This window comes from Phoenix dactylifera, chromosome 8, assembly GCF_051530095.1.
Source record: "Phoenix dactylifera cultivar Ajwa chromosome 8, Ajwa_hap1_PhDact_Kaust_v1.1, whole genome shotgun sequence".
Taxonomy (NCBI): domain Eukaryota; kingdom Viridiplantae; phylum Streptophyta; class Magnoliopsida; order Arecales; family Arecaceae; genus Phoenix; species Phoenix dactylifera.
The window spans coordinates 21775391-21830848 of NC_143197.1; the positions used below are offsets into that span (position 1 = coordinate 21775391).

At 38.6% G+C, this 55458-nt stretch overlaps 3 protein-coding genes and 1 pseudogene across 10 annotated transcripts in view; 1 reads left to right on the top strand and 3 right to left on the bottom strand.

Moving 5' to 3' along the window:
* Positions 1–5458, bottom strand: part of LDL2 (LSD1-like2) — a 13805-nt gene extending 8347 nt beyond the window's left edge. Inside the window, exons 1-3 of one of the 4 annotated variants that reach the window (XM_039116472.3) lie at positions 3680–5435; positions 2818–3401; positions 1814–2232 (exon numbers count right to left, since the gene is read on the bottom strand). In XM_039116472.3, the coding sequence (XP_038972400.3) occupies positions 2179–2232; positions 2818–3401; positions 3680–5219 (2178 nt within the window). In that variant the 5' untranslated portion in view covers positions 5220–5435 and the 3' untranslated portion in view covers positions 1814–2178. Of the gene's footprint in view, positions 1–1813; positions 3402–3679 lie in introns of those variants that run through there. The other 3 variants (XM_039116473.3, XM_039116471.3, XM_026800343.4) reach the window with 3 other exon arrangements.
* A 3058-nt stretch (positions 5459–8516) lies between these two features.
* On the top strand, positions 8517–42101 carry LOC103724046 (beta-galactosidase 8-like). Of its 4 annotated transcripts, none has more exons than XM_088703075.2 (20): positions 8517–8641; positions 9017–9124; positions 9198–9320; positions 9419–9531; positions 9817–9883; positions 10026–10118; positions 18245–18388; positions 19573–19661; positions 19780–19885; positions 19984–20071; positions 20649–20767; positions 21700–21861; positions 24859–25055; positions 26808–26899; positions 28352–28461; positions 28553–28648; positions 35366–35476; positions 38745–38956; positions 40008–40338; positions 41781–42101. In XM_088703075.2, exons 3-20 carry the CDS (start codon positions 9309–9311, stop codon positions 41889–41891), a joined length of 2253 nt encoding a protein of 750 aa, XP_088559201.2. In that variant the 5' UTR covers positions 8517–8641; positions 9017–9124; positions 9198–9308; the 3' UTR covers positions 41892–42101. The 4 variants fall into 4 exon arrangements, with proteins under 4 accessions (XP_088559201.2, XP_088559200.2, XP_088559199.2 ...); XM_088703074.2 differs by having other exon boundaries at positions 9225–9320; XM_088703073.2 differs by lacking the exon at positions 8517–8641 and having other exon boundaries at positions 8809–9124; positions 9225–9320.
* LOC149753030 (zinc finger BED domain-containing protein RICESLEEPER 1-like) lies at positions 13200–15546 on the bottom strand (annotated as a pseudogene). The gene is made up of 2 exons (XR_016396223.1): positions 13478–15546; positions 13200–13387 (listed from the first exon to the last, which is right to left on the bottom strand). The product of XR_016396223.1 is annotated as a zinc finger BED domain-containing protein RICESLEEPER 1-like (transcript).
* A 443-nt stretch (positions 42102–42544) lies between the features above and the next one.
* On the bottom strand, positions 42545–47005 carry LOC103698041 (oxidoreductase, zinc-binding dehydrogenase family protein). Its single transcript, XM_008779995.5, has 6 exons — positions 46492–47005; positions 45952–46131; positions 44404–44485; positions 44200–44307; positions 43965–44123; positions 42545–43022 (listed from the first exon to the last, which is right to left on the bottom strand). The coding sequence occupies exons 1-6, from the start codon at positions 46741–46743 to the stop codon at positions 42826–42828; spliced, it is 978 nt and encodes a 325-aa protein (XP_008778217.1). The 5' UTR covers positions 46744–47005; the 3' UTR covers positions 42545–42825.
* Between the last annotated feature and the right edge of the window lie 8453 nt (positions 47006–55458).

Here is a 55458-nt window from a genome sequence, read left to right on the forward strand (position 1 = left end):
TGGAGGAGGGTAGGAGGTGCTTGTCACGAGACCAAACTGAACTAGTGTGAACCGTATAGTTCGACCCCTATTTTGAACCAACAGCGCGAATGTCCCAGTTCACCATCGGTTTGGTTCAATACATACTGAACTAGGCGGGTCGGGATGGTACAACGAACTATATTTCCAAGCTTCTCTATATCTGCCCCCAAACCCTCTATCAAGAAAACCATCAAAATTCATCAGCTAATAATAGTAGAGTAATGTTTCTCTGTAAGGTAGATAAAACCATCCATGCAAATGTTAAAAACAACAAATATAAATATTAGGGTGATTTATGATCTAGATATTTTTAAGGTAATTGAAATTATGTTTATTCAATTAACACGACTGTAGACTAATATAAAGAAGAAAAAATAGTTATTTATACAATTAGTCAAGAAATGATGTATCTTAACATGTCAACTAGTATTTTTGAACTTGCTTATCTTTTTGTGTCAACATGCCAAGCGTCGCCATGAAATAATATGTAAGCATATAAAAGCCAAAACATGGCCAACAAGAACACAATACACAATATTACTATCATTGCTCCTATAACAAGGAAATATAGGATCTTTTCGAAACATGGCCAACAAGAACACAATACACAATATTACTATCATTGCCCCTATAAGAAGGAAATATATGATCCTTTTCTTATGTCGTATTCAATTTTGACTAAGGCCTCATTTTCATTGTTACTCCAAAATAAAATCAAGGCATAAAGTTTGTTTTAGCTTTTCCAACTACTAGAGCATGATCCTCTAAACATTTCTCCATAGTTATGATTTAGATTCATCAACTTTACTCCTCTACCTATCCCAAAATAGTAAGGCAGTGTTTGGTAGGTGATATAACCAAGGAATAAAGAATTTTTTCTGTGGTTATAATGCCAGACACCATTTTTTGACTGGCGGAATAGCCTTATACCCTAAGAAGGGATAAGTAGGGAGGAGAGAGAGGGGGGGCTTTAATTCTATTCCACCAATTTGGTGGAATAAACATATCACAGAATAGGAGAAAGTTAAGTTCTCTAATTATATTTTTGCCCTTCTCCACTCTAAACATACAAAAATGTCGGAGGGCAAATTCAACCTTGTGACAAAATCCAAATCATCACGAAATCTGGTGCATGCTAAATGCAAGCACTTACTCTTTGCACTTATCCCTTCAACCAAAAGCTACCCATAGTCTATTCATTTATCATGAGTGTAAAAATATATGGGCCTAATATCAATGATCGATGTACTTAATTAAACTTTGAATTTACCCTCTTTTTGATCTTCACCTACTACCAAATTCGATCTCTAGAAGAGAACCAATTTTCCTAATATATATATATATATATATATATATATATATATATATATATATATATATATATATATATATATATATATATACACTATAATTTTTATACTGTGGCCAATAAATTACTTCATGATAGCTAGTTCAAGCTTGCATAGCATATACATTCTTACAGTTGGATACCACAATATTTCTTCTGTTATTGCGCAATTTACTTGTTTACAAAATTCCCATCCGGTAGCATGCCAACCATGTAAGGCATCTTCACCCATAAAATTCCTTACGCCAACCAAACATATCATCTTTTTCTCATGCCATATCCTTTGCATCATGTTCAAAGCTATTTCTAATCGAGCCCTTCAAATTGAAGAACAATAGACATACCAACACATTGATATTGTTCTTTTGAATGAAAGATTTTGGTACTTTTTTATCAAAGGCAACCTCATATATCTTCCAAATTATCTTTAATATAGAGCCAGCATTGCAAAAGTAAAATCCAATTATCCTCCAATATTGCATTCAGATTTTAGCCTTATTCACATCTCAAAAATAAACATTATATATTCTGCAAAAACATTTACACCACCAACACTGGCTAGTGGATGTTGACATCCAGTGTGTAATCTGTACATTGAAATTCTTGCACTTCATTTGGTCAACATATCCAATTGGGATGCTTCTTCCTCGATGCTCAGCATATCAGATCATCTCGTATTTTATCGTACACATTCTGTAAGTTGATAGAAACCACTTGTAAGTTTTTTACCTTCTCTACATCCTTCCATCAATTTCTTGAGCAAGTAATGATGGTTCGCTTTCCTCCCACATATTTAGTTTAGAACCTTGTTACTTGTCTATATATTTGTTGCATGAGCCACTCCAATATCTCCATATTGTCACCTACAAGTTTAAAATAACTGCAGTTTATATGACCTTTACAAGTCCTAATATAATGTAGATTGCTTCATCAAGGGAATTAGCAGAAAATAATTGACAAGTAACAGCCTATGATAAAAAGCCTAGGTGAGAAAGTTTAAGTTGGCAAGAACGAATCTATGATGGTGCAACAGTTCATCTAGCATGTACAAACACACACACACACACACACACACACACACACACACCAAAAAAAGAAACACAAATCTTTTTTATCTATTCAAAAGAATGGAGTTCAGGGTAAGCAAAACAAAGTTACAAAGGGCCTCTTTGCCCACTTTATAGTGTGTGTACAGTTGGGCATACTTCATCGTGGGGCATGTTTCTTGAGGCATTTCGGTGCAAAAAATGGTAAGAGTACAAGAATTGTAAATTCTAGAACCGTACTTTGTAATGCATGGGCCGGCGTTGCCTATTCCGGCCTCTTCGTGGACCACAAATGCTAGTAATCAAGGAACTACCAAGAGCAAATGTACTTTTACATCCCATAAGTTTTAGGCCAAATTTTTTGCATAGCAACATTAATCTACCCTTATCATCCCCACTTACCAGTTGTATGTGGTGTGCTTGCTCCCGGGATAAAATAGCATACAGATGCAAAGCTTGAAACTGTGAATCTGTCAACTGCCTTTGTTCCTCTGATTCTTCTTCCGAGATATAGCTCCTGCAAGCTTCATTTTTGGATGTTCCAAAGGTAACCCTCATAAGTCCCATTGCCTTAGGATCCTCCATTGTGATCGTATCGAACACAAAAGAAAAGTTCCCAAATGCTAAATCTGGCTCCTTAAATAGATCCAAGAGAATGTCATTGCAAAATCTCAAGTTCTTCTGCAAGCACTTCTTAGGATCAGCATTCCCATTAGTTATACTCCTTGAGGCATGAAGAATACATGATGCCTCTCTTAATCCACTCAAGAAAGCTCCATGCATTGTAGCTGGATATTCCCTAGTTGTTGCTTCCCCCGCAAAAAAGAGTCGTCCCCCAACATTCTCAGCGAGAATATCATAATCACTACCAGATGACCCTACTCTGATATGGGAGTATGAACCGCGACAAAGAGGATCGCTACCCCATCTTGTACAAACTGTTTGAATCGGATCGGGAACTTGAACACCTCTTGGACCATAGATACCTGCATTGTCATGGAGCCAAGACTGGAGATGAGTACAAAGACACAAACACTTAATGCTCAGAGAACAGTGTGCAAATGAAAAAAAAAATGCAAGGAATTTGGAGATGGTTAAGCTTGGATTAAGGTTCAGTTTGTTACGAATTTTGCTGTTAAATTGAAGTAATTTCAGCTTTTTTACTTTCGATGAGATCTTAGTGAATCGTTCAGAACAATTACGCTCAATTCTGAAACAAACAAGTAAAGCGAAGTCAGACGAAAGGATGCTTGAGGATCAATACCTCTAAGAATCTCAAGAACTCGATGAAGCAAAATGACCGGATCAGTGGATTCAAAACTCAATGCAGCTTCTCCTGCCACCAAAGCAATAAGCACAGGACCTCCAGAAACTGTATGATAACTATAGAACAGGAAGAATTCGCCACGCTTGCATCGATCCCTGTTAAGACAACCAAATGTATCGAGTTCCTCACTCCAAAAGACATAAGGAAAGACCATGGCCACTTTGTTCAGCAACCCAAAACCTAGTCTCTTGATAGCCTCCAGCTTCCGAGATGGCAATTCGGGATGAAACTTAATATTCCCACTTTTCAAGACACCAAGTGGCACAGTGCAGAGCACCATATCGGCCTGAAACACTTGTCCACCGGCGGCAACCACCACCACTCCCCCTTCTCCATACTCTATCCTTGTTACCGTCTTTCCATACAATATGGGCACGTCCTCACACAGTGCATTGATCAATCTCCAATTGCCTCCTGCAAGGAAGCAGTGATCTCCACCCATCTCATAGGGATCATCCTGGTCCCAGTAGGCCAGCGAGAGCTCCGTGAGGCACCCGGCATTAGCGTACTCCAAATTCGCAAGATGCCAATCAAGAAGCTCCCTCTCCTCGCCGCTCCTCGCCATGCCATACAACTTCCGAAGCCTTTCGATGGCAGAACCCAATGAAATGCCATCGGCAAACTCTCCCAGCACCTCCCTCAGCTGCGTAGCCTTGTCAAGGAGCTTGTTGAACACGAAATCCACTTCAAGATCCAATTTGTCATCGACATCCCTCCCGTCCGGCCGGAACAGAGGGCACCTGTCCCTGATCTTGTGGAGCGGAACGCCGAGCTGCCGAGCCAGGACACCAAGAGGGTTCGCATGAATGCCAGTGATGACGCTACCGCCGAGGTCGACGGCAGCGAAGTTCCCTCTTTTACCCATCTTCATGGTGTAGACTCTGCCGCCGGGCCGGTCCCTGCCTTCCAAAACCAAGACCTTGAAGCCAAAACCGAGGAGCTGCCGCGCCGCCGCCAGACCGGCGAGGCCAGCCCCCACGACGACGACCGACCCTTTGTCGTTCTCCTCCTGGAACTGCGCCTGGATAGCGGGGGACACGCCGAAGTTGATGTAGCCCCGCTCGGAGAGGAAGTCGTAGGCGCGGGAGATGAGGTGGTCGTAGTCGCTGCTTACGGTCTCGCGGATCTGAGACTTGGAGAGGAACGAGCGGACGTTGGCGCGCCAGCGGGCGAGGATGTGGTTGCGGACGACGATGTAGTCGTTCTGCTCGGCAGCGAAGGGAGCAGCGACGCCGGCGGCGAGCTCGGAGTCGAGAAGGGCGTCGATGGGGAAGCCGAGGGAGAGAGCGATCATGGCCTCAGTCTCGGTCTCGCGCTGGCGCTCCTCGAGGGTCTTGTTGCGCTTGCGGGAGGGGACGGGACCGCCGAGTTGGTCGTGGAGGAGGGCATCGAGGCGGGACTCGTCGTAGTTGGTGGGCTTCACCGAGCGCCGCCGCGGCGGGCGTCGGGGGGCGGAGGGGGGTGGCGCGGGATCCATCGGCGGCGGGGAAAGGTGGGATCTTGGTGGGATTTGGAGGGGGATTTGGGAGGAGAGGAGGAGAGCATTCGAGAGGGAGGGAGGAAGGGGGCGGTTGCCCTCACCTTCCGGTGAGCGTAAGGCAGCAGGGTGAATAAGTTCTCCTTCAGCTCACATTGGAAAGTTCGTACTTCCCTTCGAGAGAACACGCGGAGAGGGAGAAAGATAAGCTCAAGAGGAAGAAGAAAGGATTTTTACGTAATCATCATAGAATTATCTGAAATTGCATGGAAGTAGTCGTATTTCAGATCCGAGAATTCTGCAGAAAAGTTCCACTATTTTTACTTTTATCACAGTTTTTTTTTTTTTTAGCAAAAGAATCTAGTTTGGACTTTTTTCAACCGTTATGCCCCTGTCAACAACTGAATATAAATGTTAAGCTTACTACATATTAAAATGGATGGATATGCTATAGACATACAAGTTGGTGCTAATATACAAATATTCTTATAAATAGTTGACAGCATAGGAATATACTGATGTGGTATTTTTTAAAAATAAGATCATAAAATTCAACATGGATCTTTTCTACAAACTACAGATATGGCTCTTTTTTGTAAATTCAAAAATTAATTAATTTTTATCCGCAAAATTACATCAAGTTTAAGCAATTTTGCAATTTCAATTCACTTTATTTTTGAATATATCTTTGGGCATGTTAAAAGTTTATTGGTCTACCATGCTCTATCATGAATATGAAGGCAATTTGATGCCCACACAATACATCTTAATGCACACACAATGCATCTTTATGGACATAGGAAAAATGTTTTTGTTATAGTCATGTTAGCACCAATTTAATGGTCAAGTCCAAAGTGGACATTTTCTTTTAAAAAAATAACATTGCTTTTTTTGAAAAAGCAGATTAAGAAATAAATTTTCTTCACAAAAATATTCTATTGATGATATTGAAATATCTAAACCACCTTTGAACATTTTTTCAGTATTGAATTAGTTGATCAAAAAGCCTCTCTCATGTTTTTTTTTGTCTCCTACTGATGACTTCGAAGTGGATTTTGACTTTAAATTAGTCTTGCGCTTCTCTCATCATCATTGGCCAGTAAGTTCGAGGACACCCAAGTGAGAACCTCTTCTATATAATAATTCAGAAATTCAGCACTAGAGATTAGTAGTAAATAAAGGTCCCAATAAGCTTCCATCAATTTTCTTCATGCGATTTTTTGGTTTATCTGGTTGGTGATTCTTATCATGCCTTTATATATCTTTACAAAGAAAAAATTGTACATGGATATCACCAACTTTGGTTAATAAACCATCATTTATATATGCATGTGTATGTGCCTATATTACCTCTTTATCTCATTAGCTCTATTCTTTGTTTTACCTAGTAAACATAATTAACTTCTTTTGATGTCTATCATTTTGTTGTCAAGATCATTAGTTTCTAAGAGTGATGGTGCTAAGCTTGAAATGTTTTACGTGAGCAATGAAAATATAACTTTGTTAAATTTTTTTGAAGTTTTTCTTGGAGTTGAGATGTCATCATTAATATCTGCCAATTCAACTTTTGCTTGTTGGCCTCTCAAATGCTAGACTCATTCGATTTCAACTTCTTCATCACTATTTTTTCATTAAATCAGTTGTTTGTATTCATAGGTCCGTTACATTTTCATTTTATATTGTTCTTGTCCTATAGTATGATCGTGCTTCCAACAATGGGGACATGATCAAGGAGATAAGAACCTCATAATATTTGCAAGAACTCCAAGACACATATAAAAGAATGGAATCAGAGTCTCAATGATCCTAGTAAAGGATAAGTTTCATATCTAAGATCGATCCAAGTAACATTAAAGAGATAATGAAATAAATTAAATCATGACATTTTCAAATGTAGCAAATACTTTGGTGGGTTAATTGATTTCATATAAAGAACCAAGATTATTGAACATAACTACAAAAAGGTTCCTTCTATTACTTCTCTTGATATGTATAGCTGAATATTTTTAATCTAGTATATGATAATGTAGAGGTGTGGAGGGAGCATCTAGGATTGAGTACAGTAGAGGTGCAGAGAAAAAAGGAACAGGGAGTGCCAAGATGGATTTGAAGATGGAGGAAAGAGACTTTGGAGAAGAGATGGGACTTGGAAATGAGGATAAAGAAGAGGATTTCACAAAGATCGATCGACGTTAAAGAAGTAGGAATTGAAGAAGATAATTAATTGCAATGGAAAAAAGTGAGCAGTTTAAATTATTATGATGGAGGAGAAAGTAACATTGAAATTGCAGGGGCAGAGAGAGCGTCAAATTTAGATACATATGGCACATTATAGAATTACAAAAGAGCAGGTAGAGTTCCATGTAAAAAGAGCACCTTTAGGATTTTATGTAATTTAAATGTGTTTTTATGGTAGATACGGGTGAACCTGTTTTACTTTCTAGAAAATCTATAATACCATGTGACACGGCTACACTCTCTAGGGTACAACTCCGGAGAATATACAAGGCCTGAAAGATTTATCATAACTTCAATAACCATAAACAAAAATGACCTCAATTCATAACAAATAACAGCTTGAACAAAATTACAAGATTCATTCATCCTACCGAAAATAAGGATGCTATATCTATTTATCCATTCCACCTGTGATCTCAACTGTAGTCAAGTGCTATGCAACCTGCAATTTTGAAAAAAAATATACTAAAGAATATGAACTTTTCTAGCTCAGTAAGAATTTCAAATTGCTACACTATAAATAATAATCAAATGAACAATATCAGATACCATATCAATACTCAGAAACTCATACAAATAACATACACATAAGCATTTATTATCACCTCACTAAAGAATGCACATAAGCATTCTTCTCCACCTTTCACGATCGATCGATCGTGGTCGACCATGAACAAAGAGAATGGGTCTGGCCTTTTCATGCCAGCCTATTAGCCCAAAAAGGGTTGGGCTATTAGAATCATTTTAATTTTTATTCCAATCATTTTTTGATTTGGATTCCGATCGTGAAGCAAATGCACCCTTAAACCTTTTGACAACTTGGATTAGGTTGAGTGTTGATTACGGTACAAAAATATACAAAGTCCTATTTGAACATTTTATAAAGATTATGCGGATTATGTTGTGATAACTTCAATGATTGTGACTACTAGAATTTTGTAAGAACACAAGGATGCAGATGTAAAACGAAACTGGATAAAAAAGTCATTTAAACGTTCCGTAAAGAAGAATCCGCGGGAACCGCCTCAACTCCGCGGCACCGCCCTCTCGTTTTGTCTCCTCACTGTTTGTCCTCTACGGTCGATGACCCAATTTTAACTCTATGCCTAACACTTCAATCATGCAAAGAATCCGATTTTTTTTTTTTTTTGGAGGTTTGGAGCAATCAATCCTATTAAAAAAAGGTTCTGCTCCTTGTCTTTTCTATAATCTCAATAACTACATATCTGATCTTGTTCTCATGCTCTTCTGCTTGCAGCTGATGATTGGAATTAGGATTTTTGGGAAATACTCGGTCTTTTTGTTCTTACTGTCGGATTTCTATTGAAATTTGAACTTTTATTTGAAAGCATAGTAATGCGTTCAGTTTTATGAATGATTCAAAGTCAGTGTTGGACCCATTTAAGCTTAAAGGAATTTGAGTTTTAGTTATTGGGTGGCTGCTTGTGTGTGCTTTGATTTTTCTTTTTTCCCCGGGAACTTTGAGTGAAATGGGAAGGTTATGTTCTATCTTTTTCACTTTTTCCTCGATTTTAATCTTTGGTGGTCACTACTTGAAGGGAGGATCAGCAACAACGGTCACATATGATAGCAAAGCACTTGTAATCGACGGCAAGAGACGGTTGCTGTTTTCAGGCTCGATTCACTACCCTCGAAGTACACCTGAGGTAAAAAACTTGGTTCCCATTGTTTTCCAATAGTTTTGCTTTATTGCTGATATCCTACTGATATGTTCTTAAGGTTTCTGGTGGCTTTGTGATGTTTTAGGTGTGGCCAGAACTTATCAGGAAATCCAAGGAAGGGGGACTCGACGTGATCGAAACTTATGTCTTCTGGAACTACCACGAACCCATGCGAGGACAGGTTTAGAATGTTGAGGATGTAGCTTTAATACAATTTTCTCCTTTTGAAATGCTTATTCATCTTGAGTCTGACTGCTTATTTTGGGTAAACGCTTGCAGTATTATTTTGAAGGAAGGTTTGATTTGGTGAAGTTTGTGAAGACGGTCCAGGAGGCAGGACTTTTTGTGCATCTGAGGATTGGCCCATATGCTTGTGCTGAATGGAATTATGGGTTTGTATTGTACCTTGTGATTTCTTTTTCTATGTAGGACGGCTATGTAGCATTCTGTACTTGGTGTATCTTCAGAGGTGTAAAAATGTTCTGGCAGCAGAGGTATTCACATAACTACATTCATATGTAGTTATCACAGATTTCTGAGATGAATAATTGCAGTGGCAACAGTTTATTTATTCTTTTTCTTTTGAAAGAAAGGGAGGATAGCAATATATTTAGCCCAATGAATCAAGCACTGTATTGCTGCATTCAGTACGTTTGCTATTTCTAATGTCATTTCAGGGGCTTCCCTATGTGGCTGCACTTCCTTCCTGGGATTCAATTTCGGACCAATAACTCACTCTTTAAGGTATATTTTCATCTTTAATACTATTTGCCTCCCTTTTCAAAATATGTCAGTGTGCTAAAGTACGCTTTCAGCATGGAATTCTGCTTTGCAAAAGTTCTCTTTCCTTCCACAGACTGATAGAGTCTCATGGTGTTGGTAACAGAAAGAGATGGGGCGGTTTCTTGCAAAGATTGTGACTCTTATGAAGGAGGAAAATTTGTTTGCATCACAAGGTGGGCCTATCATTCTTGCACAGGTGAGTTAATCCTGTCTAACATCATAACCCCTTAAAACAATGTGTGTTTGGAGATATAGTTGGTTGAAGCTGAGATTTTCCTATCAGTTGGAAATTCGTTTTTGCTACTTCTGCCACTTTATCAAGTAATGCTGACTTATTTCCAGATTTAATTACTGCAAGCTTTAGCTGTCTCAGGCTGTTGACAACCAATACATTGGTAGGCAATAATGTGTAAAGAAAAGTTATGAGAAACTTTAAATAGTTGGAACACTTAAAGCAGCATTTTTTTTTTGAATGAAAAGGAGGCACTTACTGCAGCATATGAATTACCATTTTTTTCATTAGAGATATGTCACAAGACCAACATTAAAAGAATGCTGAATATGATGCATCAATTAGAGAACTGGGGAGCCCAGACACCATGTGCATAATTTTGGAATAGAAATATGAAGATATTGAGGTAGATATGTGGTAAAACAATGAGAACCTAATGCTTTACATTTATAAAAGAGTGATGAGAACTAATCAAGTCGATTTGATAATATGCAATGAATGAAAGAGATAAAACTTTTGAGATGTTTGGTTTTGAATCTTGTGGTCTGAAAATAATTGGGGTATTACCCAACAAAATTTTAATTAAAGTTGTCGTGTAGAATCAGCGGCAGCTTTTGAGGATGGAGGATATTATTGTATATAAAAGTGAACGACAAAGTATGCTGTACCCGTAACAACCTAGGACTTCTCCCAGAAATGCTAGCCGGAAGGTATTTTTAGGGATTCCTTAGTCCTGTATAAGTATCCAAAATTTCTTCGGTGAATAACCGATGTGGGACTAAACACACGCCCACAAGGGTCTTCACATACTCTCCTTATTAAAGCCCTGACATCCTTGTCAGGCTGAGGGTTCATATCCATTCATATCTAATCACAAACACTATGATCAGCACGTAGTCAGCTTAAATACGCCCGTGTTGCGGTGTCCTTTAGTCTACATGGGTCATGGGCCGAGTCTGCTTAGATACCATTTGTAACAACCCAGGATTTTATCCAAAAAAGTTAGCTGGAAGGTATTTTGGTCTCCTTAGTCCTGTCTAAGTACCCAAAATTTTTTTGGCGAATAACCGATGTGGAACTAAACACAAGCCTGCATAGGTCCTCACATACTCCCCCCGTTCAAGCATTGACGTCCTCGTCAGGCTAAGGGCTCAAATCCATTCAAATCTAATTATAAGCACCACGATCGGCCTATGGTCAGCCTCTATAAATCCGTGCTGCAGTGTCCTTTAGTTTACATAGGCTATGAGCCGAGTTCGCTTTGATACCATTTGTTACAACCCAGGACCTCACCTAAAAAGGCTAACCAAAAGGTATTATTTAGATTCCTTGATCCTGTATAAGTACCCAAGATCTACCCAACGAATAACCGATGTGGGACTAAACACACACCCGCATGGGTCCTCACATACTCCTTCAGTTTAAGCCCTAACATCCTCGTCAGGTTAAGGGTCCAAATCTATTCAAATCTAATCACAAGCACCACGATCGGCTCATGGTCAACCTCCATGAATCTGTGCTGCAGTGCCTCCTAGTACACATAGGTTATGGGCCAGGTCCGCTCTGTACTATTTGTAACAACCGAGGATCTTACCTAAAAAGACTAGCCGAAAGGTATTTTTTGGGTTTCTTAGTCCTGTATAAGTATCCAAGATCGGTGAATAACCGATATGGGACTAAACACACGCCCGTACAGATCCTCGCATACTCCTTCCTTTCAAGATCTGACGTTCTCGTTAGGCTAAGGCTTCAAATCCATTCAAATCTAATTATAAGCACCACGATCGATCCATGGTTAGTCTCCATGAATCCGTACTACAGTGTCCCCTAGTCCATATAGGCTATTGGCCGACTTCGCTCAAATATCATTTGTCACAACCCAGGACCTCACCTAGAGAGGCTTGTCGGAAGGTATTTTTTTGAAGTTTCTTAGTCCTATATAAGTACCTAAGATCTCCTTGGCGAATAATCGATGTGGGACTAAGTACACGTCTGCATGGATCCTCACATACTCCTATTCAAGTCCTGACGTCCTTGTCAGGCTAAGGGCCCAATCTATTCAAATCTAATCACAAACACTACGATTAGGGCTGGAAGTGGGCCGGGCCGGGCCGGGCCACACCCCTACCCAAGCCCGGCCCAAAATTATTTTTCGGGCTTCGGGCCAGGCCGAGGCCCGAACAATTTTACAGAAACGCGGCCCGAGCCCGGCCCGAGCCCGTTTGGGCCAGCCCATTTGGGCCAGCCCGATTACGAGCCCGGCTTGATTCCGAGCCCGGCCCAGTTTACAGGATTATATGTTATGCTTCTCTTTATGACAAGGAAGCATTTTGAAAGTATAAAACAGAACATAGCAGCATCCAATAAATTTTAGAGTTGGTTTTTACTTTCTAGTTGATGTTGGTGGAACACTTGAACATGGATGTAGGTTATCTAATGTATGTACATTTTCCAAGTTCAGTTAAGGTCTTCAAGAAAGTGTAGACATTGTACATCTCAGCACAAGCATAAATAATGTGTAGAGGCGTGCATACACATGTTTCGACAAATGTGTAGTAGTAAGGAGCCCGTACCTTTGGATTGCATTGCTGACCTGCACGGCTGCACAGACGACAATTTCATAGAGGTGTATGTGCAAATACAAGTACATGAAAACATACAAGCAAAAATGTCCACAAGTAAACAACCTACTCAGCTTAAATCAAATATGAGATGGACCAAGTAGGCAATCAGACAGATCATTAACAAAATACACAATTCAGAGGCTTTCTGCCAGATGAATGAATTTCCTGACTTTATCTTGGCACGGCCAATCTGCTCAAACCAGTCCAACAATTCTAAAGAGCATCTGATGGAGAAAACCAGCTGCAACGATACAACTGCAACCAAACAAAAGGATTCCATCAAAAACAGGAGGATAAAAAAAATCATCGGCCTGAAGTCGTTGTTCCTTGCACAATAATATATTCATCATATCCATGTAATAGAGAAAACCCCCTGAAGTCGGCTTCAAGCCTGCAGTTCAAAAACATACAACTCTCATAAAATTTTGCAACAAATAACCATGATCCATATGAAAATACTCCATCAACAAACATACTTGATACTTGATACTTTAGGTATGAACTAGATCTGATGAGGGTATCGTCATTCAGTTCTCCCAAATTGCCCACTCCAGGAGTCCAGGGTGTCGTCATCTACATTCAACGTTACAGAACTCGAGCAATTTGCAACTGTTAACACACAAATCAATCATAAATGTTTAAATTATAAGTACAATAAGCAAATAAAAAATATTAGATAAATTTAAAAGATTTATATACCTTCATCATATTGTTCACGAAGCCAATCTTGGGTACAAACTAAGGCTTCTACGGTAGAAGGGCTCAAAGAGCTTCGATACTGATCCACAACTCTACCACCAGTGCTGAATGCCGACTCAGATGAAACAGTGGAGACTGGAATAGCTAGAACATCTCGAGCCATTCTTGATAGTATAGGATAGACTGTTGCATTGCTCTTCCACCAAGCCAAGATGTCAAACTCCTTATTCTCCAAATCAGGAAACACATCATCATCCAAATAACTATCCAGCTCAGATCTCTTAGGACGTTTTGAAGAACTCTGACTTCTAAATTGAGCAAAATCCATACCAAATTTTTTTTTTGGAAGAAACTGAACTTATATCACCTTGTCCACCAAAATTAGATGTTCGCTCACTTGAACTCATAGAGGGCTGCATTCTTGTTGCATCTACATACTTATTATACAATTTAAAAAGACAAGCACGAATATCATCAATCTTTTTCTTGCACTCCTCCAACTCAAATGCCTTTTGATAACAAAACTCTACAAATATCAACTTTGATCTGGGATCCAAAATAGAAGCAATTACCAACAAATTATTGCATTGAGACCAATATTTGTTAAACTTCTTTAGCATCTCATTTGTTAATTGCTTCACTGTTTCATCAGTATCGATACTTTCATCCATCAACAAAGCCCTAATTCCCCAAACTTCTTTTAGGTATAAATTGGATGTGGGATACTTACAACCAGAAAATACTTTAGTGGCATCAAGAAAGGCTTCTAAAAATTTAAGAATTATAGAAGCCTTTTTCCATTCATCATTGGTGGGGCATACACATGAATGCTCAGTTGCATATCTAATAAGAGCATCTTTATAACTAAGTGCATCATGCAACATTTCATAAGTAGAATTCCATCTTGTAGGAACATCCAAAGTGAGTCCTTTTCTAGCAGGAAGTCTCATATGTTGTACAATTTCATTAAATGCTTGCATTCGAGATGGGGATGCAGAGACATATCTAACAATTTCTCTTATACATTCAATAGCTTCATGAATGATTTTCATTTCATCCTGAACCATAATATTTAATATATGTGCACAACATCTAATATGACTGTACTCCCCACTAAACAACATTGAATAACAAAAGTGATCTCGGAGCCTTCTCATTACAGCATCATTTGTGCTGCAATTATCCAAAGTAATAGCACATATTTTACAATCCAATTCTCATTCAACAAGACATTTTCTTACAGCATCTTCAATTGCAAAGCTGGTGTGAGGGTATGGGAGTTTCTTGAAACTAATAATCTTCTTATGTAGAATAAAATCAGAATCAATATAATGTGCTGTGAAAGAAATGTAACCAATTTTCTGATTAGATGTCCAAATATCAGTAGTGAAACTAACCCGAGAACTTAGGTTCTTGAATACATCATGCAATTTTTTCCTCTCTTCTTGATATAAAGCCATACAATCATGTTTTACAGTTTTACGACCCATAATTTTGAATAATGGCTGAAGAGATCTCATAAAATCCAGAAAAACAGTGTGCTCAACAATACGAAATGGAAGCTCAGCACATATGATAAATTTTGCAAAAATTTTTCTACTCTCTTCTTGATTGAATTTGAAAGCCTTTATCGGATCTTTTGAACTTGGTAGTAAGAGCAACTGATTCGTCGGATTCTTTTGATACTTCTTGCAAACATTTTCTAGATGGCGTTTTAGATGACTCGTTCCTCCTTTAGTGCTCCCACTTAAAACTTTTTTACAATATTTGCACTTAGCTATTGACCCTTCAGAATTTTTTTCCTCAATAAAGTGATTCCATACCCAAGATCTTTTTCTAGAATTCTTGTCCCAATCATTTTCAACAGTATCTTCATTTCTATCATCCTCATCCCTTAAATCTTCAACAATCTCATTTTCACCCATTTTAGAATGAGACATTAGTAAAAATAATCTGCCCAAATAGAAAAATAAAAATCTTCAATCAGCCAACTATGTTCCTATACTGCAAAATGTAGAGGAAGCCAAGCTTCCTTTTAAAAAGGTACTCAAGGGATGCACTCAACACAGGCAATAAGCATGATAATCTGATAAAGTAAAGAAAAGCATAATGCAGTCACAACTCAAATGTAAAACATCCATAAGTGCATTTGTGCAGCCAATATTGATTGTTTTGGTTTGCAAAAGGAGAAGTGTGAATAAGACCTTTTCCTGCATCTTAGGTGATGTTGCAGTTAACATCATGCTGCTGTGTAATCTTGTACATTACATTTAGTGACATAAAAATAAATGCAGGCAATATACGAGAATATTTCATTCGATTTTCCTTGATGAATGAATTGCACAGTACAATTTGACAAAAATGAGTCAAGTTCACTAGAGTTGTTTACAGCCAGTTTCAAGACATCAACTACTATTTTAGCTTGAAAAGGATCATCATGCATATAACTGAAGGCATGTCCTGCATGGGTACAAAGACAAGCCAACCAATCTCTTAATTTGCAGACAAGCCAAAAAAGAAAAAAGGCCCGAACCCGATTGGGACAGCCCGATTAATGTCACCAACAAATAGAGCCGGGTGAGAGGGAGAGAGACTGAGAGAGAGAAGAGAGAAAGATAGAGAGAGAGAGTGGGGGTGGGGGGATTCCACCAATCATCATCATCAGTCGGGGGAAAGGCGGTGTATGAGGCGTTGGCGGGAGAGAAGAGCGCACGTCGGAGCAAGAGGTGGGAGGTTGGGCATCGGTGAGGGGCGAGAAATCCGCTAATCATCCCAGGAAAACATCAAAATCAGAAGTAGGGACCCTAACCTGAGATCCGACGATGACGAGCCACCGCCGATGAGCCGACGACGACGAGCGGAGAAACCCAGCACTCGACGAGCCGCCGCCGACGAGCCTCCCCCGCTCTCGTCTCGCCTCTGCACTCGACGAGCCGACGACGGCGAGCGGAGAAACCCTAGCACTCGACGAGCCGCCGCCGACGAGCCTCCCCCGCTCTCGTCTCGCCTCTGCACTTGACGAGCCGACGACGACGAGCCTCCACGCCTCCACCAGACCCTAGACGACGACGAGCCTCCACGCCTCCACCGGACCCTAGACGACGACGACGATGACGAGCCTCTGCAAATCGCTCGGCAACCGCAAAAAATCCCCAAATCCCGTAGGCCGTAACCCGGTTTCCAGCCCTATACCCAAATGGCCATATACCCAATTCGGGCCGTGGACCGTGGTCGATTTCGGGCCGTGGTCGATTTCGGTTCGGGCTGGCATTGGGCTCGGGCTTGGTCCGGGCCTGGGCCGGGCCAATAGGAAACCCACACCCGGCCCGAAATAAAATTGGGCTTAAGTTTGCAGCCCGAGTCCGGCCCGAAAGTCATTGGGTCTAGCCCATAGCCCGGCCCGCAGGCGGCCCGACCCAATGGGCTTCGGGCCGGCCCGAGCCCACTTCCAGCCCTAACTACGATCAGCTCGTGGTCAGCTCAAATATACTTGTGCTACAGTATCCTCTAGTCTATATAGGTCATGGGCTGGGTCTGCTTGGATACTATTTGTAATAATCCAAGATCTCACCCAAAAAGGCTCCTGAAAGGTATTTTTGGGCTTCTTAGTCTTGTATAAGTACCTAAGATCTTCTTGGTGAATAACCGATGTGGGACTAAACACACGCCCGCATGAGTCCTCACAGTACCAGCCCAAACTGGGCAATATGGGGTGCACCATACTGTACCGGTTCGGTACCGGTACTCGGTACGGGTGGCATCCCGAAATCGGATGGTATGGAGCATATCATACTGTACTGGTTCGGTACCGATATCTGGTACGGATGGTGACCGTTAAAAAAATTTCGTACTGGACTGTATCGACACTGTGCTAGTGTGGTACCGGTATGAGGTCTGGTATCGAGACGGTGAACATTGGTGAACGACATAGTTGGATTCACAAGATCTATACTTGCTGGTTCCAACAATAATTATTGGTCTGCCAAACGTAATTCTAAATGTTTTTACCTTCAAATTTTAATTAGTATCGAGATTGTACACCAGATTTTAATAGTTCATATTTCATTTCCACCTTTTCTGTCAAAGTGGTTTATTAAAATTTTAAAGCAAAATGACATGCTGTCTTCTTTTTGTTGTGCATTAAGGTTAGATGTCTCAACTAAGTTGTTAAAAAGGATGAGTGAAATTTTGTAGTCCAGAGGGCCATGCTAGATGCAATTAGTTGCATCTAGTTTTTGAACTTTTATTTTCAAAGCTCATAGGATGTGTAGAAGATACTATTATATGTTCAAAATGATTCTGTTGAATATTCTCATGAGGATCTTCCATTTTGTCTGGATGAGAGTACCTTTTGAATAGATTTCCAGTCGGTAAATCCTGAGACTAGTTTACTTCAGACTTTCCCGGCTAGTCTAGGGCCCTAGACTCGGCTGGTGAACCGCTTCTTCTTCCACGAAGATTCAGACAAAACCGAGCTTGGATGGATTTTATTTATTCGATATATAAATTGGAGTCTTTCTTCATCTAGCTAATATTTTACAATGAGATCATATTTCAGCTGGCCAGTCATCCTCCATGGTAGTTGTTCATGGACATATAGCTACATATAGTTTTCTGACTGATTTTGTTATAATAATATATGTCCTATGCATTTTTCTTTTTTTTTAAAATTATTATTGGCCTCCAGCTTATTTATGTGGGGGGCAAAACTATTATTCATTTCTTAAATTATTTACTTATGGTATTCTTTTGGTGTTTGCTTAACAGGTTGAAAATGAATATGGTAATGTTGAATGGGCATATGGGATTGGTGGAGTTTTGTATGTGCAGTGGGCTGCATCTACTGCTGTTGCTCTTAATACCACTGTTCCTTGGGTCATGTGCCAGCAAGAAGATGCACCAGAGCCAATTGTAAGCATGTTGTCCTTTTTATTGTTAGGATCTTTAGTGTTATGCAAGAGATATGATGCTTTTCTTGGTTTCTAACAGCCCAATTTGTAAGTAACAGAGTAAATTATGAGTTTGAAATGACAAGAGAACCTTGTAACCTTATGTATGACTCAGTTCTTGAGGCCTTTTCTAAGGCTCTCTTTCTAAGTATGTTGGGTTAGACATTAAACAAAAAGATAAAATTTCTGTATAATCATGCAGATGTTCTGTTCACCTTGCTAAACGAATGTGGTATTTAATAAATAAATAACTTCTTATTCCTAACCTAAAACCTAGGGATCATTAAAATATGTTGTCAAGCTCTCTGGCTTCCCACTTCTGTTTCAATTCTCTTGGCTAACTTGAATAAAGGATGACAAAAGATTTATGCATTTCCTAACTTGAATAAAGGATCTACTTCCCACTTCCAGCTTCTAAGGTCCCAACATTGCATGAACAGTCAAGTCCCGTGAATTGGCTGGTACAGAAAGAACGGCATTATTAGATTCACATAGCATTAGAAACTGACTGCAGATTCACTAAGGATGGCATTTTGCATTAGATTGATGGAGTTCGTTGTCTTCTATAACATTGTTTCCTCACCCATAAAAATGTGACTAGCAGGGCTTGCAACATGATTGGCAGGTGCATACAACAAATTTTTTTCATCCTTTTCTTCTATTGGTTCACTAATCAAAATGTATATTAAGAAGAGTTCAATATGACATTTATTAATCTATTAATTTTGAAGTCAACTTTTGATAATTGTCGATATGTTTGTCATGTGTTGTCCTTGAGATAGAGCAGTGGTTCCACTTTTACCTATTTACTCTCCTTGCTTTTGCCTTGCAAATGGAACAGACTTGATAATTAGCAATTTAGAAATGGAGAAGCCTTGAGCATTTGTACTGTTCTTCCTTATTTAGCCTTTGTGGTGCAAAATACACCTCAAGATCTGGATATATTAGTTCTTCTGTAATTCAGGACATATGCATTTGTTACATTCGATATACGTAATGTGATAATCCATTTCTAAAATAGATCAGACTCATTTGCTACATTTCATCCATTGTGGTTGTGCAATGAGATCACTATGGATTTCATAACTGGTAGATAATGATTTGACTTTCTTCCTTTTTATTAAGAGCTATGTATTTATGGTGCAGATAAATACATGCAATGGTTTTTACTGTGATAGATTCACTCCAAATTCTGCTTCAAAGCCAAAGATGTGGACAGAGAACTATAGTGGATGGTAACACTTTACAACTAGCTCTTAATACTTCTAAAATAATTCAAAGAGACTGTGAACACAGGACAGAACAGTTCTAAATGAGTTATCACTGAAGTTTTGGTTATTCATGATGTTGTAGGTTCCTATCTTTTGGCTATGCAATTCCTTATAGACCAGTTGAAGACCTTGCTTTTTCAGTTGCTCGTTTTTTTGAAACAGGAGGCACTTTCCAAAACTATTACATGGTAAAACCATGACCAGATCGTGACATACAGCTTCTAGAAAATATGCTTAAAAGAATTATACATGATCACTCATATGTAGTTGAAGTTGTTAATTGCAGTATTTTGGAGGAACAAATTTTGGACGGACAGCTGGAGGTCCTTTGGTTGCAACAAGTTATGACTATGATGCTCCAATTGATGAATATGGTACTATCCCAACTACCAATATCCGATACGCTCCATAGTTTTTTTTTTTGTATTTTCTGAATTTTCAGGAGAACCTTAATCTCAATTTTGCCAAACCTTATTCCAGAAGTATAGATCATGGTATGGCCAACTATAGATTAGAATACCTGACTACCATTGATTAGGCTCACAACAGGCCTCTTTGGCTTGGTTCTAAATTTCTGGCCAACATATGAAAATTCTTAATGCTAATGCAATTAAGATCCATTTCATTCTATATACATGCATACTCTATGCTGTACAATGCTAGCTAATGACAGTTTTAAGAGAAAATGCTAGCTAAGGACAATTACTAATTGTAATAAGTATTATGCGTAGCATAGATGGCAATAATGCTAAGATCATTTTTATAAAGGAAAATATATACATGTATATGCACGTATGTATTCACAATTTCACACAAATATTGATAAACACATACACACAAATGCACATACTCGTAACATGTTTTGTGCATTGATCACAGTTTACTGATCTTATTGTGCTTTAAAGTTAAAGCTCAATGCTACTTTATCTTACAAGGCAGAATATCGTGCAGGTTTTCTGAGGCAGCCAAAGTGGAGCCACCTACAAGACCTGCACAAGGCAATAAAAATTTGTGAAGATTATTTGGTTAACTTAGATCCAACTTACATGTCACTTGGTTCAAATTTAGAGGTAAACATGGTAGTCAAATATTTTGAGCATTTCCATTATTAAAGAATAGCTTTCTCTCGCTTTCTTCTTTGAAAGGCATTTAAACTTTACATGTCTAAGAAAAATTAGTAGTTCTGTAATCCTACTGATCCTTATCTGATGTCTGACCCAGAAGAAATTTCAAGATAACAAGTAATTAAATAAAGTGCATGACTTAATATGCACTAGTAGTACTATAATCTCAGTTTGTTGGATTTGAATCCTTATAAACATCCGATTTCGATAACAAATCCTCAATTAACACATAAATTTTGGTATTCCTTTTATCACAGTTTCAATTCAATATCTGTGATCTTCCTTCCCTATCTTTCTGGATTTTCTCTCCTAACTGGATTTCCTATTACTTGTTGTTGCACTAGTCATACTCTTTTGATTAGCTCCGTTTTTTCCTGTTAGTGGTGCAGCCTTAGATGCAGAAGCCTTGCAGATACCCATCTCATTGGCCTTGTAATTGTAATTCCATGATTATAAAGCATCAATTATTAGTAATGTTGTTCTAAATCCTAAATTTCTTTTGTTTAGTTTCCCAAAAGAAATAAAATTATCCATTTCTTGTTATTAACAATTCTATAAAATGCATGTTGTGAACACTAATTCTTATCTTATGCCTTTTTGTTGACACCATATCTTCATAGTTTTCACTCTACCAGTATCATTTTGAATAATAAAAGAAGTTGGATCATGCATAATGAATCAGTTATGCCTTTTTTTTTGAATCACTTTCCCTATTTTCATGAAAGTAGTTCATTATTTTTATCTTGTTACATTATCGTGTAAAATAGTTCTTTTGTAAACATTCGCAGTATCAAACAATCGATACTTTCTTTGTGATTTGTTTTCCTGCCTTTTCACAAACTAAATAATTAAAACCTTTTCCTATTCTGGCATGCTAGGCACACATCTACAATGGAACAGCAGGCTGTGCTGCATTTCTTGCTAACATTGACCATAGCTTAGATGCAAATGTGTCATTCAATGGAAACTTATATACTCTTCCTGCTTGGTCTGTTAGCATTCTTCCAGACTGCAAAAAGGTCATTTTTAACACTGCAAAGGTATGGCCTAGTGATATGTTCCACATTTACTTACTATATTCAACACAAATATCAGTTTTCATTTGATGAGGCTATCCCCATCTACATATAGTACAAAGTTGCTCACTATAGAGTTTAATTTTAGTAGAAAAGAGAAAAGTATATGTGTACAATCAGTAAATGATGCAAAGCTCAATGAGTGCCAAGGTCGATGCTATATTCAATTGACAAAGCTATTCCCATCTACATCTGGTACAACAATTAAGTATAAAAGATAACTAAAGTATACGTGTAGAATAAGTAAATTATGCAAAGCTCAATAAATGACAAGGTGCCTCACAACTTCTATGAACTACCTTAGCCCTTAGGTCTAGTACTCGCTGAGAAAGCGATAGGTGTTCAACATTGAGAGCTGACTTATCAAAGAGATTGCTATCTTATCATTCAGTGAATCCAATACATGTGTAAAGAAAATTTCCCAAAGATGTAGCTTTTGTTATCTTTGGATATCAGTCTTAATGTCTATAGACACGATTTTATGTTCATAGTTTGTACATGCTATTCAATCAATGTGCTAATATATACTTGCTATGGGTGGTGAAACTGCTATTGTTTGTCATGAAAAGCTGGTGCAGTAACCTATGTTTATCCTACTTGAATTTATGTTTACTATATACAGTTTCACTCTTTTGGAAAATTTATAGATGGATTATATATTGTGGTGGAGTCCTAATTGTATATGTATTGCTTATTCCCTAGTGACATGATGCATTATTTCCAATAATAGTTCATCTAATTAAATCAAAAACCATGATTGTCATTGTGTTGCCTATGTGATGGTTAAAGACACAATGATTTACCTATCCGTTCCATTTTCAGACTTTCCCCTTTTGGATTAGATGTCCATGAGATGACTGGTTTTAGCAAACTATTGTCCAACTCTGGTGGTTCATATAGATGAATTAATGTTCTGCTACTCTTTGATTTGCCATCAACCCATAGTAAATTGGTGTCAGATTCTTGATCAAGGCAATTTTGGGCAAGGAAGGGGCTTTCGATGAATGCTATAAGACTAGTTGGAGGATTACTGCACCTACCTTATTACAACTCAAGGTGATAAAACAATCAAAGTAAAAGATGGCTCCATTTTACTGTATTGAATTTTTTAAAAAAACAATCTGTAAGGGCAGGTGATACTGAAATGCTTTGTTTATCAGCAGATAAATGGTAGATTAAAGCTCTAAATATTGAGTATCTTCGGCTAATTTTCCTTTCTGTTAATTTCTCCATCACCGGCCGCTCTATTGCTTGCCATCGTCTCTATGGCCTTCCGTTGCCTATCCTCCGGCCTCAGCTGCCGCCGGCCCCTTGAGGCTGCCTCCTCCGTTCTAGTGAGCGGCGAGAATGAGCTCACCCGCTTTGGCAAAGAAAACCAAGAAAAAAGGGAACCAAGCAGCATACCAATCTCCATCCTCATCCTTGTCGAACACCGCTATATATTTCTCTCTCTTCTCTTTCTTCCTCTCTCTTCTTCATGACCTATGGGCCGCACGAGTTGGAACCCCTTGCAGCATAGGTTGACCACTGTAAGGGGTACTAACCCCTGGTTGCCAAGCAGCATACCAATCTCCATCCTTATCCTTGTCGAACACCGCTAGATTTTTGCCACCTATACTCTAGTCTGACCGTGATTAGATGAAATTATTCTGATCAGACCAATTCAGAGCATTGACACTACCACTTGGCCATCCCTATTCTTCCTCCATCTTCTTCCGTTGCCTTGATTTTGACTATAGTATTCTCTAATTATCGGGTTTGATCTTCCATAATGCTAGGACTTAGGTTTTTTTTTTATTTTTTATTTCAAATTTAGTCATGATTAAATTTTGAAAAAAAATGTAATTTCGGATATTAGGGTTTGAAAGAGAATCTTAGGATTAGTTCGATTTCTTTGCTTACTGTTCGTGCAAGGTAAGCGACGATTTATCTTTTCTAGATATTTCATTTTAATAATCTTATTTTTAACATTAGATAAATTATTCATTGATTTATATGTGAATTATATGTTTTATAACATGTTTTTGAATGGAAAGTAAATATATAATTTTGTGGTTTTTCTTGGAATTTTATACTATCATTTGTTGGTTTTATACAGAATATGCATTCTTTGACAAGATTATAGTATATTTGTTATTTTGTGAAAAGAGCTTTGATACGTATTAGATTTGAATTTTTGGCCTGAGTATGTTTTGGATCCTACCAATTGGGGATTATGCATTGGCATTCTGACTATTATGGAGCTCATTGTTTCTATTTTTGGCACTACCATAGGGCATAAATATAGTATTTTGGCCCACTCCACAGGATTTAAGTGTGGTATTCCGGCCCACTCCGCTGGGTAGAAGTGTTGTCGTATTTTTGTTTTTGGCCAAGCCACAAAATATGTGTTGTTATAATTAAAGGCTATTGAGTTGAATGTGATTTGTTTCAAATCAGATTTATGATTATGTATATGAATATTTGAAAGAAATTAGTTTTAAACAAAATTGATTATGCCTTTATACTTATTCACAGTAAATTATATTTGGCTATTGTATCTTATGTTATTATACAAATTATCTAGCTAAGGTATATATTGCTTACCGGGTTGTCTAGCTTATTACACGATTTCTTATTTTTTTATCGATCTACAGAACTGGCTTGATCTAAGCTTTCATTATGGGAGAGCAATTAGAGACAGAATTTTGACAATCATTATTTTAGATTAGGGTTTTATTAAAGTTGATATGCAATACCTTAGAATATTGTTGGTATCATGAGACATTTAATCTTGATTTAGTTATTTAAAATAAAGTTTGAAAGTTATTATTTAGATTTTTCCACCGCATGTTTATAATATCATGATAAGCTATCTTGCTTGCTTATGGGAAGAGTTTTCTATGAGTATGCGGTGGTTGGGCGTGACGGCCTTCCTATTGACACTTTGCTTACTGCTTGCATGTTTCATATTGATTGAAGGTTGTTTCACAAAAATCTGCTGCTGGTTCATCACATCAACATAAAGTCAACAAGGAATACCTTCTAGAATCCTCGGCATGGCAGTGGTATAAAGAACAAGTGGGATGTCAGGGTAACAACTCATTTGTTGCACCAGGTCTCTTGGAACAGATTAATACCACAAGGGACATTAGTGACTATTTATGGTATTCAGTTAGGTAATTGTTTATGTCAATTTCAAGCATCGTTGTTGCTGTCTAGCTTCAGGTGCCTTTACCTACAAAAAGTAAAAGAAAGCGAAAAATTAATGAATAATGGGTTTGAAGCAAGGAAACATTCTTCCCGGCTTATCTTTGGTGTTCATGTGGAAATATGAATTTATTGACTGCATATAAATACTTTTAAAAAAATGAAAAATGAAAGCCTCTGCTGATCTATCATGTTGCTCCATAATGTGATACTTTTTCTTCAAGAATTTTTTTAGTTTCTTATATGATCATTTATATGTTTTCACCATGAAATTATTCGTTTTCTATTTTGAATATGATACCATGTATACTCTTATGCATGGTTTGCTGTATCCAACCCTATCACTTGGTACAGAGAGTACATACCATATCGGTATGGTACCGAGACTTAGCACATTCCTGTTACCAATTTTCAGTACAGAGGTATGAATTGTACCAACACTCAGTACGAGGTCTAGTATTGTGACATGCAATTTTGTGACGATGAGTTTTAAGCAAAAATTAGTCGTGAGTTTGATATATGAATATAATTACGTTTTACTTATCTTGGGGACTTCTACCAATCTTGATTTGCTAACTTCTTTCTTACAACTTGAATGCATTTAGGGGCTGTTTGGTTGACTGCAATGGAGCAGGTTGTAAATGGAATAGTAGCAATTAGAGTTGCTGGCAACATTTTTTAGTTCTTTGGTTACTTGCAATTTAATTGCAACTTGCAACTGGATTTGTGAAGCAAAGCCCCAAAAGTTGCATTTAGTATTGTGGTCAAGAGTGATCACAACACCAATTGCAAATTAAGTCACAAATCCTATGCTACCAGCTGCCTATCTTTTATCTTCTAACCCTCTCACTTGTCCAACTTAAATTACAATTTATAATATATATAAACCATAAATTATTATAATAGTATATTTCATAATTACATATCTATTATGATAATAATGTATAAATATTACCATATCAAATAATATTATTATCATAATCTTAAATTTATAATTATAATATAGTGATTCTTATTTTAATTGTTGTTATGTATCATTATAGCAATTACCATTATTTTGTTATTGTATTTTTATATAATAACTCATAGTCTCATAATTATATTAATTATTAAAATACTTGTATTAAACATATTATTATTATCATTTTATTTCTATTTCATCATATGATACTATTGTAATATTTATACTGTGCTAATACTATACATTTATGTAATACCATTATATAATTACAATTTATTATGCATTATTATAATATTTATTATCATAAATACTATTGTATTAGGACTTAATTATTATAAATAGAATTAATTATGATAATAGATATAATATTCTATAATACATAAAATGGTCTATAGTTGGTCACCTATTGGTAAAATGTAATGAACAATAAACAGTACATTGTTCCTGAGGCGGTAACTTTACCTATTTGTTTGCAAGTTATCACACTTCTTTTAGCATCATACAACCAAAAAACTACAAACATTAGTTGTTGTCTATCCCATGGAACCAAACAAAAGCAGTTTTCCAATTGCAACAGCAATTCCTACTTCATGCAATTAGAATTACAGGCAATCAAATAGCCTTTTGCTATATATACACTTTATCTTCCAAAATTCTAATGTTTTTCCTTTAAAGTAAACACTACATAGTTCATGCATCTCTGTTATAGTGATCCTTGCATCAGTATTGATGTTTTTAAGTATGGTGGATAATTTCACAGTATAAATGTCAATGAGGAGGAAAAAGAAGTATTTCTTCATGTTGGGAGTTTGGGACATGCAGCACTACTCTTCATAAATAAAAGATTTGAAGGTTATGATCATATTTTACATTGATATTTTTGCTTAACTTCTGAAGTTTTTGTCTACTATATAATTATTCATTTATTGCTTCAATTGATTATATTTTGCACAATGTTACCCCTAGTTATCCAACCTTTTGTACCGGCATTGGTTTAGGATGTAGCCATCCAAAGGCAAAAATAATCTAATTCGCTTTGGGTGGCTTTTGCAAGGCATTTTCCTGTTATTCATTAAAAATTAGATGTTTCCAATCCATTACTTTGATCATTCTTGTCATGTAACATCATCAAAAGAACCTTATGAAATGCTACTTTGGCTTTATACTTGCACTAGCGAGCTTTAGTTAAGTGATAGAAGAGAAATGGGCAACATTTTGGCTTAATGAAAAAAGAGTTTATATATATATATATATATATATATATATATATATATATATATATATATATATATATATATATATATATATATGTATGTATGTATGTATGTATGTATGTATGTATATATATATGTATTTATATATATATGTATATATGTATATATATATATATATGTATATATATATATGTATGTATGTATGTATGTATGTATGTATTTTGGCTTAACAAAAGAAGAGTTTAGATGGTGTGTGTGTGTATAAACGCATGTCTATATGTATGAGTGTATGGATATAGCCACTTCCTGTATACTTTTTAACTTGGACTGGCATAGATATCTGGGAAAGTAAACTCTGTTCCCACTTAGATAGCTGCATTATCCTAGTATTTACATAAATCCAAGATTTAGGTTTGATTCCTTCGTTTGGTCAGCTTGGGTCGTAAAATTTGATACATGTTAGACAAAACCGTTGGCATACCTTTCCTATCTTTCCAGCATCAGTTTCAACCAGTCTAGAAGAAACCCAACTGACACTTTGAAAATGATCGTTTAAAATTCTAAATAACCTTCATCTGAAGTAGTGCCTATTACAGATACACCCAGAAATGGAATGCTTTGCTGAAGCATTTTTCACCCACATTTTTATACCTAGTAATTAACTTTCCTGTTTGGTGTCTGATCATTTGTGACATTTTTCTTTGAGGGAGATGGCTCTTCTTCTGCCTGCATGAATGGTGCATCTGCCACCACTTCCAATTCCAGTTTTCACTTTTTTAATACACCCTGCGAGGTTTTGGCGTTTAGTGGTTCCTATTTATGAACTAATCTTATGCTCTTATTATACAGTAATATATTTATCTTTTTTTTGTTTTGACCCAAAAGAACAGAAAAAATTAATATTTGGACTAGAGTTCCACAAAGTATTCCTCTTACAGTAACTGTATTTTTGATCTTTCTTTCCCTGTTAAGTTTAGCTAAATCACAAGTCTTTTTGAATGTCGAAGTCCAACCTTAAATATAGACTTGTAATTTGCTTTTATGCTGTATAAAATTCATTATTTATTTTAAATTCTGGAAAAACTTTCAGGATTTGGATATGGCAACCATGATGATGCAAGTTTCACAATTGGCAAGGAAATTAAGCTTAATCAAGGGAATAACTCACTGGAGCTGTTGAGTATGATGGTCGGGCTGCAGGTGCACATATTTTCTTATCTTGAAGTAAATTTTGTATCTTTCTGGCTCTTATGAGCATTGTCTTTATACTGATATTATTCTTTGTTTCTAGAATTATGGACCTTGGTTTGATGTTGCTGGCACTGGTATCTTTTCTGTCACAATTGATGCTGTGGAGGATCTTTCTGTTAGAGAATGGACCTATCAGGTTTATTCCCTCCTTCAATTTTTGTTAAAATATTGTCAGAAATATATGTCATATGTCATTCTATGAATAACAATGTGCAAAGGAAAAATCAAGATAAATGGCAGCCTAAGCTATTAAATGATTTGTATGAAACAAAATTGCAACTTTAACAAAATTTATAGTGGTTTTAACTCATGTTTATCATCCTAGACTTGGCCTCGACTCATGAAGTGATGTGCGATTGATGAGCAGATTTAAGTTGAATTTCCTGAAATTAATGTTCGTAGAGGGACGATTCACATGAGGATGAAAATCAGAATTTATTCTTAGGATCATAATAAGAATTTGACTGTTATCTCTTTATTAAGAGGACCTATAATTTATAGACTTCGCAACAAAGATTCGAACAATTAGGTGATTTTTTAAACATTCTTTTTCATTGGTAAATAATATCGGAGGGGTGGGTAATCCCGATTCGATCATCAGATGGGCTGTCTATTTCACCAGAATAGTAGTCATCTTCCTCGCAAGCAAGTCAAGGTCAAGATGTCTTCTCTACCATGTCTGGGATATAGGTCAGATTTTTACTTAAAGAACATTGGGTAGGTGCTATTGTTAGTTTTATTTTATGGTACTACCTAGGATATGAGAGAGATGGCATTCAAGGTGAATGTTGGGGCCTCAGGGCCTGAAGGCATCCAAGGTGCTCCTCCAGACTTGGCAGCATCCTTAGGTGACCTGAGTGGAGATTGGCCTTACTGCCCTAGTGGTGGCTTCTTGAGTGCAAGTTTCTCTTAGGCATGGTTTAGGAACTTCCCTCCTTGAGGAAGTCTCCTATTGACAGGGAGTTTGGAGGGGACAAAATTCTATCAATGTTGCGAAAAAGTCATCCAGCTGATGGTTGCAGAAATGGTCCCTTTTTGTTATCTCTAAAGGGCTTGGCCTTTAGATGCTTTGTTTGTCCTTCGTCGAGAAATTTCTACTAAGCTCCTATTTAACCGGGCATGACATTTTAGGTGGTTCAGATGCTTTGCAGTGGCTACTTTATGTTAGATTGAGTTTCCCTCTAAAGTACATACCTTACAAGCATCAACTGGGGGTCGAACTCTTTCGGTAATTTTGGGTTAACCTTTGGATAATAGTGTCATGCTTCGAACCTACCACCCAAGTCCGACCATGTAACACGACGGCACACTCCCTAGCAGGGTCGGCGGAACCGATCCGAACCGAGCAGTTTCGCCCGTTCCGAACCATACCGGTGGCTCACCGGTACAGTTCCGACTCCGGAAACGAGAAGCGTTGTCGGAGCCGGAGAAGAAATAAAGAGAGAGCGAGCAGGAGAGGGAGAATATGCTAGGCTTGAAATATATTGCTACTAGAAATTATTGAAAACCATACGAATATATTGCTACTAGAAATTATTTAAAAAATAACATCATATGCCAAACCAAATTTCTCGATATAAATCTCACGATGCAAATCCAGTGGTACAAATCAATAACCATATATATATATATATATATGGTGACTGAGTATAGGGATTCTTACCCCTATCGCAATCCAGTGTAGCTACAATGCTACCAATCACACCTAACATGTCTAGTTAATTTAATATCAATATAACACCAACTTATCCCTTATCAATCATTCGCCATATTAATGAATCAATTATTCAGTAATTACATAATTTTAGAGTTTTTACCCATATTCTTTATCCTTCTTTAATTAAATTATAATAAAAGGTCAGGGCCTTACCTTAATTTAGAAATTAGAATATAAGATCTCATTGGGCTTTTTTTTGTTCGGATGACTGTATCCCCATACAAAACTTGGGCTGACTATGAAAATAGATTCGTATAGGAAGATATACGAGGTTAACTAGATGAAAATGCCCAATTGTTCAAACCAGTCAGCACAATGTAAGTCAATTCATCTGGTCAAGAAACATATATCCAATCAAGAAAAAGGTAGTAGATCAAGGGTTATCAATTATGGGTCCAATGATACCTGACAACAGTTGGGTGTAGGATAGATAGGGTCGACTAGGTAGCAGCGTCCGACGATCTGGGTCATCCCGCTCTGGCCAATCAAACAAGTCAACTCATGAAACAAGAATCATACCATGGTACAGGTAACACAATAAAGATTCATGATATTAGAGTCCAACAATACTTGGCGATGGTTGGGCTAAAACTAGCGCGATGGGTGGTCGCAGCAACACTAGATCAGGATCCTCTACTAGAGTCAATCTGGGTCCACAAAGAAAACAACTGGGACCCTCCTGCTGGGTCCATAGAACCATGTAAAAAGAGAGAAACAGAAGAAGAGAAAATAAAGAGAGAGAGAGAGAATAGAAAGAGAGAGAGGAGAGAGGGAAGAGAAAGAAGAGAGGAGACTCTCTTCTTCCCCAAAAGAGGGGAGAACCCACTCTCCCTTCCTTTTTGAGTCAGAGGGGTGGCAGCCTAAGGTGGCCCAGTCTCAGCAATGGTGACCATGGGCGGCCTTCAGCCGCGGCACCACCGGTGGCGGTGGCTGGCTAGCGTGCAGAAGGGAAGAAGATCAAGATGAATTATAGGAGAACTCAGCCTAAATCACGGCCGATCTCTCCGATCGACTGCCGCCCAAATATAGAGGTCTTGGGAGGTGGCAAAACTTGGCCATTCCCGACAGTCGGTGGCGGTGGAACTGAGAAGAAGAACGCCGAAATAGGGCACCCCTGTTTCGGAAGGTTTTCGGCAATTTTTCGGCTCAAATCGTGGTGAACGAAGGCTAAGACACCGGAGAATAAAGAGAAGAACATGAAGGACTCTTACCTCGGTCTGGCGAGGCATTCTGGCGACCCTTCTTAGCGGAAATCGGAAGTAGAACCTTGAAAAGAATAGCTTGAAATCATGGCAAAAGTTTGCCTATTCTTCGATGGATCTCAAAGGAGGAGGATGGGAGATCTTAAATAGGCAAAAATCTCCTGTTTTTTGGTGTTTGGATCATCCTGAAATCCTAGGATTCAAGTACAATCGTGATCGGATGAGGGAGGAAGGAGACTATCAGCCGGAGTCCTCCTCCCCCTTTCCCTCACGTAAGCGCACGTGGGGAGTTGGGCTAGCCTCTTTGGGTAGGCCCACACGCCCAACTAGTACGGGCTGCTATAGATAGTCCTTTCTGAGAAGGTTGTAGTAAAGTTGTCAATAGGCCTCTTTCGATCCATCTAAATAGGTTGCCCTTGCTTTATTGATCACTCTTGTAAATCACTTTGGTCACTCAGTGGAGTTGGACCAGTTTTTAGTGAACAGACCTTCAAGTGGCTAGAGTTAAAACTTCTGTGGTTTATTCATTTGTTTTCTGAGGTTGGCAGAACATGCTCTCTTTGCAGGTTGGAAAAGTGGTTTGCTTTCTTAAGGGGACTGTATAATACTTTTAAACTCTGATTTTTCTTCTTTGCCTTTTAATATTTCTCCATCTTCTGAATCCCAATGTGGGTCCTTAAGTGGTTAGGCAAGGTGAGGACTGAGGGGTTTCATATGGAGAGGAGTCTAAAATTTTAGATGTAAACCTAGTTGGGGGATACTGTGTAAATTAAAGAAACAAGGAGGTCATGGAGTTCTTAACCCTTAAGATATCAACTCTTCTTTGTGATGTAACTGGTTATGGAGGCTTCTACAAGAAAAGGGGGGCATTTGAAGTATCTACATCTCGGGTGTCTACTTTTTTAATGATGGGCTGTCTTGACTTCTACTCCCACCTCCCCATCAAATCTCCTTTTGGCAGTGTTTTAAGAACTAGGTAAGATTTCACCTGTAGACTTGCAACCTAGGCTTCAGTGGTTTGGATGTGGAGTTTCAAACTGATAGATAGCTCAACCTCTTGCAGAAACTTTTCGTCAACTTTATCATAGAGTTTGGGATAGAGATGCAAATGTTGCATCCCAAGCTCTCTTCATCCATGGTAAAACTCTCCAAATTCCATTGCCTCGTCGATGCTTATAACATGACAGCACTCAGAGATTTGATCAACCTTCTCAACCTGTTCGAAGACAAGATTCAAAACAAGTGTATTCCATGTGAAGTTTCTTTTGAATCCCCCAAAAAATAGAGAGTTCTATCACCATTTTCTTACAAATTTGGGAAGGGAAGATGCCTTTCAAGGTGAAGATCTTCTTGTAGCTTATGCTAAAGAATGAACTTCTTACAATGAATCTCTTGCATTGAAGGAGTTAGGGAGGTCATGGAAGTTATGTTCTGTCATAATCATCCACAATTTTCGGAGCATTTACTTTTAATGTGCCGGCTTGTATTTGGGTGCTAAATGCATGTTAAACACAAGTTAGTGGCTCCTGATGCAAGTAAAGAGCCCTCGAGATCACCTTAGCCCACATGAGATCAAACTAGTGAAGCAAAAGCAAAATAAAGCTAGAAGAGAAACTAACTTAGAGTTAGAAATTAAAGGATAAGAATTAACTAATTGCTTGTAAGGTGCCAATTTGCAAGAGGCCTCTAATTGCATGTTAAGCACAAGTTAGCAGCTCCTGATGCAAGCAAAGAGTCCAGGAGCACACCTTAGCCCACATGACATCAAATTAGTGAAACCAAAGCAAAATAAAACTTGAACAGAAACTAACATAGAACTAGAACTAGAAGGTGAATTAACCAATCTAAATCTAAGCGTACCTAGAAAGCCTAGAACCTTGTCTTCCTGCTGAACCTTCAGCCTTCGACCTCTTGTCTTCATATGGTCTTAGTTGAAGAATCCTGGCTTCATAACAGTACCTCTCCTAAACCATAACATTGCACCACATGTTCTTGAGCAGCATTCCACCATACAAGAAAATTGAGAAAAATCTTAAGAAAGGAAATTTATTGACTTCAATGATGAAAAGTGTGAAAAATGGAGAGGTATTTATAGGTTCTAGGTCCCATGCATTGACAAACATTTATTGTGGTCTCTTTGAACTGAAGTCAAACAAGTATTACTTGCTTTACAAGGCTTCTAGAACAAAAATTTCGCCTTAAGGGCAAAAACTAGGACGCTCGCGTCTTGACCTATTTGGTAGCACTCAGAGTGCTGTTGGAACACTATCAGATGACAATTACGGAGTCGTTGGCTGTCTAGACCTATTCCAAGTTGAACAGGACGAGTTTGGATCTGACATTAGGTGGATTGACATCAGATTTCTATCTGATGGAAGGGCTTGGCTGTAGATTATATAATAATGCCAATAGTGCAAACATCAGTATTCAACACTATCATAACTTCATATTTTGACCAATATTTCAGATACCAGTACCAAATCATGTACTGACCGGCTTTTTGCCAGATTGGTGAGATACCGAGTAAGGGACTGCATCCACTACCACAAACTATGTACCAGACCTTCCGAAATGGTACCTTTCATACCCTCTCATTCCAACAGTATTTGAAACCTTGATTTTGACCATGACTTCCTCATTGGGGTTCCTATTTGGGTCATTCATGTTATGATGGAAACTTAATTCGATGTTGGTCGTTGGACATGATGAAAGCGTTTCATCTGAAAATTTTACGTGGCCTGTTACCTTGATGGAACTTGATCCAATTTTCCCATAAACTTCAAAATTTAAGTCCTTTGGACACCTCTAAGTCAAGTGTCACCTTTTGTTCTCCCTTTAGTGCATGCAGAAGGGGTATGATGGTTGTTCATGAGATGTTGCTATGAAGGATGAAAGTACAGTCTTCTATCTTGCTGCAGCCTAATTTCTGATTCTTCCATGAAAATCTCATCAATCTAGGTCCTCTTGCTTGCTTGAACTCTATTTTTGGTGACCTCAGGAGTTATGCAATATGCTTGTTTTCTGTGATGAGATGGTATGCGACCTTGGCCTGCATCAGTTTGCTGCCTTCACTGAAGTCATGGAGGAATAACAGAAATATGGAGGATTGAACTGGATAGGATTTAGTGATTGCTGTGCTTTGTGCTATAAATGGCATGAGTTATATGCATGTGTTTTCATTAGTAGGGCATCCTCTACACTTGTTTTTCTAAGTAATATGTATTTTTCCTTGCTGTTATAGGGGTGAGTTAAGGTGGTTCCATAGGGGAAGTTTTGCATAATTTCTTTTCGTTTGAGCAGCCAGACTTGGTTGAGGTCCAGGTTTTCCATGTTCTGGTTATTTATCTTGTGTTCTGATATTTGAGTTCTGGGCTTCCTTACACCTTTTGTGGTTTTTTTTTTTGACGACCCTCTTGTTTGTTCGGCCTCTTTCCCTCCTAGTTCTTCCTCTCTTGTATTGTAACTAGGCCTTTTTGATGGGCTTCGCTTCAGTTTTTCCCTCTTTCAAAGAAGCCAGATGAGTTTCCATCATCCGATTCTCAAAAAAAAAAAAAAATCAACATTAGATGCTTTTCATATAATTTTGTTTAGTTAGTTTTTGTGCCCATATCTAGATTTTGTCATAATCACATAATTGCATCATTCATGGATCAGGTCTTAACAATATGGCAGATCTGTTCGCAAACATAGTTACTATTTTTTATGAACAATCTTCTGTCTATTTTTTCACAGCTGCAGGAGAAAAAGTCATTGTTTGAGTCATTTATTTTATATAAAGAGAAGTAACTGATTAAGATATGTTATGGAATAACATCTTGTGGTTATTTGATGTGTCATATAATGTCATCAGTTGTTGCTTTAGAGGATTTGCTGGCGTTGAATCATGTTTCGTGCTTCATAGTTTCCTTACATTGAAAGTGTTCCTGCTTATCAGGTAGGCACAGAAGGTGAGTATCTTGGACTGGACGATGTGAATCATGCAAATTGTTCAGTTTGGTCTTCAGGGAACCTACTGCCAACTAACCAGAGTTTGATATGGTACAAGGTATGTGTGTGATGCTCATAATCGGAGTTTGAGTTTAATATTTTATGATTCACCATGTATTTGCAAGAAAGGAAAATGTTGGAGGTTGTGAAAAGAAAGTCCTGGAAAATCTATAAAAAAATGTGAGAAAGTAGAAGAAAATTGTAGGTATAGTTTGTGAATAATTAAAATATCATATCCAGCATTAGATTTAAGTCATGACAAATTTAAAATAAGAAATAAAAATAAGTGCATATTTTCTATTGCAAAGACATGATATGATTTGATTGCAGTCTTAATAAAGAAGTTATGCATTTAAGAAGTTTATAGGTTTCATAGTGTTCTTTTAGCTAAATTTTAATCTCTGTCTTTCCTTTTTTTAAGGAAATTTTATCCTAAAATAAAGCCTTTTTTCTTGTTCCATAGAAAACATTGTATGACAGCCCCAACTGGCATGCATGAGGAGCAAGTGGGTGGATTAGAAAATGTCTGAATATAAATAAAATATAAATAAGATAACTAAGATATGTACATATGGTTATTTTCTTTTAGTAAGTAAATGCACTGTGTAAGTTTAGGAAAAAAATAACACATGAAATTAAGCTGGTCTTTGTGTACTAAAAAAAAAAATGCTGGTCTTTTATACCTAGGGGCAGGGAATTGCCATGAGGCAAGAGTTTGAGCATGATCTTGGACAAATTGCACCACCCTTGGTGGGTTGGGGAGCAACTTGCCCAGGTTGGTGTGGTTGAGGCTAAATATAATCCAGCCTATGGTTGGAATATCTCCAGCCTCCTGAACCAACCTCATCTTAAGCTAATTTTGGGTTGGTTCAGGTTAAGGTCAGGTCAGGCTAGGTTCAGCTGGATTAATTGGATTAGGACATGTCGAATATGTAATTTAAGATTGTGGAAATGCTTTGGATGTTCTTGTTAGTTTGGCATTCAGTTGGTCAGGAAGTTATTTCATTGCGCTTATAGCATCCTACAATCAATAGGCTAAAGATATAGTTAAATAAAACATATAAATAGTATGTTATATATAAATTTATTTATTTGTCAAGTTCAATTGGGTTGCTTCAAGTTTGGGTTTGGTTTTAAGCTTAACTCTAACACACCCAACTTGGCCTTGCTAGGATTTTTGAGCCCAAACTCAACCCGAGTTTATAAATCTCAGCTTAACCTGACTCAATTGAGCGGGTTGGGCTGCTCAGGTTTGGTGCGGCATAACCCAAATACTAGTAGATGATTTGAGCTGTGAAAGGAAAATAATGCAAAAGAGCTCTTTAAGTGTAGCTAGCTTACATGATAAGCTGCTTATCAAGAACATGATTTGTAAATCAAGAACAAAAAGAAAAGGAAGAAAAAAACTATTCTGCCCTTCAAAGAAAGATAAAAAGTTAATATTGGTACAGGAAGCTTACCTTTCTTCATGAGTAAGAATTCAAAACTAATGTGCATGGTTGTTGCGGGATTTTCACCCCGGCAACAGCCCTAGTCCCAACCGAGCTAGCAGAGAAAAGAGACCGCGTCCCTCACGAGGTATTGTCCGCTTTGGGGGCTTTCGGGCACGGAACCACTCGTGGGCACGGAACCACTCACCCCCTCACGGTTTTGTCCCGCAAAAGGGCCCTCGTGAGGAAAAGGCTTCGCCCTCCTCATTATAAGGCACGAAACTTTTCCGCTCTAGCCGATGTGGGACTAAGTTCGGCACCCCCCCCACAACATAGCCCCCCCAGCGGAAAGGTTCCATGCCGGTTTTACCCGGGGGCCCCCACAGTCCTGGAGGGTAGCCTGTGGCAAGGGGCACGCCTCTCAACGAAAGCACCATCTGTTGCGGGATTTTCACCCCGGCAACAGCCCTAGTCCCAACCGAGCTAGCAGAGAAAAGAGACCGCGTCCCTCACGAGGTATTGTCCGCTTTGGGGGCTTTCGGGCACGGAACCACTCGTGGGCACGGAACCACTCACCCCCTCACGGTTTTGTCCCGCAAAAGGGCCCTCGTGAGGAAAAGGCTTCGCCCTCCTCATTATAAGGCACACTTTTCCGCTCTAGCCGATGTGGGACAAAGTTCGGCACCCCCCGCCCCCCCCCCCCCCCCCCCAAAAAAAAACAATGGTAATAATAGAGCTGCTCCAAGAAGGTTGATGGAGTCTCATGTTTTCACCACATATCAAACCATACCTAGAGAGAGAACTTTTTCTCAATGAAAGCAACATTTCATTAACCTTGCATGATTGTATTCCCAATTAATTTAATGACCATGAAAACAAGACCTTACCTTGAATGAATGATAGATTTTTATGGTAAAGAATTTGCCTATACTCGTTAAACTTGCTCAGATGAATCCCCTTAGCCATTCTGAAAGCTCTGCAATCCCTCGAACATCTGTTGTGCTGTGGATTTTAAGTTATGACGCTTGGAAGTCTAACATGCAATTGCATAGGAGATTGGTAGGGAATAGCAATAAATCACATCCCAGTTTCCTTATGCAAACCTGATTTAATATTATGCAAACCTTACATTTAAAAAATTGGGATTAAATTAAAATTAATGATGATAAATTTGAAATAGCACAAAATTCTTGTTCTGACATCTGCACAGGTGCTTTTTGGTAAGTTGATGTCATTTTTATCTTCAGCATTGCAGTTGATGTCTATATGATGACGAATGCCCTATACCATTTGTTCTCAAGCATATATTTAACTACAAATGGATTAAATATCAGATAGGTTCATTTATCATAAATGAATCCAATTTCTTTTTTTGTAAGCTTGGAGGCCTTAATTTTGTGCTCATTATTGCTTCCCCAAATATTCGGATGCACCTTATTCGCAAGTCTCCCTTGCCATTCCAAAAGAATGTTTAGCCCCTGAACAATTTTGCTGTTGCTTCTTTTTCTTTTATGTAATCGTTGCACCTTAGCCCTGGTTGCATCTTCAAGAACCTCATTGTCCATGTTTGATTTATTGAAAACATATATTTTCATCAAGCAACAACATGTCACTCTTTGATGACACTTCTGTCCTTAATTGCTGGCACCTGTTTAGGGTCTTCATGTTATCCCTGTTGTTCCCTACAGCCTTCGGGTAATTAGAATTTTATCCCAGTGTTGAAATTTTACTGGTTAAGAACTTGGTGTGTTACAGTTGCTGGTTGGACTCTCATAATAGTAAACCTCAGATAATCCACCTTGTCGAAGTTACGAAATACCTTCCTGTGGGCAAGTTCCCTGAGGACTTCTTGTGTTTAAGCTCATTTCGTTCTGGTGTTTCTTTGGACATTCTCAGACATCATTCACTCCACCTGAAGGAAATGGTCCATTGGCATTAAATCTTTCAAGCATGGGAAAGGGCCAGGCATGGGTTAATGGACAGAGTATAGGGCGCTATTGGCCTGCTTATCTGTCGCCATCAACAGGCTGCTCAGAAGATTGTGATTACCGAGGACCATATGATTCAAATAAATGCTTAAAGAGATGTGGGCAACCTGCTCAAATACTGTAAGATTATTTTCCATGTCTTTTTATATTAACTGTTCAGAAATTATGCTTTTGCAGTTTCGTCATCCAAATGAGTGTGCAGACACTATTTATTCACATCTTCCCTGGCTTGTGTTAGTTGTACTTTGCTAAAACGAATGTATACAATAGCCTCGCATAAAAATGAATTTATCATTGATGCCTCTTATCTAATACAGAAATGAATGACCAATTTCAGGATTGAGTTTGATGTTTTGAACATGAGCGGTGTATGAAAAATGAATAAATGGTGGTTCAATGCATAGTCTTAATGTTAGCAGCAAGAACATTTAGTAAAAACTATAAAACCATAACCATCAATGCCTTGTCCCAATTATTTGGTTTTGCCTGAACAATCTTTAAAATTCTATTGACGAGAACTCTCGATGTTGCTGCAAGTTTCTCTTAGTTCTTGCTCACAACATTCATTCAAATTAGGTTCAATCTATCCATTTTTCTACTTTTTAACATAGCTTCAAGAACCTTTCCTTTCAAGACCCTAAAGAATAGATTCAGGGTCTGCTTGTATCATTCTTTCATATGTTCACTTCATCTCAACCATCGCCATCATTGATCTTCAGTTGGTACGATTTTTAGACCTCTAGTATACTTGTTCCTCACTCTTTTCCATTATCATTTCTATTTGGTTGAGCATAATTAACACGAAAGAAGATGAAGAAAGCTTCAAAAACATCATGCTTTTTATAACCCCCCAAAATTTGATGTTGTATGCCCTTCTATTATGTCAGTTCATCTAATATAACCAACCATTTTTTTTTCCATTGGCACCAATATCTAGTGCTTGTAGTGAGGAGAGGTCCTCAAATCAACCAGAGAAGTTACTTCCCCCCTGCTATTCCAAAAAAAAGAAAAATCACTTTTTTTCGTTTTTTGTTAACTCACAATTCTAACAAATGATTCTAGTCATTGGTTATGAAGCTGAAGCATTTGCTAGTCGTTTTCAAGACAAATTCATTATGTAACTTTCATATCCTTAGATTAGTAATACTAATATGGAGAACTAAACTTTTAGGTATCACATTCCACGATCCTGGGTACATCCTGGAAAAAATCTATTGGTTCTACATGAAGAATTTGGTGGTGATCCTACTAAGATTACAATATTGACCAAAACAGGAGAAGCAGTATGCGCGCATGTATCTGAATTGGATCCTCCCCCTGTAGATTCCTGGAAATCAAACTCCAAGGCTACATCTATGAACACTCAGCTCCGATTGTCATGTGAGCGAGGATGGCATATTGTTCTGATCAATTTTGCAAGCTTTGGCACACCTCAAGGACAATGTGGATCCTTTAGTCATGGCACTTGCAGTTCAGTCGGTGTTCTTCCAATCATCCAAAAGGTATCATCATTTATTTGAGCATGATCTTGTGTTAAATTGTGGAAGTTTTCATTTTTTTTCCCCCTGTGGAGCAGTTTTAAGGGCCTAAGTAAATTTAGGCCCTCATATTGTTGCCATCTAGTATTCCATGCAATGCAGTAATTAGTTTCAACCTGCACCTATGTCCTGTGTTGCATAGACATAAACATGGGATCAGCATTGAGATATGTATCCAAATGTCTGACTCTACAAAAAGGGGAAAAAAAGTATGTAAGGGGATGCATAAGAAAAAAACTATAGCTAGAATATATATTCAATTTTTGAACAATGTAAAATAGAAAATGTCAAAAGATTATTTGTGCACCCAAACTCCAAAATTATCTCAAGGATATAAGGGTTATTTAAATACTTGCCTGCTTAAGTAATCTCTTAAAACAATAAAATCCCACTTCCAACATTATATGGGTAGAACTCATTTGTTGGAAATGCCAACACTTCATTTCTCTGATAACACAGCCAAAGAATTTATGAAGTATCTAAAACTTTGGTGCACACCTGACTTGTGGACATGCATCCAACACAAATTCTTCAAGGTGGATATGAGTGTTGCCATCATCGTGTCAAAGTTTTGTTGTTGTCTTTGGGAGTCATGTACAGTTTGATGTCCTCAGGCATCATGTACTGTATGGTATTCTATAAGGTGCTTTGCTAGTCCACCATCAAATAGGCCTGGCAGTCGTATACTGTATATGGAGACATGTCGTATGCTGTATGAGTACCATTCATTTGCACATACTCGGTGATTGGTTTATATAGCACTAAATAAAGCCACCTTTCTTACCAAAAGGTGGACATTAGTGTGCAGGTAACACAGAATATGTCAGCTTGAAACATTTAGAATGAGATAGGTTTAAAACTAGCCCTTACAATTGCGTCGGGATAACATCAGCTTGTGTGAGGAACAACAACTGTTCTAGTATTGTCACAGCTGTCATCTAAAATCAACACCAAAAGGTGGTATTTGTAGACTTTGCCTTTCTGTACTCCCGGTCATGGTTCAGGGATATTGTTGTGCTGTGGAACGTTCTCTCGTTTTTTTTTTTTTTTTTTGCTGGAATAAGTATTTGTAGAATTAGTGTAGCTCCAAGTTTAATGGTACTGATCCTTTTGCCTCAGAAGGTGAGCAAAATCTGTGTTTGATTAAACTTTGGGTTTATAGAAATTCAGAGTTGAATGGTATACTTGAATCATTAAAATGAGATGGGTAGAAGGTGCATTTTGAGAATTCAATTGCAAGATACATCCTTTACTCCATTAACAATAGTCCTCTGTTTATCCATTTAAATCATGGTGTTCTTCTGAGCTTTTCATGAATGATTCTGAGCCAGCAATATCCAGGCTGTTTACTCAAATCAAAATTATACACCATTGTTCATCTTATATGGTACTCAATCATGTTCCAGGAATGCATTGGTCGTGAGAGCTGCTCGGTAACTGTGTCAACCCTCGAGTTCGGTGATCCATGCCCAGGAGTTCCCAAAAGCCTTGCAGTGGAAGCACTTTGCAGTAAATAACTCGCACAGTAGCAATGGAGTCATCTTGTTTCCACATCTGTCTCAAATAATTGCCAAGGTTCTCTGACCTGTCACTTATCTTTTATGTAAATGTGCAACCGAACGATACGCATTATTCTGATCGATGGAACAGTTTCTGATAAGAAAAACCTTTGTTGCAACTGATAACTAAATTACATATGAATTAATATGTAAAGCTTCTCAATCTCATTTCAAGTAAAAGGTGGATAATTAACTGGATGAAGAACTAGCAGGATGTCACTGGCTTGATGCACCTGAAGAACTAGCAGGATGTCATTGGCTTGATGCACCTGATCACTTTGGAATTCACACCTGAATCTTATCTGGTGACTTACATTCCTTGCAGGAAACTTTATATTGGAATTTTGGTTGTATAAGTTACTAAAACAAATTTCAAAATAACCTTGTTTAAAATTGTAGTAAATATGCAATAAATGTTCACTCAACACCAGTAAAACTATGATGATTCACTAGTTTCTTTTGAATCCACAGTCTACTTTAAAAGGTATATCAATGTTGGCTCGGCAATCAAGTTATCTGATATTTTGGCACTGCAACTTCTGGGAGCCATAACAGGGTTTCTCTTTTGTTATCACCAAGTAATCGCAAACCACAGGAAGCACACATACAACTACTAGCTTAATTTAGTGTTTCCTTCACATTCCATTAAATGGAACAAAATGACACCTTTTAGCTAAATAAAGAAATTAAAAGGTATTGAGCATCTTCATGTCTGTTTAGCTTCAGCCAGTGCTCAAATTCCACTGCTAATATCGATACTGGCTCCTTGTTATTAGAAGACTTAAAAACCATACAAGATGCCTCTTCAACTAAATACAATGTGACCAGACAAACAACCTGGAACAATTCATCCATTTCGAGCTATTCTGGAGCCTGAATAATGTCTTTCGGATCATGGAATTAGCAGAATTTTCCCAATATGAGCACTGCTTTCCATTAGCCTATGAGCTTCTGCTGCTTCAGACAGGGGAAAGGACTTGCAGACTACAGGCTTCACCTTTCCAGCTGCAATAGCTGGCCAGACATTCTTCTCTACCTCCCCAACAATCACTGCTTTATTTTCTGGGCTTCTGTTCCGCAGTCCAGCAGCTGCACACACATGATCAGTAAATATTTCACCATGACACAGATTAAGATGCTCTCTCCATGAGACGAACATCAAACAACTCATCAGATTTTAAAACCCCTAATAATTGGTGTTTTCATGATGGCCCATAAGCTACACAAAATGGTTAAGCTTTCGCTGAGGTTCTACTAACAAGTTATTTGATGAGATGAAATGATCTGCACATATTTCACCACAAAACAGATTACGATGCACTTTCCATGAGACCAACATCAAACAACTTATCAGATATCTAACCCCTAAAATTGGTGTTTTCATGATGGCATATAAGCTGCACAATATGGTTAAGCTTTCCCCTGAGATTCTGCCAACAAGTTATTTGATGAGATGAAATGATTAAAACCTTTCATCCCTGAAAAGATGGGGAAGCACCACGGCAGTCAGTCAAGTGCTTCAATTTTACATGAAACAGATGTGGAACAAAAGCAAAGAGACGGCTCATCTGCAGGATATGGAAAATGGTTACCATGAATAATTCCGGATCTGACACCAAAAAGTTTTCCAAGACATACCAGTTAGTTTTAGTTTTGGTTGCTTCATTATCTAAAGATTAGCATCCAAAGTATCAAACCAGAAGCTATTAAACAAAAAGACATTGTGGTTCAGGTCATGTTATGGGATAAAAGAAGCGTATAGTGAGTTTCACTTCCGGTTGTTTATCACTGCATTAAGTGGTTCACAACTACTTACAGTGACTTAAATGCAACCAGATGCCTGTAGTAGCCAAATTTCCTTTATTAAAGCCCGCCCATGACAAGAAATCGCAACCAATGAACTCTTTATTTGATCGAACCTTATTTTAGAAAACTAGTTTACACAGAATCATGGAAGCGAGTGCAAAATAGAAAGAGAAAGAAAGACTGAAGAACTTTCAACAAAAAGTTTGAGATCTGCAATTTTAATACCTTGAAGAGTAAGACGCTTTGCAAGCAAACATGAGAGATTCACTTGTGTTACGGTGCCTCCCTGGAAACCAATGATGAAAAGCCTCCCATCGATATTTAAGCTGTCAAGATTTCGCTGCAAGTATGGTGCACCAATGTTATCCAGTATAACATCAACACCTGTGCCACCATTATCGAGAGTTAGATGACTGTGATTGCAATTGAGCCCGAGCATGATGAAGACAACATAACAAACCTTTTCCAGCTGTTTCTTCTTTCACACGTGCGACAAAATCTTCGGTCTTGTAGTTGATGCAGATGTCAGCACCTAATTGCTTACAGGCAGCTAGTTTTTCTTCAGTGCCTAAGAAGTGAGCAGAGTTCAACATATTAATCATGAATCTGATCAACCTGGTGTGCACTACAAGTTTATTTCTTTTTCCTATTAACATCACCAGACCTGCTGTGACAAACACCCGAATTCCAAGGTGTTTGGCCATCTGGATAGCAAATGTGCCAATCCCACTAGATCCCCCATGAATCTGAAATTATTCAGTGTGAGTGATTAAAAAGGCCCATGCAATGCATATTCATTTTAATTGTTTATAACAGATATGTGATAAAACGTCCGATTGGACAAACAACTAGCTTACCCTTGCGCTATCTCACATATTAACAGAAAGCTGTGAAACAATGCTGCAGAAAGATGAAGAAATTGATGGATCATACGAATCCGTAGATCTCACATTGCCAAGATATTTTGGATACCAAAATTTATCCCAAGACTCAGGAGTTCTCCCACCTTTCTCAGTTTACTCTCTCTATTAGTAACTGTCACTATTTCAGTAGATATTTCATGGATAGAGTGATCAGGCACCCAAAGATGCCTGAAAGACTTTTTTTTAATTTTTTTCTTAGAATATAAGATATTATCTATTTTATTATACTATATGGTGATATACCTATAGATGTTCTGGTACAGTACAATTATCCAATTGCTCTAATAAGAGGATACTAAAGTTGATCTGTTGCATGAAAGCTGTAATATGTTGATATTATTCCACCGACAAATCTCGCCTCCTCATAAGTTTCTGGTATAGTCATGTCTCCACAAATTCCTTTTGAGAGTGTTCAATATACTTCTATGTTTATGAAAAAGATGGTGGTGACTTATCAAATTCATCTGATAGGGAACCTTAACAACAACAGAACAAGAAGAGCAAATAGGAAGAGAAAAAACATGCCAGTGTCTCACCTGTGTGAAGCAGACTGCAGTTACGATAAACAAGAATCTCCAACACTTAAAAATTGAATCACACCCCTCACCAAACTCTCAGTTTGCCCATGTATACTCCCCAGTTTAAAACACGAATAGTTCAAGATTCTTGTATTAGAACACCCCGGAGTTCTCCATGTTAAGATAAAAAAAAAAATCAAGTTCACTCCATTTCTGCCAATAGCATCACCAGACAAGCATATTATTCTCAAGGAAGTTTTTATTCAGCTAGTCCTCTCAAACCACATGGATTTGAAGCTAGCTGGTTCCTTTCCAATCTCCCTTCAGGTCTGTCCATATTTGTCTTGCAAATGGATAATGAAGAAGTAAACATGAAATATACACTGTACTTGGTTTCAGGCTGAATGGATAAATATCATCTTACTCTTTCAGATGACTTTGGTGGTCAAAATCTACAAGAGGAACTATATAGCAAAGATGACAGGCATAGACATGGTCCTCATAAGGTGGGAGAACCATATGACAAAGTATCTAAAGCTTGTTCCATGGGAGTTCAGAATTAATAAAATGACCTAAACAAGATGCCATCCATCCAAAATCTCTAATTGCAATGATAACAAGCATAGAGATAAAACAACACAACTTGCACATTCCCAAGCTATATGCCTTTCATGTCACTGTAGAGAAGCAATATTCATAAGAGGCTGGTTAACACACACCAGAAACAGCTTGTTAATATAAAAAAAAGGGTGCATAAGGTAAGATATTTACCAGGAAAGACTCCCCTGGGGACAGCCTGCTCGTCATGAACACAGTCGACCACACTGTGCATGCCACTTCAGGAAAGCTTGCAGCGTCCCTCAAAGAAACACCTGGTGGGAGAGGAAGGACTTGCCCAGCCAGCGCTGCCACCTTCTCCGCATACCCACCTCCACTTAGAAGAGCACAAACCTGAACAAGGTGACAATTCACGAACAAGGATCAAAGAATGAACACATCAATAAGTTCAACCTCAGAGCAAATCACTGAACTTCATACTATATAAAAGTTTTGCACCCCAAGTACTGATCAAGAAGTAAGGCCTACAGCACGTGATCCATGTAACAGAAATTTAAATACACTGCAAAACCTAACTCTGAGTGGCATCTAATCAAGAGGAAAGACCTAATCTGAGTGGTTTCCTCTGCAAAATCGCAACTTTTTGCGCAAAAAACGCTGCACATCCACACCGTTCGTGTCCTAATTTTGCTTAAAAATCCAACCTCTTTCGGAAAGAGAAGGAGAGGCGAACGTTGTAGTAGTAGCAGATACCTGATCGCCGACCTTCCAGCGGGTGACGTACTTGCCGACCGCGATGATGGTGCCGGAGCACTCAAGGCCGGGGTAGGGGCTGGCGCCGTTGGGCGGGGGGTAGGAGCCCTTGCGCTGCAGCGTGTCGGCCCGGTTAAGAGCGGCAGCGGCGACCTCGATGAGGACTTCCTCGTCTCCGACGGCGGGGTCGTCGACCTCCTGGGATTGGAGTACCTCCGGGCCGCCAGGGCTGGTTATCACCACGGCCTTCATCGCGCTCTCGCAGGCGGTCGGAGCAATAGCGGCGACAGGCTTTTGGAACAAGGCAAAGGAAAAGCGGTGTGAATTGCGAAATCCACAGCAGCTAATATAATAGAATAGTGGGACAAGGGGTGAATATGGCAAAATTCCAAATGACAAATTTGAGGCAATTCTTGGGACTATCTAGAAAATATGAGCTGAGAGAAAAGAAGGTGGAAGAAGTTTGAGATAGACAAGGATCGCCGAGGAACAGAATCTTGAGACTACAGTGCGTGCCTCATGTTGCGATGCGTCCCAAGTTTTATGCGGAGGCCTCTATCTCATATCCAATATGGTGCTCGTATCACTGGTGCTATATGTGTAAGTGTGCAAATGGGCCCGATCAGGTTAGATCTTGAGTGACCTCGATCCAGACTTCGATCTAATTTGATTTTATTGTCGGATTGGATCTTGAGGGACTCAATCCAATCCAATTTTTTGTTCGAATCCTAATTTTAGACTCAGATATGACCCATTTGAAGATCGAGTCGGATCGAATTGGATCGGATTAGATCTACAGCAAGTTTTTTCAAAAATAAATCTATGAAGTTGTCCGCTCAGGATTTTGACAAAGAACAACAACAACAACAACTATCTTCCAAAGGAGATGTAAGAGATGAAAAGTCATAGAGTAACTAAAAATTGACCTCCAAAGAAATTGCATAGTTCTATAAAATCCTGCACTAAATGTCTTTACATAAATACACCATAATTAAAATGGTTAGGCTTTGCAAGCTTTAGAATAATTTCAAATTTGTTCATATCAATGCTGAATCAAAAACTACTGCATTCTAAATAAGATACCAATGCTTTAGAAGCAAAGGCCTTGAACCGGCAACAAACTGACAAGCAAGATCATGGCAGTGGTAACAAAGAACTCAAAATACTCAAACTGAAGGCTGATGCATTCTAAATATTTATCCTCCCTAGCTCCAGATAACAAGCTTTTTAGACATTTTAAATAACATAAGCATCCATGCAGCTATGGAAAAAGATAATAGATATAATTAACTATGCATAAAATTACAATATTCTTAAAATGTAAACATAATAAGGAAGATGATTGTTACCAGCATAAGCTAATCATCAGTATTAATAACAATAGCAGTTTTGTAATCTTCAAACTTTTATTTTGTATGAAGAGGTGGGCCATCTACAAATGAAAAATTTACGAAATTAAAAATTGCAAAGTTTTAAAGCACTAGTAAATGATAAAGTTTATGGATGTTCTAAAAATTGAATATGTAAGATGAGGCTAGATATCTCGAAGCCAATCTTGTGTGCATATCAATACGTGAATCATATTTGGAGATAGGCTACTACGAAAATCATCCAAACCTTGCCAGCAGTGCCGAAGGCAGACTCGGATTCAATGGTAGAAATAAAAATTGCCATGATGTCACGTACCATCTTAGACAATATTATATATTTTGATTCATTGAATTTCCAATACTCTACAATGTCAAAAATTTTGATTCCCTAATGGATGAACTTGCTCAAAAAAATTACATTGCAAGTCATTTTTATTAGTATTATTTACTCATATTTTAATGTAGGCATCCAAATTAGAGATTATAAAATACCTTCTCTTCCAAATAGATCTCTAATTCTGACTTGGATGGTTGGGTAACTTCTTCTTCTTGGATAAATTCTTCATAATCATGCATAAAAAGATTCTCATCTACTCTATCTTGGGATGTAGACACCATCTCTTCCACTTGAACATAAAAGACATTTGCGCCATATAAAATTGTATAGTCATCATAAAAATTTTGAAGAACATTATGTACTTTGTTGATCTCAAATGAAGCACGGTCACCATGATCATAGATTTTCTAAAAGCATTACTTAATAAGCTTCATCTTATGTCTTGGATCAAGAATAACCCCTACGGCAAGAATGTGAGAGCATTCTTTCTAATACTTGTCAATTTTTTCTTGCATCTTTAAAGCCATCATCATCATAATTGCATTTGAACTCCTAGATTCTTGAATCAAGAGCATATGTATTCTCCAAATTTTATAGAAATACAAATTTGCAGTTGGATTTTTTGTTTGTGAAAAAATTTTAGTTATATAATGGAAAACCTTTAAGAAGTTACAAATAATGATGCCTTGAGACAAATCTTCCTCAGTTGGCGCATCTTCAAAATTGGGATCCCAGGCCACAAGTCGCATAAATACATCCTTGAATTGTATAGCATCATTTAACATGAGATACGTAGAATTCCAACAAGTAGGTACATCTATGCATATCATTTTCTTACCATTCATCTTTAATTATTTCATAATTTCCATAAACATTTCCAACCTTGCTTGAGATGATTTTATATATTTAACAGCCTCACAGATCCTATGAATAACACCCTCTACTACCTTCAACCCATCATTCATAATTAAATTAAGAATATTTGCACAGCAACACACATTAAAAAATTTACCATCCAAAAGTAAATCTCTTCTAAATTATTTTTGAAGTTTCGTTGCTACAACTATATTTGTTGACAAATTATCAAGGATGATTGAACCCAACCTTCTTTCAATATTTCAAGGTAAAATATAGCTAGCTATGCAATGACTAATGACTAAGCCTGTATGTGGTGAAGGAACCATCTTAAAATTGATAATATGCCTTTTAAGTTTCCAATCATTAGTGATATAACATACAGTGAGACACATATATCCCAATGTCTGATTTGATGTCCACAAATCAGATGTTAAGCTGATTCTTCTATAGTTCGTCTTGAATAAATCTTCAAGTCTTCGTTTTTCCTTTTCAAATATTTTAAAGCAAACAGAAGCCAATGTTGTCCTTGAAATAACATGAAATTCTGGTCTAAGGTTTCTAACAAATATCTAAGAAGCTAGATGTTCAACTATTGTAAATGGCAACTCTTGTAGAATTACCATTCTTGTGAGGTCCTCATGGCTTCTTTTATGATCAAATGAATAGAGAGTTAACTCATTCAATACAACACTATCTTTTTAAGTCACATTGCCTATCAATTGTTTTTGTCTCCTATCAAGATATTTTTTTGTCTTACAGTTCTTTGTATGTTTGTGAAGATGACTTGTCCCATTTTTAGGATTGGCTGAAAAAATAAAATAGCAATAATTGCATTTAGCCTTATCTTTTTGGTTTTCTATCTCAGTATAATGATTTCATATCTTCGACCTCCTTTTTGTGTTCACTCTGGAGCTATCTGTATTATAGGGCTTTATAGCTAGAGAACTACTGCAACGAAGTGCACTTAAAACTTCAGTTGTGTTTTCATTGCTACCCATCATAGCCATTAACCTATTTTGCATAGAATTCGATGAAGATGTATAAGCATGAAATGCAACTTAATACGATGAAAATACACAAAAAAAAAATTAACAGTTTCAAAACAATTTCAAATGATGTAAAAGCCCGCCGAACAACTGCCATTCAAGCACCTCAAAAGTGCAACACAATAGCCCAAAGACATGAAGCTGTCATGTAGCAAAATTCATTCTCAATAACAATCTTGTATTTAGACTAAAAAAAAATATTTATTTGTTTATTAAAATGAAGATAGGGTTTTTCTCAGGATGCATAAAAGAATGGAATAAGAAAACCTAACCTCTTCCCTCTTAAATCCTTAGGATGAATATTTAAAATAAATTGATGCTATGTAATAAAAGCAGGAGAGCAAATGATATGATCCATTTGTTAGCAAGCATACTAGATTGTCTGCTAGCATCAAATCTCTACCAACTATCAAATATTGAAAAATAGAAATTTCAGCCACATTATACTCTAGTCCAATATTATTGTCTTGGAAGTCCAGCTTGAGGAAAATTATTTTATCATTACAATATCATTTTCCATGTCCATCATAGAATTATTTAGGTCCAATCCCAACCATCAGTAGCATGCAACCAAGATTATCCCATCCCACTCTTGTAATTAATTAATCATGCAAATAGAAAAAATTAACTAGATGGAGATGTCTCATTCCTCCCATAGAAAACAATGCATTCACACAGAAAGTCAAATGGAAAACAAAGCCAAGGCTAGCACCCAGAAGCCAACAAATGAAATCGACCGACACCATCTTTTAGCATTCATGCAGCGCATATACGCATTTCATCAAGCATACTCAGCACAACATGCATGGCAAACAAAATATCGATCACCACAAAACGTCAAACAACAAACAGTCAAAAACATCAAAAAAATTGCTAAAACCTAGGGTTATACAAGGACCCGACCTAGAGTAATATCCTAAGGGGGAAGATCTAGGGTTTCGAAGAACCGAAGAAGGGAGAAATATCTAGAGGAGGAAGAATCGAAGAAGGGAGGATGGAGGATAACAATGTAGGGCAAGTTGCAGATCTAGAATTTCGGAGGAGGGAGATACCTTGGGAGAAGGGATGAAGCACGCCGAAGTTGTCGGACATTGAAGAGACTCGCTGAATTGCTGCAGCCTCTAGGGTTTTGCACAAGCACGAAGGGGGAGATCGGTCTGGGAAGGAAGGTTTTCTCCAAATGTTCCTCATCCTTAGCCCTTAGGGGGAATCAAGAGATCGAGATTCGAGAGAGAGTGAATGGGCTTATGGCTCTGGCTAAGCCTGTGCTGAAAGCTTAATAAAGTAGTGAATGAATCGGACTTTCGAAGCAACTTGGGCCTCGTTACTCATCAGTACTCATGGAATATGACTGTCGGAGCGATTTTCCCTGTGGGCCCAAATGCGGGTTCGGATCAGGTCGGATTGGGTTGTTGGGTAAACGATCCAAAATTTATCCAAAAAATAACGGGTCAGGTCGGGTCCTGGTCGGGTCGAGATTCAATAAACCCAGACCTAACTTGAAAAATAGAATGGATCCAATTTTAGAATCCGACCCGGTCCTACGAGTCCTCTAAAATAGATCGGGTCTGGTCATGGGTCAACCCGACCCATTTGCAGCCTTATGTATGAGTTCAAAAATTCTTGAAATCACATGTAGGTTCCTCTTATGAAAATTATCAAAAGTGATCAGATCATGGTCACTTAAGCATGTAATCAAATCATAGTTGTCCACTAAATATCAATTTTCTGGCTTTTTATCTCTCACCCAAAAGGTATTAGTTAAGTTCGTTGGACATGTCCACACGAGTCTTCACATATTTCTGATTGGTCTTGAGCTCACTGTTTAGGTTGGAAGAATTTCACAAATGATGGGTTTGTGTTCAAGTATACCCTCATCCACGTGGGTCATGAGGAAGGTCTACTTTGATATTATTTGTAATAATTCAAGATCTCTCTTTGACACAAGACTTTTTTCGCCATCTAGGGACGGACATGCTAGAAAGTTTGTTTAATAAATCCTAATGGCAATGGGTAGATAGGTGCGTGGGTGTACTACTGATGTTCCAATAGCCGAAAAGATTGCATGAGTTTATCTACCTTAACCTTCAAGAACTTTAGCCACAATCACACCGTTGTTCGAAAGAAGATGGATTGGGATAGGATGTAGCTTGGGATATTATTTGAAAAGATCTAAATTAACACTACTCCTAAAGTAAAGTCCTATTGGTAAATAAAGTGCGGAACAAAGTAAAATTAATGCAAAGATAATAAAGATAAATTTAAGATTCATTGATGTGTTCTAGGTCAAAAGTTTTGGCCTCCATTTTCTTTGATAGTTTTCGTAACTAATGCCTGTTGTCCTCGTATGCCTTCCGTCAGATTCATACTTATACTTACTCGACCTCAATTGTTACTAGTCTTCATTCAACCTCCTCCAAAATAATGTGTCCTGATTGTTTCTGTCTATTCAGACTTGAGCATAATACTTTCCAAGTAATTCGGTTAGCTTTTATATGATATTTGTTACTTCGTTCCTAGCTTCCACAAGGACATTCATCAATAACCCATTATACCTATCGTGTTCTCATCTTACCATGTGATTAATCAAGCACATATCTTCCACATATCATTTTGAGCAAAGATGTGGTGTAAATAATCTCATTCAACAAAAACTAGATAAAATATGACATTTGGTTTCTCAGCCATATATAAGTACCATAATATACAAATTGTGTAACTAAAATGGGACCAATATATGTTGCCACAAGTTCTCACAGAAGGAGTAGGCTCCGGTTGTGCCTACGAGATGTTGTCCAAGGGTTGATCATTTCAAAGTTTGTTGTAACCATGTTTTGTGTCGTCGATGAAAAGATTGGATGACGACTGCACTCTCTCTCTCTCTCTCTCCTTTCTAAAACAAAATTTTAGACCTAGGTGGCAACGACCCAAGCAGCCCCACGGGAACTGCATGGTCAAGCCTTCACCTAAACTCTATAAACAGAATAAACATGCCTTTATAGACATAAATAACTGAGAGCTAGACTATATGTATGCATAAAGAAAAATAATACATGAATCAGAGGTCACTCCAAGAGTGGATAGTTATAAAAGATCAGGGCCTCATGTGAATAGTAGCACCAAAAGATTATTTAGTTTATGCCTCGAAAAAAAAAGTAAGACAAAAGGTCATTTGATTCTTCTCAATGGAAGTACTTCAATTGTTTATAGTTTTCGCATAATATAACATTAGTGCTGATTTAAGTGGATAATTCATTACCATCAACAGGAATTTTTCATAGTATCTGCTACCATTATCAATACTGAAAGGAACAACTACCGCTCTTTTATTCATTGACAAGACTATTTTAGAAAAATATTCTTCCCAAAGTTAATGAAATTTGTGGTTTAAAAAATTCAAAATGGATGTGTTGCTGGGGGTCCAAACCGAGAACGATTGGCACAGCGGTGTGAACGGGGTTCCCTTTGAATTGCTTTGGTTGCGCTCCACCTTCCGCCGGGAAACCTGCAAGCAAGCCTCGCACCACCACTGGGGTAGTGGGGGCCCTCCGACGATCAAGTTAGAGGGAATCGAAGGAGAAGGAGAGGTAGCAGGTAAGATGATGCTATGGAGAATCTTGCTCACCCTCCCCCTTCCCCCCCAGCCCCATATATATCAGGCTGGGGGGTTTTTCTGGGGATTGGTCATCGTGTGGCACGATGGGGTTGCCACTGACATGGCCGTTACAGGGCGTCGTGGGGCAGCGCCGGGTACGGCCATGGCAGGGCGTAGTGGAGCTCCGCTTCGTACGGTTGTTACAGGGGATCGTGGGGCAGCGCCGGATTCGGCCGTTGCAGGGAGTAGTGGAGCAGGGGGCCGCGGCGTGCCTCAGGAGAACAGTCTGTTGTTGTCAAGAGATTGCCGACCCGAGGTCGGATTGCTGGATCAAGGGGCAACCGACTCGGGGTCGGATTGCTGGATCAAGGGGCAACCGACTCGGGGTCGGACTGCGGAGCCGAAGATATCCGACCCGAGGTCGAATTGCTGGATCAAGGGGCAGCCGTAGTCTTCCTGGGCGCGCGTGCCGGTCACGTGGGGCATGGTGGCTAAGTTCCCCCGTAACAGTAGCCCCCCACTTCCGAGCCTGAAACCAGGAGGGGAACGGGTGAAGGGAGTGATGCTTCGAGATTGCCGCCATCCCTCGGAAAGGCGCGCGCGCTCCGAGCTCCCCGCCCCTTTTTTTATGGCGTATGGCGGTTGTCGCTGATCTGGCGGTCTGCGGATTTCGGCGGACATCCTTCCTTAATGGCGTCGATTTGCTTTTGGGGCGAGAACGATCCTTCGGTAGCCAGGCGTCCTCTGGCGTCACCGAGGCGTCACCCGCCTTTCTGCCTATTTAACCGGGGGCCCTCCCCCGTCCGCCTTTCTCTTCACAGGCATCCTCGAGTTTCTCCCTTGTGCTGTTGCCGTTGTCGTCGGACTGTTCGTTCGCTCCTCCTTTGACGCTATCGGAGCCGTTCTTCCTTCCCTTCCGGTGAGTTGCCCCACTCTTCAATTTAGGGCTCTCCGTACTTTTTCCTTTCGTATTAGTGTACCCCAGTCGTTCCGGTCCCTTCTCCCCTCTTGACCCCGTCCTGACCGTAGATTCTCTGGCCGTTAGGGATGGACGAAGTAAGAGCGGACCGCATTCAGTCGGAGCTGGTCCCCGAAGACCTAGATAGGTTCGTGGCCCGGTACCACCTTTCCGAAGCCTGCAACGTTACGCTCCCGGGGCCTGAGGAGAGGATGTCCCGTCCTCCTCCAGGGAAGGTTGCCATTAATGAGGACATCCTTCGGGCTGGGTTCCGCTTTCCCCCCTCGGACTTAGTCGTGCAGGTGCTTCGAGGTTTAAGAGTGGCGCCGACGCAACTGGTGCCGAACTCATGGCGTACCTTGACGGCCTTCCAGGTTCTCTACCGCATGCACGAGGTTCCCGCCACCCTGAATGTCTTTTGGGAATGCTACGGCCTGAACGGCCACCCCCGGGACAGAGGGTGGTGGTGCTTTGCGGCGCGGCGAGGGTGCGGCCTCGTCAAGGAGGCTCCTTCCTCCATTCATGGCTGGAAGGAGCGTTTCTTTTTCATCGACGTAGATCCCTCTTGGAGAATCGGGACAACCTGGGAGACGCCGATGAAGTCCCCGATCGGCCTATCGAGGTTGTCAAGGGAGGAGTCCGATGGCGTCGCCGTTTTGAGGGGGTTGGTTGCCGAGGGCCGGCTCCCCCCGGTGGCTCGCCTTATTTCCGAGGATGCCTTGGTGAACGTCGGTCTGAGCTCGGTCCCCGCCGACCGTGAGCCCGCCATCACTTCTTCTTTTTTAGCTCTTTTCTCCTCTTTC

Coding starts and splice junctions, on each gene's coding strand:
- LOC103698041 (XM_008779995.5), bottom strand. CDS start 46,743: ATGAAGGCCGTGGTGATAACCAGCCCTGGCGGCCCGGAGGTACTCCAA. Junction 46,132..46,491: donor GCTGGAAGGTCGGCGATCAG/GTATCTGCTACT, acceptor CACCTTGTTCAG/GTTTGTGCTCTTCTAAGTGG. Junction 44,486..45,951: donor CCCCAGGGGAGTCTTTCCTG/GTAAATATCTTA, acceptor GAATAATTTCAG/ATTCATGGGGGATCTAGTGG.
- LOC103724046 (XM_088703073.2), top strand. CDS start 8,948: ATGGGAAGGTTATGTTCTATCTTTTTCACTTTTTCCTCGATTTTAATC. Junction 19,662..19,779: donor ACAGAGAACTATAGTGGATG/GTAACACTTTAC, acceptor ATGATGTTGTAG/GTTCCTATCTTTTGGCTATG. Junction 20,768..21,699: donor CACTTGGTTCAAATTTAGAG/GTAAACATGGTA, acceptor CTGGCATGCTAG/GCACACATCTACAATGGAAC.